Genomic DNA, 61,111 nt, shown 5'->3' on the forward strand with positions numbered 1-61,111 from the left:
ACTTAGCAAAAGACACTAAGTTGACAGTAAGATTCAGAACATAATGAACATCACATGTAGATATATCCCCTCTGTTAGATTCTAGAATGAGATTTTCAATCTCTTTGATATGACTGTATCTGTCATCTGCTGTATGAATCTTGAGGTTACTGTCATAGATTTTTCATTGAATAATAGACTGCTTTTTCCTCATTATATGAAAACTTACACACATGTTGAGAAATCAAAACTTGGAGATAATGTCAGTAATTGCTGACAAAGCAATTGCTGCATTGACAGCAGCAGATTGTATCACTAGAAGATCAGAAAATTCAATCTTTTTATCATTCTTATTCTTCTTTTTGCTCTTTCATTTATTGTGACTGCTGATGTTGCTATTTTTCATGAACTTGGTAATCTTATTCTTATTTGCCTCCCTTCACTTTTCAGTGACAAGTTCAAGGTGTAATCACCAACAAGAGTTCTTAATATACTGATTTGAGTAGCAGATCTCACATTTGAAACTATTCAAATTTGTGGTGTCAGACAAGTTGGAGTTTGACATGGAGGAGGTAGCTGTGTTGACTCATGAAAGTTTGAAATATTCATTGGACTTGCTTGTACAATTCATTAACTGCTTTATGAGATTATCAATGTCAATATTTTTAATATGATCCTGGCTGATAGTGTAGAAATCATTTAAATGCATCTTGACAAAAGACTTTTAATATTCTTTCAAATCAATAAGGAAAAGATCATGATAGAAGTTCTTTGAGTCATTTGCCACTTTTTTATGATGTGTAATTAAGTAGTAGAATCTTCTTTGAAATGTCAAGTAATTATTGTTGATGTGTAGGGTAGTCAGCTTCTTCATAACATTGAGACATTCTTTCATCAAAGACATCACATATTTGACACCAATCTTTTTCCATAACATGGCAGTGTTGTCAGGTTTCAAGACTTCAATGATTGTATGTACAGACCTCAATAAGAATTGCAACATACATTGATAGAGTGCTTTGATTCAAATATTTCATTTTTTAGTGTCTAACATGTTTTGGCTAATATCATCTGGGCAGACATGTTAATTCTTGATTAGAATGTCAGTTCCACTAATGACTTCAGTATCCACAAGAATTTCCATACATCAGATTTGATAATTAGTGTCATTGAATGTAGTTACTGCCTTAGTATCTATAGCTCTTTGAACATTCTTTTGATATTCACAGATCTGAGATTTGAAATCATCTGCAGATATATTATTGTTGATATTTGAAGTGTTCTGATGTGTCATTTGTTGACAAAAGATCAACAAATCTGCTACACTCATTGTAATCATGCCACTCACATTAGAAGTAGACATTTGAGACTGGAGGCTTGAGGTTCCTTCACTAGCTATTATGAATTTGCATGTAGACTCAGAAGCAGATGTTTTGTCAGACTCATGACTTGATGAATTCATAATGTGATTTGAACTTGATTTCTGCTCCAGGTCTTCTAATTCTTCATTCTCATCTAGTGATGAGAATGCTCCAACAGCTCTAGAATATGATTATAAAAATTACTTTCTCTCTGTTAAAGGGGTAGATAGTCAAGTCATTAAATCAGAGAATGAACTCATTCAGATATGTACACAGCTGTTCTTAACATGATTTTTATTAAAAATCAGTTATTCAGGCTATAATCTGTGAGATGATTGAATCTTCTATTCAGAGAAGCTAGCTAAATTATTGCTATATTACATACAAGTGATCACATGTGGGCGGGGTGGTCATTAGGGCAATGCCACTCAGGTGAATGCCACTACATGATTCACTAGATCACATGTGGGGTGTGATCACATGATGAAGATAAATCTGTAGCAGCACTCACCTGAGTGACGTTGCCCTAATGACCACCCCGCCCACATGTGATCATTTGTATGTAATATAGCAATAATCTAGCTAGCTTCTCTGAATAGAAGATTCAATCATCTCACAGATTATAGCCTGAATAACTGATTTTTAATAAAAATCATGTTAAGAACAGCTGTGTACATATCTGAATGAGTTCATTCTCTGATTTAATGACTTGACTATCTACCCCTTTAACAGAGAGAAAGTAATTTTTATAATCATATTCTAGAGCTGTTGGAGCATTCTCATCACTAGATGAGAATGAAGAATTAGAAGACCTGGAGCAGAAATCAAGTTCAAATCACATTATGAATTCATCAAGTCATGAGTCTGACAAAACATCTGCTTCTGAGTCTACATGCAAATTCATAATAGCTAGTGAAGGAACCTCAAGCCTCCAGTCTCAAATGTCTACTTCTAATGTGAGTGGCATGATTACAATGAGTGTAGCAGATTTGTTGATCTTTTGTCAACAAATGACACATCAGAACACTTCAAATATCAACAATAATATATCTGCAGATGATTTCAAATCTCAGATCTGTGAATATCAAAAGAATGTTCAAAGAGCTATAGATACTAAGGCAGTAACTACATTCAATGACACTAATTATCAAATCTGATGTATGGAAATTCTTGTGGATACTGAAGTCATTAGTGGAACTGACATTCTAATCAAGAATTAACATGTCTGCCCAGATGATATTAGCCAAAACATGTTAGACACTAAAAAATGAAATATTTGAATCAAAGCACTCTATCAATGTATGTTGCAATTCTTATTGAGGTCTGTACATACAATCATTGAAGTCTTGAAACCTGACAACACTGCCATGTTATGGAAAAAGATTGGTGTCAAATATGTGATGTCTTTGATGAAAGAATGTCTCAATGTTATGAAGAAGCTGACTACCCTACACATCAACAATAATTACTTGACATTTCAAAGAAGATTCTACTACTTAATTACACATCATAAAAAAGTGGCAAATGACTCAAAGAACTTCTATCATGATCTTTTCCTTATTGATTTGAAAGAATATTAAAAGTCTTTTGTCAAGATGCATTTAAATGATTTCTACACTATCAGCCAGGATCATATTAAAAATATTGACATTGATAATCTCATAAAGCAGTTAATGAATTGTACAAGCAAGTCCAATGAATATTTCAAACTTTCATGAGTCAACACAGCTACCTCCTCCATGTCAAACTCCAACTTGTCTGACACCACAAATTTGAATAGTTTCAAATGTGAGATCTGCTACTCAAATCAGTATATTAAGAACTCTTGTTGGTGATTACACCTTGAACTTGTCACTGAAAAGTGAAGGGAGGCAAATAAGAATAAGATTACCAAGTTCATGAAAAATAGCAACATCAGCAGTCACAATAAATGAAAGAGCAAAAAGAAGAATAAGAATGATAAAAAGATTGAATTTTCTGATCTTCTAGTGATACAATCTGCTGCTGTCAATGCAGCAATTGCTTTGTCAGCAATTACTGACATTATCTCCAAGTTTTGATTTCTCAACATGTGTGTAAGTTTTCATATAATGAGGAAAAAGCAGTCTATTATTCAATGAAAAATCTATGACAGTAACCTCAAGATTCATACAGCAGATGACAGATACAGTCATATCAAAGAGATTGAAAATCTCATTCTAGAATCTAACAGAGGGGATATATCTACATGTGATGTTCATTATGTTCTGAATCTTACTGTCAACTTAGTGTCTTTTGCTAAGTTGAAGGATCAGAGTTTTCAATATGAACTTTTAAATTCAAACACCTTGTTCTATTTCATCATCAAGGCTCTTAATGATGTTATTTTCACTGTGATTCACACAGCTCAGAGTTCAATTTATAAAATAGTTGAAAAGATATCAGAAGTTGATACTCATCATGAGTCAAAAGTAATCTATTTCACATCAAAATCACATATATACAATAATGATTATACTAAGGTCTTGGCTATCACTGGTGACAATGATCTTATCAATACTCAACCTCAATCTCAAGAATCACCTACAGCTATGAAAATGTTTACTGAGTAGCATATTGACCTGAGGCATATATACACAGAAGTTATTATAACTTTGGCAAAGAATTCACTATTCAGTATTCACATCAAAAGCTCTAAGACTAGTTTCTTTTGTGACATCTATGTCAAAGCAGGTATGATATGTAAATACTCAATCACCTCTATGCTACAGACTATAAGATCAATAGAATAGATTCATATTGATCTGACAGATGATAGCTGCACATTGAATAATACAGACAATCATTCTATAGAATCTCATTAAGACACAAAATATTTCATATTAATTACAGATGATGTAACATAATTCAGATGAATCTATTTCTTATATAGTAAAGATCAAGCATTTGATTATTATTCTCATTGAGTTAAGTTCATTAAGAACCTCAGTTTTTCAGTCCCTGCCTACATCAGGACAGATATAGACAGGGTTTTTCAATCACAATAGATAACAATGTTAATGATTGCTGACAGCATAGTGTGAGAATCAACTATCTCTCAATCACCTCATCAAGATAATGTATCTGAACATGACATCTGCATTATTATGACATTAGCCAGAGCAATCATTATAGAAAAGGAAATTTCAAAGAAGTTCTAAGCAGATATTTTAAAAATAGTTATTTCAATCACAAATAATACATTCACATCTACAATCTTATATAATGGAAAGTATTAACCTGCAATCATAAATGATGACAGCAAGAAGCTCATCTGTAGTTCTCATACAATTTCTTTTTCAGCATTAATAAACATATCACTGTAGATCACTCACTTCTGTGAGATTGAATCTGATGTTTTTGTCTATCATCATGAATCACAGAAGCCAGTGGATAAACTATTCACTCAGGCTGAATTATGCAAACTTATTGAATTTCACAGCCAGTCAATCTATCACATGTGGAGTCCTACTTCTGATAATATTATTGATATATCTGACATAGTTTTCCCTATAAAAGTGCAGAAAATATAAAAGAATTCCACCACTACTGTGATAATTGAAGTTGAAAACATCTCAATCCCTATCATGTATTTGGTAGAGAATGATTTCAACATTCCTGATTTTTTGAAACTACACATTCTATGGATGAGGTCTGTGAAAGTCTTCATAATATACACACACACCTTCCTCAATTAGAAGTAGCTTGCTGAAAAGCTTCAAGGATGCAATTAATTATCTGTAGATGAGATCATATTGAAGGAAATCTATGCAACATGAAATTGATAATCTTGGACATCAGAAGACTTGAACATTAATTTCACATTTTGACATCTCTCACAGCAAGCTAGTGGCACCCAGCTGCTGAGTCTTTGTTAATATAAGAGACTGAGCCCCTAGATTCACTCTGGCTGGCTGACTCAGCCTAGCCATTGTTTGCACATGCGCACGTGATCATGCTACGCGAGCTTACTTAAGCTTGTGTTCTCATCTCATTCTTTTCTTTCCTTTCCTAAGCAATTCATTCTTGTTATATAGGAGGACTAGCCTCTAGTTCTTAGAGCTTAATCCTCTACATTATGAATTGCTTCACTTCTTTCATTGATAGGTCACTGGAAGTCTTAATTCTATATCATGAAGCTCAGCAAATATGCCGATATATAACAGGCTATTGAGAGTCTTAAATTCTATATCACAAAGTTCAATGATAGCACTGGTATATGAATAGACTGAGTTAGCAATCATGCTATCAAATGAATGAGCAACATTGAAAATATCTAGCTGAATGAGATAAAGCAGCAGACTTGTACAACAAATACACAAATGAATCAATATGAAGCAATAAGCAGAGACACCCTCAGCAGTTTTGAACAATAATGAATGACCTTTCTCCAATAGCAGGAACAGATTCAGCATAAGAACAGAAATTTAATAGTAGCTCAGCAAGCTGAAACAGCTAATCAATGACATGCTTTGAATATCTCAACATCAATTCTCTCTTAATTGAACTTATAATCACTCATTGCAGTCAGAAGATCAAAGACCAAGCTATCAGACTGTGAGAAGTATGATGATTCTAATCTGAAGCACTACCCTCAGTGAGAGCTAAAGCTTCAATCAAAACTTAAGATCAATGAGAAAGCTTTAGGTAATAATGAAGAATGTACTTGATATGTATACTCAAGACTGAAAGAAATGGTAGCAGCTCAAGTTTACCCCTAAGTTGAGAATAATAAAGACAAGATCAACTTCACAGTAGATAGCTTATTGAAGCAGACACACATGCTCTTTAGTAATTCTGCATGACAGAAAAAGACTATGCAAAAGCTCAACAATCTATGACAGAGTAAAAGAGCTCTCTTTGACTTTCTGCTTGAATTTAATCAGCTACTGCTGAGAGCTGGTAGTCATAAATGAGATAATCATGTTAAAAAGAGGTATTTGAAATCCACTCTAAGCATGAAGCTGAGGGAATGTATGATGAGTGTAAGAGAACTATCTCTCTATAAGAATTACTGCAAGGAGCTTAGATTAGTTGATCATCAACTCTCTGAGCTTAAGACTTTAATGCAGTGGTCTAAATGTTGTGAGAGCAGATCATCTTCAGATCATACAACATCTAATTCTCACTTTTCACTTTGTCATGCTGTTCTTGATCAATGAAACCAGTCTCAAGCTTCTGCTGATGATCTGATGGATCTCTCTCCTGGTGCTATGATCTCAAGCACTCACTATATCAAATTGATAAATCAGACAGAGATTAATCAATGAAATAAGAAAGGCCTGTGTCTAAGATGTGAAGTCAGAGATTATATGATTAAGAGCTGCTTATTCAAATCTCCCAGACACTCTGCCACTCTCATAATAGCTAAGGTGATCTCCAAGCCAGTACTGAATGATGACAATATGGATATGAGTGAGGATTCAGGAAAAGAGTAGCTCCAATCAAAAGACACTGAAAGGAGTAAAATAAGAAGCTTATGAAGAAGCAATAGAGAAGATTTAAATCTAAGATGATATTCAAATCCTTCACTGTCAATGCTTTAGTAGATAATGTCTTTTCAACTAGAGCAATGATAGATAGTGAATGTAATGTCTATGATTTTATTTCTCAATTCTATGTTAACAAGCATAAGCTTCTGTGCATTGAAATTCCTTCTGTTAAAATAACCAGCTTTGAAGACTTCATGAGACTCTCCATGAGCATAATAACTGGCATTCAAATTGATATAGATGGTCATATAACTGAACAGGCCTTTCTTTATGTGGTGAATGAGTTATATGATCATGATATATATCTAGGTGACCCCTGGCTGGCCCAGCAAAAGGCGACCGTGATCCCTCATCAAAGAATTGTGAGATTTGAAGAGAGTGGCATAGAGGTAGAGCCTAGTTCAAACACAAAAGCTGATGTGATTCCCATCTCTGCTGTAAGCTTCTCTAGGCTTATGAGCACTCAAGAGAAGTGAAACATCAAGATCTTTACTGTCAGTTTGACTGACATTCAAAAGGCTCTAGAAGTGAAATCAAAGATTGACCCTAGAGAAAAGCTGCCTGAACATTATCATGAGTTTTTGAACATATTTGATAAGGAAGCTGCTGACACTCTACCCTCACTTTGTGACCCAGGTAGAGATCATGAAATTGAACTGATTAAAAAGGCTAATGGTAGCATGGAACAACCTCCTTGGGGCCTGTTATATAATATGTCTTGAGAGGAACTACTGACTTTGTGAAAGACTCTTACAGATTATATAGATAAGAGTTTTATTAGAGTGAGCAACTCCCTTACAGCTGCCCCTGTACTATTTGCAAAGAAGTCTGATAGTGAGCTAAGATTCTGTGTGAACTATTGAGCTCTTAATAAAATTACCTGAAAGGATCAATATCCTCTATCATTAATCAATGAGACTCTACAGTGAATTGGACAGACTAAATGATTCACTAAGCTGGACATTATTGTAGCTTTTCACAAGATTCAAATCACAGAAGATGATGAGTGGATGACAGTCTTTAGAACCAGATACAGACTATTTGAGTAACTGATTACACTCTTTGATTTGGCTAATGCTCTGAGCACATTTCAAAAATATATCAACTGAGCATTACATGGATATCTGGATGACTTCTGCTCAGTCTATTTAGATGACATTTTGATATTTTCCTCAAGAAGCTTACAGGAGCATTGTGAGTATGTACAAAAGATGCTTATGTGTCTATGAGAAGTAGGCATGCAGGCAGATATCAGAAAGAGTGAGTTTGAGATGAACAGTACAAAATATCTTGAATTCATCATTGAAGCAGGCAAGGGTATATAAATGAATTCAGAGAAGATTAAAGCTGTTTTAGAATGAGTGACACCTACTACTCTTAAAGGTGTATGAGGATTTTTAGACTTTGTCAATTTCTATAGATGATTTATCAGAGATTTCTCAAAGATTGCAATCTCACTGATGATTCTTACATGTAAGAATGTTCTTTTTTTGTGGATGAGTAAGGCTGAGGAAGCTTTTAAGTGTCTAAAATCAATGTTTATCTCCACTTCAATCTTGCTTCAATTTGACTCTGACTGTGAGACTATATTGAAAATGAACTTCTCAGATTATGCCTCAGGAGGAGTGCTGCTACAATATGATGAGCAGAGTATTCTACACCCATGTGCCTTCTTCTTTCACAAGCATTCACCTGCGGAATGCAACTATGAGATTCATGATAAGAAGTTATTAGTGATAATTGAGTGTTTAAAGAAATAGGACACTGAGCTATGAAGTGTAAAGGAATTCAAAATTCTCACAGATTATAAAAATCTAGAATACTTTATGACTACACACAGACTAAATGAAAGATAGCTATGTTGGATGAATATTCTCTATTGATTCAACCTTAGAATTGATTACTGACCAAAGAAGTTGAATACTGAATCAGATGCTCTATTGTGAAGAGAGCAGAACATGTCACAGAGCACTGATGATAAAAGAATCAAGCAGAGGCAAGCTCAACTACTTAAGTTTAATGTACTGGCACCTGGAATGAAATCAATAGTGACTGCTGCCAGTGTGAAATCTGAGATGTCTCTTCAAGCTCAGTGAAATGAGGCCTGCAAAAATGATAAGATTCTACAGCATCTGAAGCAAATTCTTTATAAGGGAAGATTCAGATTTCCTTCTGAACTCAGTATTAAGGTCTTCATCTCTGAGTGCTCTTTAAATGAGAACAGAGAGCTTCTCTTTCAACATTGTAAGTGAGTGCCAGACTTCAAACCTCTTCAAACCAGGTTAGTATATGAGGCTCATAACTCACCTCTTACTGGCCATCCCAGGTGAGAGCAAATGGCAGAAGTTCTAAGATATGAGTTCTACTGGTCAGGCTATGCCATTGATGTGAGAAGAATGATCAGGAACTGCCATCTTTGCAGATCAAACACTGCATAGAGAGATTGACATCAGAGACTACTTAAGCCTTTTCTCATTCCTGAATACATATGGTAGGAGCTTTCTATGAACTTTATCATGAACTTATCAAGCTCTAAAGAATATATGAATATCATGATTATAACAGACAGACTGATCAAGAGAATTATATTAAAAGCAGTTAAGGAAACTGATGCAGAGACAGTAGCTAGAGTGTTTCTTCACAACATCATCTCTCAACATGGCATCTCTAAGGCAGTAGTGTCAGATTGAGGATCAGCTTTCACAAGCATGTTTTGAACTTAAGTGTGTGAGAAATTAGATATTAAGAGATGACTCTCCACAGTCTATCACTCAGAGACTGATGGAGCTACAGAGTGAATGAATCAGACTCTGAAAATCTATCTATGCAAGTACATTAGCTTTCAACAGGATAACTGATGTGAATGACTCTCTCTAGCAGAGCTGATCATCAATAATAAAGATGCTGTCTCAATAAGCATGAGCTTATTCTTTTTAATGTATCTTTTTCACATCTCCTCCATTGATATAGCTGATGCACTCTCCATTGAAATGCCACATAATCTCATTGAGTTTGTGGATGATTATATGAGGAAGACTTATGAAGTGTTGAAGTGAGCTTAAGTAAAAATGACAGATACTCAGCAATCTCAAGAGAAATATACAAATAGATGAAAAGACCTAGCTTCAAGCTTTCAATCTGAAGATAAGATCTGATTGAGCTTAAAGAACATGAGAACTAATCATCTGTGCAAGAAGCTGGATGTGAAATACAATCAATATACTGTGCTAAAAAAGATAGAATTCTATACTTACTGACTGAATGTCTCATCTGACATTCACAATGTCTTTAATGTAAAGCTTCTACATACTGTGATGACAGATCCTCTGCCTAGTCAGAGGTAAACTGACTGGCAGTCACTCACTATAGAGACCTCAGAAGGATCTAAGTTTGAGATTGAGAAAATTCAGAGTGAACAAACCTATCAGAGGAAAAAGCAATACCTCATTAAATGAGTAGATTGAGCTGAGTCTATGTAGAATGATGTGAGTCTCCTACAAGAAGTGAAGGCCTTGAACACTTAGGAGGCCTCTTAGCAGATAAAATTAGATGTAAAGAGAGCTTTAAATAGTTGTAAAGGCCTGCAACAAAGAGGGAGAAGAAGGGTATTATAAGAGATTGAACTTCTAGATTTGCTCTGGCTGGCTGACTCAGCCTAGTCATCATTTGCTCTGGCTGGCTGACTCAGCCTAGCCATCATTTGTATGTACGCATGTGATCATGCTATGTGAGCTTGCTTAAGCTCAAGTTCTCATCTCATTCTTTTCTTCCCTTTCTCAAGCAATTTGTCCTTATTATATAGGAGAACTAGTCTCTAGTTCTTAGAGCTTAACCCTTTACAAAGAGAAGCAATTCATAATGTAGAAGGTTAAGCTCTAAGAACTAGAGACTAGTTCTTCTTTATAACAAGAATGAATTGCTTGAGAAAGGGAAGAAAAGAATGAGATGAGAACACAAGCTTAAGCAAGCTCACATAGCATGATCACATGTGCACATGCAAATGATGACTAGGCTGAGTCAGCTAGTCAGAGTGAATCTAAAGATTCAGCCTCTTATAGAAAGACTCTATTATATATTATTCAATATTTGAAAGACACATGTGAAATCAGCATATTTTACATGAAAAATGATGATGATGAAGGACCTGAGAATGAGTTTCTGAATGTGACATATATGTCAGTTGAATACACAGATTTTAACTGAGCTAATCTGTTGAATGATAATTGAAAGTCTATATTCAGCTACATTTTTATGCTTGCTGATACACTGATTTCATTACAATCAAGCAATCAGCTGTGCATCTCTTTGAGTTTTAATGAGACTGAATACATGACATTGAACAAGACTGTACATGAAGCAACATGATTAAGAAGTATAATGATGAATCTGAGCTTTATAGTGAATAATCTCCTGCCAATCAAGGCAAATAATAAAGATGTGATTAATCTAATCACTGTAGCTGTGATCACTGCTAGAAGCAAGCATATTGACATCTGTAGTCAATTGAACAATGACATTATCTTGATTAAATACATCTCAGCTGAAGAAATGACAGCAGATGAATTGATTAAATCTCTAAGCATAGTGACATTTCAACAATTCTTTGACTTATTTGATTTTACAGGCAGAAAAGGCAGGAATGTCAAAACTTAATGTATGTAGCATGATTTGAATGGATTTGAGAATGACATAGCTAGTTTTTCCTTTTTTGCATATGACATTCAAGATCTCATATGGCGATATGAGGGGGGGTGTAGCAGCGCCTGCCTGGGTGGCGTTGCCTTAGCGACCACCCTGCCTACACGTGATCACTTGTATGTAATATAGCAATAATCTAGCTAGCTCCTCCGAATAGAAGGTTCAACAACTCAACACATTGCAATTGCAATCAACACAGATTGACACATTTGAGATCAAAAAACATCTTAATCAATTCTGATCATATCTCTATAAGCTCTCTCTCATCCTCTCAGGCAGCAAGTCTGATAGCATGCTGATGCAGTGTCATCAATGTGCTTAGCTCTTCAACAACACTAAACACATTCTGAGTCTTGATGTGCATCTGCTCCCTCATACACTATTCACTCAAGAGATCTCATCTTTTCATCTCAATCATCTACTGCACATGTAAACTGAATGACATGAAGTCCTCAAGCTTCTCTACATCAGCAGATAGCTCAAAGAGCAGAAATGTCACATCAATACATCTCAATCTACATGATCTGATGGCTAGTAATCTTCTAGCTGCTCATGAGACTGAGGCACAGAAATTTCATACAGAAGCACTAGCTACTGCAAATATACTTGATCAGATTGAAGAAGACTTAGATGTCATGAAGACAAAAGATTTATCAAGAGCACTGATTCTTGAAGTCACTGTGAAGGCACTAGTCAAGAACTGATATAATGAAAGTCTAGAAACAGTTAAGCAGTTCATCACAATCAAGTCTGCTGACTTCACTGATGCAAATGATGCAAGAGCTTCTATCTATGCAAAGATAGCTGCAGACAGCATCAATGTAACAAAAACATCAGCAATTATACTGCAGAAACCCCTGCTTAGAAATAATCTCAGAGAAGAAAAAACATCACAAATTCTTACACACCTGTCTTCAGATCATTTAGCTCACAAAGCAAGCTCAATTACTACTCTTAGAAAGCTGAAGACTGAACTCTCAGGGTCTTTGACAGCAGTCATCACAGCAGTTCAAGTCATTCTCATAGACATTACCATCATTTCTAGAAGCTTGCAAGACATGAAGGCTCTGCTAGTCAAAAAGAATGTTTTAGCAGCCATTCTCATCAATGCTCAGATAGAGAAGGAAGAACATTGAATCATCTGTCTAATTTCTGAGCTGTTCATAAAGATTAGTGACTATGATGATGAAACTCTGCATCTCTCAGCAGAATTCATGACAGAAGAATTCATACTTCAAATCAGAATCAAGTCTGTCCAGAGTCACTGAGCAAAAATATACTCTGAAAACTCAATAGTCACTCTTATATTACATTTTTCACAAAAGACAGCAGTAAATCTATCATCAAAAGTGAAACTATATGAATATCAAAGACCAGTGATCAGAAAGACATCTAAGGTCAAAATACAACAATGCAGCAAATGCTGAGAATTTCATCAAAAGAAATACTGCCTTCACATCCCTTACTGCAAAAAATGCAGTTCTAAGAATTATATGAAAGAAAATTCATCTTGTTATAAGAAGAATGAAGCATGTGAATGCCTCAATCACTACACTAACTGTCTTGGATCACATGCTGCAGATAATTCATCCTGCTCTATCAGATTAGAAATAAAGAATGAAACTGTTCAAAGACACTCAAGAAACTAGCTGAGAAATATCTGCAATGCACAGAGTAAGACATACTTGACCAAGGCAAGTAACAGCAAATGTGATGATTGAGGTCCATCAGCAGATCTGAGATTGAATGATTCTACTGAGTGCAGATCTAATCTCACACTGACATCAAACACAGCATCAAGCATAGCATTGAGCACAGCATCAGGCACAGCATTAGACATGGCACTCAACTCAACATCTAATGCAACACTGAATATGTCATCTCATACAATAATACTCTTCTTTCAGCTACTCAATGAAGAAGAACTCTAGGTCTCTACAATTCCTGCAGATTATGCAAGTCAATGTAGAAAAAGAGAGTTCAGCATATGAGACAACTCTCAATCTAGCATTTGAAAGAAAGACTGATATTCTTCTCATACAGAAATTCTGAATTCACAGAAACTTAAGTTAACACATTTTTAAAAAGCATTCAGCATTCAACTGCTTTGTCTCAATTGAAAAGTGAGACAGAAAGCCACAGATTCTCATCTATGTATGTAAACACTCACAAATTCATGCTCATGCAGTTTCAGGTCTCTGAGCAGAAAACTGAGACATTCACATACTGCACATACAGATCTGGAGTCTACAGCTTCAGACAGTCAATATATACAATGCACCTTCAGATGCAAAGAATTCTGAACAAGGTGTGAGCTGTCTTCTCTTCTGATCTGTCTCAGCACTCTCATTGCTTCTTGCTGATGATCTCAATATCAAGCACTCTGTGTGACAATCAGAAGTGTCTTCAAGCATGTGAGCAGAATCATTCCTGCAATGAATTATGAATTTCAACTTTACTCTCATCATGGACTCAGACACTCTCACATGTGGGCATAACATGATAGACCTGGTCTGAGTCACTCTGGAATTAGTTATCAAAGAAGTGAACACATAGGTGAACAGATTTCTTACACCTTCTCTGATCATCAGACTTTTCTCATCAAAATTAGTCTTTCACAGAATACAAGGCCTGATAGATCACTTCATTTTTTCTGTCTTGACATCATAGATGAGAAGGTCTTTAATCAGACACTGAAGGTCTATAAGTCAAAACTAGACAAACTATGTGATATCTCAGAGTACTCCAATACAGATCAGCTAGATGCCCTGACTAAAGATATCACAGATGCACTAATAGCTTCTCTGAAAAGTTTCATCAAGAAGAGTACTGGGCAAGGTACAGGTCAGTCATGATGAAATGAGAACTGTCAGAAAGCAGTGACAATACTACATTAAGCACAGTGCCTAGACTCTAGTTTTTTATAAGAGCAAAAAGCAACATAGTCAGAATCATCAGGAAAGCCAAGAGAGAATACTGATGAGGCAAGATAGCAGAGGCCTCAGTGAGGAAAAATATCTTTAAGATGATCAAATGAGCTCATTCAACTGACTCTTTTCATTCTCCTCCTCTTGTAGATGAAGAGACTGGGCTAACATGAACAATCTCTAAAGAGAAAAGAGATCTTCTGCAACAGGTGCTCTTACAGAAGGCTGCAAGCAGAGAGAATATCTCAGTTAGCTGATTCAACTCATCATCTGTTAAATTATCATTTTCTGTTGTCTCAGCACATGAGATACAAAGTTCTCTGCTGAACACAGATAATATCACTTCAAGAACTGATGAAGTGCCAACAGAGGTGCTATGAAAGGCATGGCCACATATTAAGGTATCAGTAGAAAGACTGTTCAGAGTCTGTCTTAGAGTTGACTAGCACTCAATCTTCTTTTGAGATGTTACACTGATTGTGCTGTCTAAGATCAACAGAGATTCAACACTCTTGCAATTCTATAGACTTATAGCTCTTCTCTCAATGTTGAGAAAGGAATTGAAATATCTGATAGTCTGTAGACTGGCCTGAACAGCTATACAAGAGAAGATTGTTCATCTTCAGCATTTTGAAGTTCTCTCTGAGTGAGCTGCCTCAGACCTAGTGGCAGTGATGATTCATGATATAGAGAAAGTCTGAGTCTATGAAAAAGTAGTCTCTCTTCTTACTCTGAACATCAAGAGTGCTTTTGATGCTGTACTCAGAGAAAGAATGCTGCAGAGATTGCAAGAACAAGACTGATCATCAAATTTAATTAGATGAGTGAAAAGCTTCATGACAGAACACACAGGCAGAATCAGATTGAATGAACTTCTGAAAGAGCTCTTTGATATCTCAGCAGGACTTTCATAAGGCTCACTAGTCTCACTTATTCTATTCATGCTGTATATTCAGTCTCTGTTCTTTCTAGAAACTATACAAAGAAGACATGCACACTCAGACTATGCAGATGATCTAGAACTGCTTAGTGCTGAAATCACTCTTGAAGAAAATGTTGTTACTCTTCAGAAGAATTTCAAGATGCTAAATAATTGAATCAGCAAAGAAGAGCTAACATTTGATTTTGTCAAAACTGAGTTAGCACACTTCACACAGTGCAGAATTCTTTCAAACCTCTCAATTGATCTTGAAACAACATCTGACACTCACTCTATTACAGCAAATGCAGTGAAAAGCTTCATAAGATATCTAGAAATCTGACTAGATAGAAAACTGAGCTTCAAGAAACACATGAAGACTATGACAGCTAAGACATAACAGGTGTCTAATGATATACAGGCACTAAGCAACACAGCAAGAGGCACCTCAGTACAACTGCTTAGACAATTCATTCAGGCCTGTGTGCTTTCTGTACTCTGCTATGGAGCAGAAGCCTGATGACCTGAAGCCATACAAATAGAGAAGAAAAAGAAAATCTTCAATTGAATAAATTGTCTAGTCAGAAAGCTAGATCTAGTTCTTAGAGATGCTTTGTGAGAGGCACTGTCAGTCTACAAGATCACACTCATTTCAGCTCTACACTGTGAGCTAGAAATCATGTCAATAAAAGAGACACTAGACAATTGATGTGCTGTATTTGCAGTAAGAATCAAAAAGCTTGACAAGAGACACTCACTAGTGAGGCACTCTAATAAGTAGCTATCATCAAGCTCTATATCACATGTCTGTCTAGAGTGTCCAGTCATGCTGATGGAATAGAAGCATATGATTCTCTACTCACATCTTCTTGAATGAGATTTCTCAGAAAAGAAGATCTGCAGATTGAGTATGAGACAGACTGTACAAAGAAACAGATAGCACAAGACTTTAAGAGCTGACTACAACAATGTAATTCTCTGAATCTGATGATCTTTACTGATGATTCACAGATAGAGCACTCTCAGTGTATGATTAATACAGAATGAGTTATATGCTGAGATAGTGAACATCATCTAATCTTCACAGAAAATCTGTCAATGAATAAAGCAGAGATCTTTGATACAGAGACAGTGACAGCTCTGCAGAGTCTAAAGAAAGTCATCATCTCTTTTCAGATAAAGTTTGTTAGCAATGTCTACATTTGTCTAGATAATTTGAAGATAGCATGAGTTCTTGAATCTGTGTCAAACATCTCTAGTCAGCAGATTTTCACACAGTTTCTGAAAGTCATAAAGATCTGACAGAGTAGAAATAGACTCTCATTGATCACTCAGAGCAGAATGATTATTAGATGAGTCTCAGATCACACAAATATGACTGATAATAAAAAGACAGATCTTGAAGTCAAAGTAGCTGCAGTGCAGACAGCAAGTGCAAGCATGATATCTCAATTTAACAGTATAGACACTCTAGCTTATATAAAGTGACATACTATGAAACAAATCACACAGGTATTTGAGAACTACTGAGTCAAAAATCAGCTCAAACACTATATGAAGCTGAAGATCTCACTAAAGAGAGTCTCAACAGAGATAAAACTTTCATGCTTCACATTAAAAAAGCTCTATGCTGTCTGATCAGATCATGAAGACTTTACAGTCTATTATAGTCATCTTAAGCATAAAGATGCAGAGTGCTACTGCTGATGCAGTCATAGCAAAATCTCTGAACATTTCTACTATTGCACTCTTGCAAGAAAAGCAGTAAAGTGATGTCAGTCTATCTACAATCTTCATGAGACACTGACAACCTTGTATGAAGTTCTAGAATTCAATAACTGACTAAGAGAAACAGTCTTCTATCAGAATATCTGTTCAATGTATTGTCATACATCTTCAGATCAGATCTTACAGATCATCTTCTTCTCTGTTTTACTCTCATTCTTCTCATCATTTTCTTCTTCTTTCTCTCTTTTCTTTTCTTTTTTTTCTTTCTTGTCTTTCTTTCTATTCATCTTTTCTACCTCTCTCTCACAAATCTAAAATCTCTCAAAATCTCTGCTCTATGACAACTGACTCATGGGCTCTACCAGTGCAGCAATATACAACCCTTTTGCCTCATTTGTAAGATAGCTACTAGATAGATAATCATCTATGAGCACAGCTCTACTCATCCTATAGTTTGACGCAGACTCTACTAGATCACATACACATACACACACACACCCCTTTTTCCTCATCAATCTTAGTATTTTCATTACATAGCAGTTAGCAACGCAGAGAGTTTCCTTCTTATGCAGCTCGCATTCACTCCCTAACAGAGTATCTTAAAGCTGACTGTTGAACAAAATATTCAGAAAAACACCCTGCAGACCATAAAGGAAAGAATATTCATAAGAACAAGGATAAGAATATTGACAACACTGCTTCAGTCCATAGTGTTGTGGAGCAAGTATTCTGTACCAAAGAGACAGCATACTCCAGTGATAAAGTGATGGAGGATACCTGGGTCCTAGACTCTAGATCAGAAGCCCACATCACACCTCTGAAGGATATTGTCAAGGTTACACCTCAGAGGATGAATGTCATGCTGGAGATGGCAGATGGATCTACAGCCCCAATAGCAGCTGCAGGAAGGATAAGCATCTCAACTGAGGACATAGATACCCAACTGGATGATGTCCATTACATCCTGAAGCTAGAGGTCAACCTAATGAGCCTCGACAAACTTGTATGCAAAGGTTATACTTTCAAACAGTTGACGTACGGCAATAATCATTCAATTTTGGTGATGTCTCCTGACAGGATGACAAATTTCACAGTGAATTTGAATGATGAAAATATCTATGTGGTGGAGAAGCCGCCAGCATTGAGAGATATGATTGGTTGTGTGATGCCAAATGGATGATTGATTTTTACACTGTTTTGAGGCCTCTAAGGAGGTGTAAAGAGAATACAGATTAGGGGATTAATTGCGTGTTTTCTTTGCAAAGTTACTGTACAGATGCGTAATAGAGCTTTTCCTAATAGGGAAACTAGCATCTGATTCCAGTATTTAATTTTTTTATTGCGGATTTGAGGGGATTCAGCAGCTAGGGGATAGGTGGCAGAGCTCGGGCTCAACGTGGCATGGAGGGGGTGGAGGATTCCCCAGCTACCCGAGGTCACGTGCACCTATATATATTTATTGTCAAGGATAGATTGCTTGATTGATTATGAAGCGATCACTAGCTACGCGAAGGTTATATACAGTGTGGATTATGTAAGAAGGCGGATAGGCCTGACACCCCCACTCACTGATGTAACTGTATGTGAGATTACATACAAAAAAATAGCCTGTAGCTAGGTATCAGTGCATAATTTGACTGGAAAACCCATATTGTTGAAAAATCAGTCATTTTCTCCATATAATCATTTCTGCCTGCTTACTGCATCTTCTAATATCTGTCATCATAGGACATATCTAGTCACCTCAAGTGGCTTAATCAGCTCATCTGCTGTATTCTTAGTGGACAGAACATAATCAATCAAGATCTCATTCTTGCAGACAAGATTCTGAAGAGTATGGAAGTGAATCTCTATATGCTTAGATTGGTGTAGAATAGTCTCACTTTTGATCAGTTCAATCACTGATTTATTATCTGCTCAAATCATATACACCAGCTTATTGGCTGATGATTTGATCAGGTTATCATTATTATCAAGATTATTGAGTCAGGATGACATGAAGCTGGCATCCTCCAGCAATTTCTGAAGGCAGACAAGTTCATAGACAGTCTCTGAGAATGCAATATATTCAGTCTCAGTAGATGATTTCAAAACACCTGTCTGCTTGCTGTTTCACCAAGCAACAGGACTCTTTGCCATATAAATAACATATCTGATGGTGAAGCAGAAACCTAGATCACAGTTTGCTCAATCAGCATCAGTGAACATCACAGATTCTATATCTGTGTCTTTTTGATAGAACACATCTATGTCAGATGTGCCTTGTAGATATCTAAGAATTTGCTTGAATGCCACTCAATTCTTTGAGATATAGCAGTAGCTGAATCTCTCTAGGAAGTTAGCAGCAAAGCTTATATTAGAATGTGTGTTGACAGTGAGATATTGCAGAGAGTCAATCCTTGATTGATAGAAATGTAATGTAAATTCCACTGTATAAGCAATTGATTCTTCATTATCACTCATGAAATCAACATTCTTCTTCATAGAGAAAGATGTTGAGTGACAGTCATTTATTGAGAATTTCTCAAGCAGGTTCTTTATGAACAGTGGCTGGGACAGTGATAATGATTCAGCATCTCAATCAATCTTCATACTCAAATACCAGTTTGAATTGCCCACATCCTTGATCTCATAATTAGTGGTGATCTGGGCTTTTGTCCACTCAATATTCAATATATTCAGGCTGTATAGATGAACATTGTCCATGTAGATAATTATATAAACCTTGCAGATGTCATTTATGAAAAAACTGACATCATGAGAACTGACATGGAAGTCTGTTTTCAATAGCAAATTTTTACAGCTTCTCATATCATAATAGTGCTACTTGCTTCAGATCATATAGTCTCTGCATCAATTCACATATCAAATCACCACATCCCTCACAGAACCCAGTAGGTTGGTGCATATATATACATTCATTGATGAGAAGCTGAGCATTTAAAAATGCTGTAACCATGTCAATCTGCAGAATGTGCTATCCTCAGAATACCAAGATTGCCATAAGTGCTCAGCAGGTGGAGGCTGATACAACTAATGCAAATGTCTTTGAGTAGTTGACACTCTTTTCTTAATAATTGCTGCAGACTACTCAGCAGGCCTTATATCAATCAATTCTACCTGCATTATACTAGTCATCATGTATCAATCTGCTTAAGGCAGTTAATCTCCTTAATGCAGACATGAAAGTAATATTTTCAATCTGCAGACACCTGAGCCTGGGTGAGGTTCTTCAGAACTGGCAAGCCAGCAATCTTGAAGTCTGCAGAGATGTCAGTCAAATTGTCAGTGAAATCTTTCACTGAGGCCTCCCTCACTGAAGTAATATTCTCAGTGAGCATTGGAGGATCCTTCATCTCTAAAGTGAACCTTGGGAGAGCAGTAGTGTTCCACATCAAAAATGTTGAAATTCACACAGTAATCTCATAGTCTATCTATCAATTATTTGTAGAGTGTAGAAATACTGAGAGGACAGGTAAAGACTTCTCATCCACCATGAAATCATCTGTTGATAAATTGTGTTGAGTGGAGAGGATCACAACTACAGTCATGCAGACAGTGAAAGACAGGTTCTTGACACCTTGCTCAGACAGGGCCAGAGAATCTGTCAAATGAAGATCTTCTTGAAATATCATGTCTTTTGATGTGTAAAGATGACTGTTAGAAGGATCAACCAATCTATAATTAGTAAAACCATCATAGCCTATAAATATAAGCTCCTGTGATCATGAGGTCATCTTCATATTTGACTTGAGCACTATTTTTAAATAAGTCTTACACCCTCATCAGTGAATTCTATGTGTGGAGAGCAGGGCCCTGAGCCAAGCTTCATATGAGATAATTGACTTCAGATTCAGATCCTCTACACCATTATAGAGCTTGACTGACATTAGCATAAGATTAAGCATTTCAGTCACTGCAATTACCACTTCACCCCACATCTGAGGGGGAGTGGAGAAATCTATTAATAATGTTCAGGCTTTTTCAATAATCAAGCCAATAGAATGTTCAGACACACCATCTTGCTGCAGAGTATGAGTTGGGATTGATTCCCATTTAATACCCTCACTCATCATATAGGTGGCTGCTGTGTTTGAATTCAACTCACCACAGTCAGAGTAGATAATTGCAACACCATGATTGAGCAGATTCTTCATAAATTGGTTGAAGGTCCATATATATTTTAGAGCCTCATTATGATACTTTAATAGGAAGGTTCATCATATTCACATGGCATTGTCAGTGATCATCATCACAAGCTTCCTACTCACATAGGATGGTGTATCTTCTTCATTACCAAGTGTTTCTCCATCCCTGAATAGGTCCACCCAAATCTTAAGACCTTTGTGAGTGGCATGGTGTAGAGGAGCATTTTTATAACTTGCACATTTATACTTGACTTTAATGCATGTGATGCAGAATGAGAGCTTCTTTGAGCTGATGATGACAATTCTGAAACAGGACTCCCATGACATTTTAATTAGATTCTTCTCATCAATATGGCTCAACTGTCAGTGTCACTCATCAATCAGTAGCTGCTTCAGCATAATAGCGGGTAAGCAAGTTGGTGAGGACAAAATGAAGGTATCAGTATTTGAATCCTTCAGGTTAATTAGCTGCTCTATGTCATTGCAGTTGAAAAGACCCAGTGATGCAGCATTCAGATCATAATCTATTGAAATTGCCCTGGGCTTCAGAATCATCAAGTATGCCAGTGGTCCAAGCTTCAGATTATTCATAATACCTCTGAACATAGAGAAAATATCAGATAGAACATATATATTATTGAAATTCAAATTCATGTAGAAGATGTCATTTTCTGTAGATGCTATTATCTCAAAGTAATTTTCAGCATTCACCTGCAGATCATGATGAATATAGTCCTGGCATTCCAATAGGCCAGTGGATATAAAGTTGGCAGATAAGCCTGGCACCAAATAGATGTGCTCAAATTCAATTAATCTTTCCCTGACTGGGATGAAGACAACTCTGATTCCTTGAACCTTCAAGGTAGCTTTGTTGGCCACTTGAATCATAGAGCTGCTAATCTTTGTTATTTAAGAAAATCACAATCAATCACATACAATATGACATCTGACCTCACTATTTCATATAATGAATGGGTTGATGATTGGTTCAGCAGAGTATGCAGGCACCTCAATGACCTGCACTAGATTTGTCATTTAAAATATCTCAGAGCTGTTATTTGCAGTTGATGAAGTCTTCTTGCTCTCACTACTCTTCTTATTATTATATTTCTCTATTCTTGCTGTGTTGGTGATTCTTTATTCTTCAGAAGCACTATTCAGATTGGCTGCCCAGCAGAGCCCACCATGATGATGCTCACATTTCAGGCAGATTGAGAGGTCAGACTTTGAACATTCACTCATTCAATAGCCTTCATGTCCCCTGGGTCAATCTCCACAGGCTGAATTATTTTGAATATTGCTGCTATTATTGGAACCTGCAGCTGTGTTTTCAGCCTGAGCCACATTGACTGAAGAATTAGCCACCTGAGCAGGCTTCTTAATCTCTTTGAGAGAATTCAATTGAGAGTGTATTTCCTCCATGGTTGAATGAACATCCAACACAACAGACTTTGATTTAGACTCTTGTACCTCCTCAATTTTCTTTTGCACATAGTTTCATCATATATTGAGAAGTACAGAATAGAACACATGGAATATCATATCATTTGGCAGTAAGATATCAAGTATTTCTAATTTCATAATAACATCATTGAACTTATCAAAAAATGTGTGTACATCAGTGACTTGAACACCACTTATTGATGTAAATGCCAGGACTGCTTTCCTGCAGAGCTGTATTCTTAGAATGAAGAACTCCTCCTCAATCACACATCAAAGAGAATAAATGATTCTGCCCTCATCATACTTATTAAAATGAGGCCTAATGCTGGCTGCCAACGCGTTCAAAATGAATGTATAAAGTCAGCAATTTTTGGCCTCTCAAAAAAAAGCTCATTCAGAGTCTCCATCAGGGCTTTTGACTTGTTTGTCCTCCAATATAACCCAGCATTGAGCATCAATTAGCTTGGCCTTCATATTCACATGCCAGGAGAGGTAATTTGAAGATCTGACCAGAGCATTCAGCTTGATGGCATATTTAGTATTCTGTTTGAACTGGCTGATCACCTTGCTGACATGGCTATCCAGGTCATAGAGATTATATTGCATTCAGGATCTCAAGTTCAGATTCCATGCTGACATTTGACTCATCAGTGGATTTGCAGGCATTGCAGCCCTGTCATTCTGAGCATGGAGCCTCTTCAATTGAAGTTGAAGCTGCAATTCTTTGCATCTCTCTTTTTGAAGTTCTAAATCAATCTTTTGATGTTCAAGATTCAATCTTCTCAGTTGCAATTCTTCAGAGTTGGTTGTTGATGATGGATTAGAGATCACTGCAGACATCTCCACCCCATCTTCTGAAGAAGTCAGGTTGGTATATTTGACACAACATAGATGAACTGGCCTCACTGTGATAGAGACTGTAATCAGCCTGACTTGCTGATTGAGCATTCTGAGAAGTCCAATATTGGAACTTCTGAATGCCCCTGGGGGGGTCAGTGAGCTCAGAGCCCTCTGATCATTTTCAGATTGATCAGATTGACTGGATTGACTTGATTACAACTATGAGTGAGTCATTATACATTCTGCCATGTCATATTAATCTTCTTTATAATGGAGTAATCTTATTCAGTGAGATTCTTATCTATAAGCTTGATTGAGCAGATTGACACATTCTTGTGTGATCAGTCACTGAAAAATTAGTGAGTTGCAGATTTTTTCACCTGCTAAGCAAATGAATTGAACACAAAAAAAATAATAATAATATAAGAGTGCATCAAATTGATCAATTGACATAAAATAAGACAATATTATATTGACTGAAGCAAGCAGCAATTAATATACACTATATTTAGCAAGAATTCCCTGAATTGGCAGTTATTTGCGCAAAAATGGGTCTCATAACCTGTCAAGGATAGATTGCTTGATTGATTATGAAGTGATCACTAGCTACGCGGAAGTTATATACAGTGTGAATTACATAAGAAGGCGGATAGGCCTGACATTTATTAGTTGTAGCTAGCTCGCTTAGAGTCCCACAATGCAACAAGGTTGATAACAGTCCTCTTAGAGTTAACTAGTTACGAATAGTTAAGGCAAAATATTATCAATCACAGCGAGTCACACTAGATGAGTCATCCCTTATATCTTAGATCATGTGGCAAACCCGTGTCCTAATTAACCCCCTTCCACTAGCTAAATGTATTTTCATGACCTCATTTTGATTGCTTTAAGGATTTGACTACATTAATCCATTTTTGAAAGTTTCTACAGATTATCCGTGGATAATGATGGGGCTTCTTTTTCTTCCTGGCATCACATACTCTTACAACGGTCTACATTCAACGCTATGAATTCCATTGTGTAGACAACAAAGCGGATATGAATGAACCAGCAGCCGGGCCCAATGAGCCTTCTGCGTGTGTGTGTGTGTGTGTGTTTTTATTTAACACCCAGTTAGTACACATGTCTTATGGGCATGTGATCTAGTAGAGTCTGTGTCAAACTATAGGGTGGGTAGAGCTGTGTCTGTAGGCAACTATCTATCTAGTAGCTATCTTACAAATGAGGCATAAGGGTTGTGTATTGCTGCACTGACAGAGCTCATGAGTCAGTTGCCATAGAGTAGAGGTTTTGAGAGATTTTAGATTTGTGAGAGGGAGGTAGAGAAGGCAGATAGAAAGAAAGACAAGGAAGAAAAGAAAGAAGAGAAAAGAGAGAAAGAAGGAGAAGATGAGAAAAATGAGAACAAGACAGAGAAGAGAATAATCTGTGAAATCTGATCTGAAGATGTGTGACAGTGCATTGAACAGATATTCTGATAGAAGATTGTTTCTCTTAGTCAGTTATTGAATTCTAGAGTCTCATGTGAGATTGTCAGTGTTTTATAAAGATTGTAGATAGATTAGCACTGCTTTGCTACTTTTCTTACAAGAGTGCAATAGTAGAAATGTTCTGAGGTTTTGCTATGTTCACACTGACAGTAGCACTCTGCATCTTCATGCTTAAGATGACTGTGATAGACTGCAAAGTCTTCATAATCTGATCAAACAGCATAGAGCTTTTCTAATGTGAAGTGTGAAAGTTTTACCTCTGTTGAGACTCTCTTTAGTGAAATCTTCAGCTTCATATAGTGTTTGAGCTGATTTTTGACTCAGTAGTTCTCAAAGGCCTGTGTGATTTGTTTCATAGTGTGCCACTTTATATAAGCTAGAGTGTCTATGCTGTCAGATTGAGATATCATGCTTGCACTTGCTGTCTGTGCTGTAACTGCTTTGACTTCAAGATCTGTCTTTTCATTATCAGTTATGTCTATGTGGTCTGAGACTCATCTAATGATCATTCTGCTCTGAGTGATCAATGAGAGTCTATCCCTGCTCTGCCAGACCTTTATAGCTTTCAGAAACTGCATGAAGACCTGCTGACTAGAGGTGTTTGACACAGATTCAAGAGCTCATGCTATCTTCAAATTGTCTAGACAAATGTAGACATTGCTGACAAACTTCATCTGAGATAAGATGATGACTTTCTTTAGACTCTGCAGAGCTGTCATTGTCTCTATGTCAAAGATCTCTGCTTTATTCATTGACAGATTTTCTGTGAAGATTAGACAGTGTTCACTATCTCAGCATATAGCTCATTCTGCATCAGTCACATGCTAAGAGTGCTCTATCTGTGATTCATCAGTAAAGATCATCAGATTCAGAGAATTGCATTATTGTAGTCAGCTCTTAAAGTCTTGTGCTGTCTGTTTCTTTATGCAGTCTGTCTCATACTCAATCTGCAGATCTTTTTTCCTGAGAAATCTCATTCAAGAAGATGTGAGTAGAGAATCATATGCTTCTATTCCATCAGCATGACTGGACACTCTAGACAGACATGTGATATAGAGCTTGATGATAGCTACTTTATTAGAGTGTCTCACTAGTGAGTGTCTCTTGTCAAGCTTTTTGATTCTTACTGCAAATACAGCACATCAGTTGTCTAGTGTCTCTTTCATTGACATGATTTCTAGCTCACAGTGTAGAGCTGAAATGAGTGTGATTTTGTAGACTGACAGTGCCTCTCACAAAGCATCTCTAAGAACTAGATCTAGCTTTCTGACTAGACAATTCATTCAATTAAAGATTTTCTTTTCCTTCTCTATTTGTGTGACTTCAGGTCATCAGGCCTCTGCTTCATAGCAGAGCACAGAAAGCACACAGATCTGAATGAATTGTCTAAGCAGTTGTACTGAGGCATCTCTTGCTGTGTTGCTTAGTGCCTGTATGTCATTAGACACCTGTTATGTCTTAGCTGTCATGGTCTTCATGTGTTTCTTGAAGCTCAGTTTTCTATCTAGTCAGATTCCTAGATATCTTATGAAGCTTTTCACTGCATTTGCTGTAATAGAGTGAGTGTCAGATGTTGTTTTAAGATCAATTGAGAGGTTTGAAAGAGTTCTGTGCTGTGTGAAATGTGCTATCTCAGTTTTAACAAAATCAAATGTCAGCTCTTCTTTGCTGACTCAATCATTTAGCAACTTGAAATTCTTCTGAAGAGTAACAACATTCTTTTCAAGAGTGATTTCAGCACTAAGCAGTTCTAGATCATCTGTGTAGCCTGAGCATGCACATCTTCTTTGTATAGTTTCTAGAAAGAACAGAGACTGAATAAACAGCATGAATAGAATAGATGAGACTGGCAAGTCTTGTAAAAGTCCTGCTGAGATATCAAAGAGCTCTTTCAGGAGTTCATTCAATCTGATTCTGTCTGTGTGTTCTGTCATGAAGCTTTTCACTCATCTAATTAAATTTGATGATCAGTCTTGTTCTTGTAATTTCTGCAGCATTCTTTCTCTGAGTACAGCATCAAAAGCACTCTTGATGTTCAGAGTAAGAAGAGAGACTACTTTTTCATGAGCTCAGACTTCCTCTATATCATGAATCATCAATGCCACTAGATCTGAGGCAGCTCACTCAGGGAGGGCTTCAAAATGCTGAGAGTGAACAATCTTCTATTGTATAGCTGTTCAGATCAGTCTATTAGCTATCAGGCATTTCAGTCCCTTTCTCAACATTGAGAGAAGGACTATAAGTCTGTAGAATTGTGAGAGTGTTGAATCTCTGTTGACCTTAGACAGCACAATCAGTATGACATCTTGAAAGAAGGTTGAATGTTAGTCAACTCTAAAACAGACTCTGAACAGTCTTTCCACTGATATCTTAATATGTGATCATGCCTTTTGTAGTATCTCTATTGGCACTTCATCAGTTTCTGAAGTGATATTATCTATGTTCAGCAGAGAACTTTGTATCTCATGTTCTGAGACAACAGGAAATGATAATTTGACTGATGATGAGTTGAATCAGCTAACTGAGATATTCTCTCTGCTTGCAGTCTTCTGTAAGAGCACTCATTGCAGAAGATCTCTTTTCTCTCTAGAGATTGTTCACATTCACCTAGTCTCTTCATCTACAAGAGAAGGGGAATGAAAGGAGCCAGTTGAATGAGCTCATTTAATCATCTTAAAGATATCTTTCTCCACTGAGACCTCTGCTATCTTGTCTCATCAGTATTCTCTCTTGACTTTTCTGATGATTCTGACTATGTTGCTTTTTGCTTCTCATAAAAAACTAGAGTCTAGGTGCTGTGCACAATGTAGTGTTGTCACTGCTTTCTGACAGTTCTCATTTCATCATGACTGACCTGTGCCTTGCTCAGTGCTCTTCTTAATGAAACTTTTCAGAGAAGCTATTAGTGCATCTGTGATATCTTTAGTCAGGGCATTCAGCTGATCTGTATTGAGATACTCTGAAATATCACATAGTTTGTCTAGTTTTGACTTATAGACCTTCAGTGTCTGATTAAAGACCTTCTCATTCATGATGTTGAGACAGAAAAAATGAGTTGATCTGTCAGACCTTGTGTCCTGTGGAAGGCTGATTTTGATGAGAAGAGTCTGATGATCAGAGAAAGTATAAAGAAATCTGTCCACCTGTATGTCCACTTTTTTGATAACTAATTCCAAGGTGGCCCAGGCCAGGTCTATCATGTTATGCTCATATGTGAAGATGTCTGAGTCCATGATGAGAGTAAAGTTGAAATTCATGATCCATTGCAGGAATGATTCTATCTACATACTTGGAGACACTCCTGGTTGCCACACAGAGTGCTTGATATTGAGGTCACTAGCAAGGAGCAACAGAAGTGCTGAGACAGATCAGAAGAGAAAACAGCTCACATCTTGTTCAGAATCCTCTGTGCCTGAGAGTGCATTGTATATGTTGACTGTCTGAAGCTGTAGATCTCAGATCTGTATGTGCAGCATGTGAATGTCTCAGTTTTCTGCTCAGAGGCCTGAGACTGCATGAGCATGAATTTGTGAGTGTTTACACACATAAGTGAGGACCTGTGACTTTCTGTCTCACTTTTCAATTGAGGCAAAGCAGTTGAATGCTAAATGCTTTTTGAAGATGTGTTGACTTAAGTTCCTGTGAATTCAGAGTTTCTGTATGAGAAGAATGTCAGTCTTTCTTTCAAATGCTAGATTGAGAGCTGTCTCATGTGCTGAGTCTTCTTTTTCTACATTGACTTGCATAATCTGCAGAAATTGCAGAGATCTAGAGTTCTTCTTCATTGAGTAGCTGAAAGGAGAGTGTTGTTGTGTGAGATGATGTGTTGAGTGTTGCATTAGATGTTGAATTGAGTATCATGCCTAATGCTGTGTCTGATGCTGTGCTTAATGCTGTGCTTGATGCTGTGTTTGATGTCAGTGTGAGATTAGATCTACACTCAGTAGAATCATTCAACCTCAGGTCTGCTGATGACTCTCAATCATCACATTTGCTGTTACTTGCCTTGATCAAGTATGTCTTACTCTGTGCATTGCAGATATTTCTCAGCTGATTTCTTAAGTGTCTTTGAATAGTCTCATTCTTTATTTCTGATCTGATGAGGCAGTATGAATCATCTGCAGCATGTGATTCAAGATAGTTAGTGCAGTGATTGAGACATTCACATGCTTCATTCTTCTTATGACAGAATGAATTTTCTTTTACATGATTCTTAGAACTGCATTTTTTGCAGTGAGGGACATGAAGACAGTATCTCTTTTGATGAAATTCTCAGCATTTGCTGCATTGTTGTATTTTAATCTTAGATGTCTTTCTGATCACTGATCTTTAATATTCATATAGTTTCACTTTTGATGACAGATTTACTGCTGTCTCTTGTGAAAAGTGTAATATAAGAGTGACTGTTGAGTTTTCAGAGTGTATTTTTGCTCAGTGACTCTGGACAGACTTGATTTTGATTTGAAGTGTAAATTCTTCTGTCATAAATTCTGCTGAGAGATGCAGAGTTTCATCATCATAGTCACTAATCTTCATGAGCAGCTTAGAAATCAGACAGATGATTCAATGTTCTTTCTTCTCTATTTAAGCATTGATGAGAGTGGCTGCTAAAACATTCTTTTGAGCTAGCAGGGTCTTCATGTCTTGCAAGCTTATAGAAATGATGATAATGCCTGTGAGGATGACTTGAACTGCTGTGATGACTGCTGTCAAAGACTCTAGAAGTTCAGTCTTCAACTTTCTAAGAGTAGCAATTGAGCTTGCTTTGCAAGCTAGATGATCTAAAGGTAGACATGTAAGAATTTATGATGTTTTTTCTTCTCTGGAGTTATTTCTAAGCAGAGGTTTCTGCAGTATAATTGCTGATGTTTTTGTTATATTGATGCTGTCTGCAGCTGTCTTTGTATAGATAAGAGCTCTTGCATCATTTGCATCAGTGAAGCCAGCAGGCTTGATTGTGATGAACTGCTTAGCTGTTTCTAGACTTTCATTGTATCAGTTCTTGACTAACATCTTCACAGCAGCTCCAAGGGCCAGTGCTCTTGATAGGTCTTTTGCCTTCATGACATCTAAGTCTTCTTCAATCTGATCAAGCATATTTGCAGCAGCTAGTGCTTCTGCATGGGATTTCTGTGCCTCAGCTTCATGAGCAGCTAGGAGATCACTAGCCATCAGGCCATGTAGATTGAGGTGAATTGATGCAACATTTCTGCTCTTTGAGCTGCCTGCTGGTGTAGGGGAGCTTGAAGACTCCATGTCATTCAGTTCACATGTGCAGCAGGTGATTGAGGTGAGGAGATGGAGTCTCTTGGATGGACAGTGTATGAGGGAGCAGATGCACATCAAGGCTCAGGACGCGTTCAGTGGTGTTGGGGGGCTGGGTGCACTGGCGGTGCTGCGTCAGCACACCATCAGGCTTGCTGCCTGAGGGGATGGGAGAGAGCTTATAGGGATGTGATCAGGATTGATTAAGATGTTTTTGTATAACAGTTCTGCCTGACCTTGTTGTTGTGGGTTGTTGGTGGGCCTTCTGCATCTGGCTCTGGAACCCGTTGATGCAATGCAATGCACCCGAACTCACGGGATTTCCTTCAACCACTTTCAACTACTTCTTGCGGTGTCACGTTAGGGACCTGATTGCTGTACCCGTTGTCCCACTGTCGGAAGTTCAATCTTTCCGCAGCAGAAACCTGGGATCCTTGAAGTTGCGGTGACGGCATACGTTGCAGTGCACGCCAGTTTAATTCCGATCCTAACCACTTCAGATACGGTTCTCTGCTGTGGGTTCATATATGCTCCTGAAAGCTGTTGAGGAGAAACTGTTCATCTTTCTATTTCAGCGTCCTGGAAGGTCCAGCTTGCTCTGAACCTCTAAATGGGATGTTGATATCACCGCATTATGTCAAATCAATCAAATGACCACTCGGGAGAACTACAACTTATTCACTCTGTGGTTACTCTTGTGATCGACCAACATTTAAAGACGCCATCGGGACCCACTCACCTAGGCTTGGCTGGGGTTCTCCACAAGAGCTCGTTGCAGAAGAACGACTGTTGGAACTTCTGGAAACATGAGACTGGAAGAAGGAAAATTGTTCTGTAAGCTGTTTAGGATTAATTACTGAGATATATCCTGAATCCATTCATTTTAGACACTACAAGGCTTCTAACAAATTCATTCTCTACTCAATCAAACTCTGACCTGATAGCTGCAGGTGATCAGATCAACAAAAGGCATTTGATACCAGAGTTGATGCAATATCCCAAATGACTACACTTGGTCAAATATGCTTTAGTGCAGGCCAAATTCCAATAAACAATTACCTCAAGCAGAAGGGATTTCGGGAGGGTGTTTACCGACATCCCAGTGGCATTTCCAGCGGTTTGCTTACCACACCCGTTTCCATCGTGATTACAACTAGACTTGAAACCAGGCAACGTGGTCGCGAATATACTAAGAAGGAACCATTTGTCATACATTCAACGTAAACGGAAAAATCGGTATATCGTTATTCACTTCCATTATTGTAAAGAATTACGTGGCAGCGCGGTAATTATTAAATATAGAAACCACAATGTGATCTGATTAAGCGAGAGTTACAAGCAATTATTAGTTAGTTAGCTAGAGAGCATAAGCCAAATTACACGCACAGAAATACACTACGCCCAAACCTATATAGACGGCCAACTTCTCTAGGTGTGCGTGATGCCGGAAATTTTCTGGTAAAGAATATATCCGAGGAATTTCCATTTTTTTGCTTTGAAGGGTATATGTAATTTTTATTTATACTATATAATATGAAGTTAACACTAAAGGGTGTGTTGGAGGATTCCCCGGCTACCCGAGGTCACGTGCACCTATATATTTATTAGTTGTAGCTAGCTCGCTTAGAGTCCCATAATAAAGAAGGGAGTAATCGGTCCTCTAAGAGGGTGAACGCCTGGAATCGTTGTTCTGATAATTAAACTTTAGTTAAACCTTAACTGAACCTCAGCTGACATAGACAATCTACGTAACTTGGAAGTCATTTCATCATCATCCAGCCAGCAACATACGGAATAAATCAGCAACAAACATCTTATCTCCATCATCCTGTCCAATACTTCAACATATCTCATCCCCATCTATATTTCCTAGCCTTATTTTTTTATTCTCGTTCTTTAACGACTTGTATACCTGCCACAACATCCAATATCATTCCCTGCAAGATTACATCAGGGTCTCCGAAAACAATGAAGCTCCCTGCCTTGCTCACCCTGGGTGTCGCAGCTTCGACAAAGGTTTTGGCAGCGATTGTTTCAGATCAAACTCCCCTAAATGATGCGAAGAAGGACGAACTCCCTGAGAAGTTCCTGATTGAGGTCGCTCCCGGCGATACACGATGGGTTACGGAGGATGAGAAATGGGAGCTGAAACGGGTACGTTTTTTTCAACATCTGGTCTCGATATGGCCTCTACTACATGCATGCACTTTGACATGAAGTTGTTGCTGATCTTCTGTACCTTTCCCCGCTACAATAGGAGGGCCTCAAATTCTTCGATATCACCACAGAGGCCGAGAAGGGTTTCCTCCCGAAGGCATTCCCTACACCAGCCGTTGTTAATTTCCCAAGCGAACTTAATCGAAGAGCCGAAGTCAAACAATTAGCAATGAAGCTATCAAAAGAAAACATGTTCAACCATTTAACCAACTTCACCGCTTTCCACACGAGATACTACAAATCCATGATCGGCATACAATCAGCGACCTGGTTGTTGGAGCAGGTGCAGAAGACTATCAATGATTCTTTAGCAGTCAACTACGGAGCGAAGGTTGAGACGTTCAACCATTCGTGGGGCCAGTTCAGCATCATCGCCAGCATCCCTGGCCGGACTAATAAGACTGTGGTAGTCGGTTCGCATCAGGACAGCATCAACATGTACCTGCCGACGATCTTGGCAGCTCCCGGTGCAGATGACGACGGCAGCGGAACAGTAACTATCCTTGAAGCTCTTCGTGTCCTTCTTAAGTCAGACGCGGTTGCGCAGGGAAATGCGACAAACACGATTGAGTTCCATTGGTATTCTGCTGAGGAAGGCGGCTTGCTGGGGTCCCTGGCTGTGTTCTCCAGGTACCAGCAGGAAAATAGGGATATCAAGTCCATGCTTCAGCAGGACATGACTGGGTATTCTCAGGGGACTCTTGATGCCGGTGAACTAGAGTCTGTGGGTGTGATTACGGACTACGTTCATTCTGGGTTGACCGAGTTTATCAAGAAGATCGTAACAGCGGTAAGTTCATTGCTCACATTTCAGATAAGAAAACATAATTCTATTTAAGTAAATCACTAATGATTTCCTCTCTTTTCTCTAAACAAAACAGTACTGCGACATCCCCTTCGTCCTTACAAAGTGCGGCTATGCGTGTTCCGACCACGCCTCGGCCAGGCGATTTGGCTACCCATCCGCCTTCGTGATGGAGTCGAAATTCGAGCATTCGAGCCAACTAATCCACACCGTCTGGGATACGGTCGAGTATCTCGACTTCGACCACATGCTGGAGCATGCTAAGATGACCCTGGGTCTAGTTTATGAGCTTGCATTCGCTGAGCTATAAACCAAAACACAAACCCTACCTAGAGTATAGATATTTACATGGTTCCCTTCTCTTCAAATTACCTTTATCCATACCCTATGATGACTGGAAGGAAGACCCAACATTCTCATAGGCACTCTCGAAGTGGATTATGGCACATGAATCTACAGGTATGCATACAAACACATAATGTCATGCGCACACCGTTGACAACTACAGAAACAAAAAGCAATCATACTTCTTATCCTGACCCCAACCTGAGACCTGACTCAGGGTTATCCATTCCACAACAAAGTCCAATGGCACTAAAACATTAGAAGTGACATGGCGCGTGTACTCTTGCAACCCTGGGAGTTCTCAAACATGTTCATTGCCTTTAAAAAAAATTTCTTCCTCACATACCTTTAAACCCTTTTATTAATAGACAAGAACAAGAGCTTCTGCGTTTCCTCCTGGAAAGACGATGTGATGCGGAGGTGACGCTGAGCATGAATGAAATACCTGACAGGAACTCACTGTCGTTTCTTTTCTTTTCTTTTCTTTTCTTTTTTTTTTTTTTTTTTTTTTTTTTTTTTTTTTTTTTTGTGACAAACGATACAATCAATCAATAGGAGTCGAATAAATAGAATGCATGGAGTTTAATAAACTTTATCTAAATAATTCAAGCTAAGTTATCAAAATTGAAAGTATTGGCATTATTATCATGACATCTTCCTGCCATCCCTCAAATTCCCTTTCCCTACCGTTTCTGCGACACTTAGAGAAAAAGTAACATGGCAGCCTAACGCCAGATCATCAAAAACAAAATACTGCTATTAAGAGTAGACACCAACTATGCCTATACTAACCTAGGTTGGGATAAATTATGCAACGGATCCATGCAATGATGCATTGTCCCGCCAATATGCACTCTTGTACTCCATACTTCCCAACAATTAGAGAAAACGTCATTATAGTCGTTATTTATGAGAGAGAAAGATGAGGGAGACTGGGAGATGAGAATCCTTTAAGGATCAACAATGACGCGAAGATGAAGATTGAGGATATAGGGATAGAGATATATTAGATGATATGTATGAAACTACAGTATGTATACTTGAATGTTTATGAAGTGGAGTAAAAATATCTCGTCATGTCAATCCATAAAGTGCTTGTAACTGACCATACAGATACAAAAGAGTCGCTCCCCTGGCCATAGTCACATCGGCACTGTCACCTCGACGCAAAGGGGAGACAAATAAAAGACAAACCCTATAACTCTATACCAGCCTATGGAATATCCACGACCACCCCTCTCAACTCGGTTTAGCTCTTCTTAGCTTGTATGTACCACTACATCCCGCTGCATCCGTATGTTGTGAAAAATGCATCCCCATCCACATAGGCACATACATCTATACATTCGTACGTCGCCTCCAAGGCTCCCTGCTTCTCAAGAACCTCTTGTTTCCCGCTATGCGACGCTGTCAGTAGTATCTAGGAACGAGGAACAGTGACCTAAGGTCTTAAAGAGCTAGAAACTAAATAAAATTCCGCCCGTCAATCACTATAAAATCCTGTTACCAGCTGTATCCACTCCTCAAGAGTTCGTTCAAGTTTCAAGGCGCAGATGGAAAAAGGGTCCGAATGTACTTCGGTAGTGGTGTCCACAGAAAACAATAAGATGCAATAAAATGCGGGGGTGTTGCTTGAACCCACCACCCATGCTCCATGAACCATGGATGGACCCCATGGGGCATGTTAAGCAGGCTGTTATTGGCTTAAGCGGCTTTTGTTTTTGGGTTAAGGGTTTTTCGTAGGCTTCCTTCACATGTAGCCCATCATCCCCACGAGTTATGATAAAGATGATATATATAATAATCACTAGAGGATTTGACAGAGGATGTACAGGTACGAGAAGGGAATATAATGATCAACAAAACCCCGTACATACAAATATAAAGGAACTGCAGCTTCCCCGCAGTCAATCCTTGAGTTACAGAGTTAACTCAATCAAGCATTCCCCTTCTCTCTCCTCCTGCTCCTTTTCCTCATCTCATTTCCAATTCAACTTCAACCTCATCTCATCTCATCTCCTCAACTTCATCCAATTCTCTTCTCTTCTCTCGATCCTGTTCATCTCTCCCCATCGTTCATCCCCGCACTGGATGTTGTCTTCCTTGATTGCATGATCAAGCTTCCGACTCTCTCCCAAGGTTGACTTTACTACCCGTAGTTAACTTCCACATTGCGTCATCGGAAGGTACCTTGCCTTGTGTCACAAAACCAGCATCAAGGACTTAAGAATCGGTCCAGTTTGCGAATTCCAGTTCTTCGGTTTTTACTGTTGATTTTAAGACTTCCTTTTATTAGGCCAATCCTTGACCTCCTCTGATCGAGTGCCCGCCATTTTTATTTACATTTTACATTCTTCACTCAACTCCCGACTGACTGTACGCATTGTTGAAATAAAGCCACAACCCCTTTATCAGCCAATTAAGCAATGGCGGACAGAGTACATCACTGTATGTTAATATATCTTATACCCTTTCCCACTTCTCATTTTACGATAATTGATATATCTCCCTATGATTTAACTAGACAACCCCTTTGCGAAACGGGAGACCCATACCAGGAATGCCTTAAACGCTTATCGCATCCTGGCTCCCCTCTCCTGGCTATTAGTGGTTGTCGTCGGCATCTTCTATTCCATCCACAAGCCAGACGATGTCGCCCACGGACATACAGTCTGGGAGCAGACACAGAAGCACCCCACCCCGTTCTCGCAGAGCTCAGTTGTGACTGGAATCTTCTGGTAAATCACCTTTCATAATTGTATTCCACATTAGTATTTCCCAAGACAGACAAAGGGGGAAATAAACCATCAGCATCTAACCTGTCTTCTAGGATCACCCTCCTAATCTCCCAACTTGGATACATCGCCAACTTGTTCTCTTCGGAACCTCTAAAAGTAACAGCTGCAGCAAATGTCGCTAGCTTCTTTGTCCTAAACAACCTTTTCGTCTTGACTTTCATTCTTCTCTGGGTCAGATCCCGCTTCTGGGGCGCAGAAATTATCGACATTGCCAACCTGATTAGCCAGAGCATTGTATATTGGAAGCATCAGGGTCTACCTTTGGACATTCACCTCCCAGCAGTCGCTGGCCCATATGCCTGGACTCTATCCACTCTCTTTTGGAATGGCGCCGTCGCTATAGGCGGAGACAGCACGGCCAAGAGAATCATGGCTAATATTTTCATTTGGACCCTTTTCGTCTTTGGCCAGGGACACATTGCCCACAGGGGTGATTTTGCATACGGATATGCCTTGAGCTTGTTGACTCTATGTAAGTTCCCAGGATTTGAATGATGTGTTTACCAGATTCGTATCACTAACAGAAGATAACCCCCACAGCCCTTGCTCTCAAGCAGTTCTCGCTCAAGATCATCTCGCTCCAATGGATTTTCGCATTTGTGATCTTTGCCGTTTTCTTCGTCACGTCCCTCTCTACCTCAGTCGCCAGATACAAGAACAGAGACTTCTTCTTCCGAAACCTCGCGGAGCCAGCGGACGCAACTGATCGTGAACGCCAGCCACTGCTTAGCGAAGAGTAGGGTAGTTGATGGGAGTACAGAAGGTTATGTTGGGGAACTTGAACTGAAGTTGGAATGGGGAAGTGTGTTCTTGTTTCTTATGCAGAATGGATTTAAGGGAAGCAGCTCCCTCTTTTGCTCTCTATATTCTTACCAGAGAACAAGCATGATGAAGAAGCGAATATTGCCAGTCCTCATCATATCTCCACGGGGAGTTTGCCGAAATTGAAACAACCTCCAGAATATGACTTGGGATTTCAAAATGGCAAAACTTTTAATGGAACAAAATGAACGCAGATCATAAAAGAGACGATCGGACAATCTGATTCCGATGGATCAAGATGGAAACAGGAGAATGGTGGCAGTTTGTTTCAGGAAAAAAAGACAAAAGAAACCCAAACGAAAATGATGGCAAAAAAAAAAAAAAAAACCTTCTTCATCTCTTTCACGAATATGAAGTAAAACCCATTTTTTGTTGTTGTCGTCTAACTACCCGTAGCAGTTGTTATGAATTATACCTCTTACGAGATCTATGTCTTTTTTATCTCATATGTCCTCTGGCGTTTTCTCATTGCTTTTGCTTGCTTTGCTTCATGAAGTTATTTGTGTTATACCTATGATAGTAATTAAGCATTAACCAACTCCGCTACATGTTTTATCATTGAGTTGCATTTTTGATTTTGATTTTGATTTTTTTTTTTTTTTTTTTTTTTTTTTTGGCTTTGCTAGTATGACTTTTATGTATGGTATTCTATGCTATGGTATGATTGTTATATATATGGATTTTATGTGTTTGTGCCTATCTGTCTTCGCTATTATTCTCTGTCATCACACAATTGCTTGGTGAATTTCTTGCGTTTGAGGAGCTTACTATTGCAGTGTTCACCTAGCAGATAGGTTATTGCACTTGCTGGGAATGATAAGGAACAGAAATTAAAGACTGTTAAGTTTATATTTTGAAAGAATTGTATGTATGTACTTTCTTTGAGCAATATAACTGCCAGAGCTGGCAGCGAAGAAGGAAATGTAGTTTTAACTGTTAGATTATCGGGGATCGCTTTGGGATTATTTTCTCCACACAGTGATCTCTTCACCTGGGCTCTTAGCTACAGATCCAGAAGTTATATGTATTTGACCTGCCTCTGCATTATATTAACCAATCAGTTGACATAATTTATCTTACATCTTAAACCATTATCTATCTAATTATATCTACTATAAAATAAACCCTAACCTCCACCCAAAAACGCCACCCACACCCGCATCCACATCCACACTCTTATCTACCCTGGCACCCCTCCTCGCCGCCGCAAACGAAATCTTCACCCGCCTCCCACCTCCTACAAGACGACCGCACCATCGTCAGCGCCGGCCTCTCCAGCGACGGCCGCATCTTCACAGGAGTAAATACACACCGCTTTATGAGGGGGCAATGGTAGTTATGCTCGGCAACGCTGCGGCTGATGGGGTGATTCCTACCGTTGCAGCGAAGATTAAAGATGCAGATGGAGGTGCACCAGCAGAAACACCGCGGCTAACGCATGAATTGCAGTGGGGGTTAAAGGAAGGGCAGTGCTGGGCCCGAATGGGAAAAGTAGGCAGGTTTTGATTGATTATTGGCCTGGCATTATGGTTGTGTTGCAGAGGGCGCGGGTTGGATTAGGGACTTCATACATGTGTAACTATTTGTTTGAGAAAATGAGAGGCGAGGGTGTTTGTGAACGGGGGGGGGTTATTCAGGGTTCTGGAAAGGCTTTGTTTCATCTATATATGTTTTATGGGAAACAGGCCTACAACTGAATCCCTCGACATCCATAGATACTCCATCCATATATCTAGCTACTCCGTGGATAACTCCATCGATGGGGATGTTTTATAAGCTCGCGGGCGACGAGGAGCCCCTGGTTCCCGTCTGACTAAGCGGGCAGTTGCTGGTTGTCGTAGCAACGGAGCCGTTTACCAACAACAAACGGTGCGATCTGATATTTGATCTGATAACTACGTAGACCGTTTCTTCAATACTAACACGGAGTACAACAACAGTCTTTCTCTTACAGGCTTCAGGCTGCAGACTGCAGGGCTCTATTGCTATAATTCGTCGGGTTCATTCCTTTGGAAAATCACCATCCATATGTGATTCCTTCGTTGATTGTGTAGCTTCTACAACCATCGACCAACCCTCCGACGCGGTGTTTGGCGTTCCTTTGTTTGCACTCCTCTGCCACTGAAGCAATTGACTTGACGTACTTTAGACGTGTAACCGCAGCTTTTGGTAATCTACCTCTTTTGAATAAATCTTCTCATTCCCTGAGTCGCAATTCACCTACTGATAGATTATGCAGTTTCTGAAGCTCGTCGTGATCATCTTAAAGACTTCCGCCGCTCGTTTGGTTTTTGACAGTCACCCAGCTCTCGAGTCAACGAAAATAGCAGAGTTATTCACCATTCATTCCCTTTCCACCAATGTTTGCTGCTTCACAACACGCGATCCGCCATACTATAAAAATCTACGAGCGCTTCAACGCTTCTATGCTCTTAGAGCAAAACTATCATCCTCCGATACCAATTATTTGATATTATACTTATATAGAGTGATACCCCAAAGCTCCAATTGATGTTAAATGCAAAGAATAAACACGGAATAGGAATAAACAAGCGGCAATGGAGCCGTTTCCATCCCCGCAAGGGCGGTCAGCAGCCCAAACATATGATGAAGAACCCCCGTTATACGCATATCCAGGTGAACCTTCTGTTCTGAATGATACCGACCGTGAGACTGCCTCAGCTCCTGGAAGTGCACGAAATGACCCCTCAGTCATGAGACTTCTACCAGGTGGTGGAATTAATTTAGGCAGCGCTGGTGACGACCCATCCGATTTGGGGAGTGCAGGAAGATTCAGACGGCATCCAAATATGCCTCAACGTCAACAGTATGTAGCTCTGAGAAATGGCCCTCACTCCTATACTATCCCCTCTTTAATCTTTTTGCCCGGGAATGCTTCTCTACGCTCTGTGATGGCAGACAAAGCCGGAGAGCCTTCCAAGAAGACTCAAGATGAGGCCCCCATTCCGATAGGAAATAAGGCTTCAGCTGGGAACGAGTCGAGTATCCCTCTAATTGCATCACCATCATCACGACCAGCCCCTAGCACAAAACAATTACATGTCACCTGGGAGGATGAATCTACAAAGCAAGAAAGCAAGCCTACCCGGAGCAAGCTAGCCAGGACAAAAACCATTTGTTGCAGAAAACCACAGGACTCTGGGATGATTCCTGACCCACTGCGACTTGCTTCACCCAAAACCCTGGCCCATATGTTACCCAAACTCCCAAATACTCTCTCTAAGTCAATTACACTATCATGTTTAGATAAACATATAATGGCCCAAGAATCTTCTAATATGGATCAATCCAAATCGGATAATGTTACTGACAATAAGCCTAATAGAAGCCTCATATCTATGGCACGACCGTCACCCCAGCGATGTCATCCTCTGCACCAACAATCCGCATCCACCTCATCTCTCCCAACCTCACGACCCTCGTCCAGTCTTGGGCAGTCACCAAACATAACCCCATCAAACCTCACTTCTGACACTCTACACCTTCCCACTCGATCGGTGTCGCCAACCCGGCCTTGGACCCCCTCGCGGGGTTCGGAATGGTCACGCCCACATGCCCCTTCTGTATCAAGTGTAAATTATGAGCCTCCGGAAATCAATTGTAGCCCAAGACCTGGAACTCCAAGCTCGAAGTATGGCGGAAGCCCCCGACGGCCACTGCCGCCTGCCCCGTTGTTTGCTGGGCTACCAGCATCATCAGCAGGAGAAACGAGCATTGACATTGCTGATGGAGGTGACGATAGTGAGGACCCCTTTGTGGTAGGTGGGAGAACAATACATCAAAGAAGTAACACCCGCTCAAGTTTCAAATCATACAATTCATATGCAACTGAGTCCACAGTTGTTACAGATGAAAAGGACGCCATTAGTAAAGTTAACCTCGATGATGACGAGGATGAGGGATCCGACTTTAATGTTCACTATGGGCCTGCGCCAACTGGACGTCAAGAGCGCAGAGGTGTGCGTAAGGCACAGATGACGACGAAGGAAGTCCGCCTTATCAATGGAGAGCTTATCTTAGAATGCAAAATCCCAACAATTTTGCATAGCTTCCTTCCCCGTCGAGATGACCGTGAATTCACTCATATGAGGTATACAGCTGTCACCTGTGACCCTGATGATTTTACGGTAAAGGGGTTTAAACTGCGACAAAACATTGGCAGCACAATGCGCGAAACCGAGTTGTTTGTCTGCGTGACCATGTACAACGAGAATGAAATCAACTTCACACGTACGATGCACGGCATCATGCGAAATATCTCACACTTTTGTTCCAGAACCAAATCACGAACATGGGGCAAGGATGGTTGGCAGAAAATTGTTGTGTGTATTATTGCGGATGGGAGACAAAAGGTGCATCCGCGGACATTGAACGCCCTTGCAGCCATGGGTGTTTATCAAGATGGAATTGCAAAGAACGTCGTCAATCAGAAACCGGTAAATGCGCATGTGTATGAATACACTTCTCAAGTGTCCTTGGATCCCGATCTTAAATTCAAGGGCGCAGAGAAGGGAATCATGCCTTGCCAGATCATCTTTTGTATGAAGGAACGAAATGAGAAGAAACTCAATTCTCACAGGTGGTTCTTCAATGCGTTCGGACGCGCTCTGAATCCCAACATCTGTATTCTGCTCGATGTCGGCACGAAACCCGAACCTACTGCCCTTTATCATCTCTGGAAAGCCTTTGATCAAGACTCGAACGTCGCAGGAGCCGCTGGGGAGATTAAAGCCGGTAAGGGCAAGGGCTGCCTCGGCTTGTTCAACCCTCTCGTTGCATCCCAAAACTTTGAATACAAGATGTCGAATATCCTCGATAAGCCTCTCGAGTCTGTGTTTGGATACATTACTGTGCTACCTGGTGCGTTGAGTGCATACCGATACCATGCACTGCAGAATGATAGTACTGGCCATGGGCCCCTGAGTATGTACTTCAAGGGTGAGATGCTTCACGGAAAAAACGCGGATGTGTTCACTGCCAACATGTACCTGGCGGAAGATCGGATTCTGTGCTGGGAGTTGGTGGCCAAGCGAGAGGAGCAGTGGGTTTTGAAGTTTGTGAAAAGTGCTGTTGGGGAGACTGACGTTCCAGGTATGATTTGATTTTCCTTGATTGTGAGATATAGAGTCCTTTTTGGCTTGATGCTAACTTGAATTTTCGGTGTAGATACTGTACCTGAGTTTATCTCGCAGCGAAGACGATGGCTTAACGGTGCCTTCTTTGCGGCTGTGTATTCCCTTATTCATTTCCGGCAAATTTGGCGGACAGACCACACGATTACAAGGAAGATTCTCCTTCACATCGAGTTTCTGTATCAATTTGTCTCCTTGGCTTTTACGTTCTTTTCTTTGGTGAGTAGCTAACACCTCCAGCAAAATACTTCAAGATCCTAGCGTTGATATTTCAGTAAATTAACAATAATTCTCTCTCATCTAGGCGAATTTCTATCTTACTTTTTATTTCATTGCTGGTGCCCTGTCAGACCCCACGGTGGACCCCTTTGGACATAATATTGGAAAATACATATTCACAATACTAAGATATACCTGTGTGCTTCTCATTTGCCTTCAATTCGTCTTGTCAATGGGAAATCGTCCCCAGGGGTATGTAATCTAGATCCTTTCAAAACCCTTTACCACCACTCCTGTTGACTAACACTTCACTCTAGTGCCAAAAAAATGTTCCTCTCTGGCATGATCATCTACTGCATAATAATGATGTACACTGTCTTCTCTGCCTTATACATGGTTGTCATGCAGCTGAAAACGAGCAAAGAAATGATTAAAGATAGTCTGTCTCTGGGCAACAACACTTTCACCTACATCATCGTCTCCACACTTTCAACAGTCGGTCTCTACTTCTTTATGTCCTTCCTCTATCTAGACCCATGGCACATGTTCACCTCATCTATTCAATACTTTGCACTGCTGCCCAGTTACATTTGTACGCTACAAATCTATGCTTTCTGCAACACTCACGACGTTACCTGGGGCACCAAGGGTGATAACGTTATCCATACTGACCTTGGAACGGCGCGTACTACCGGTTCTTCCACCGTCGAGTTGGAAATGCCATCGGAACAACTCGATATTGACAGCGGATACGACGAGTCGCTCCGCAATCTCCGCGACAGACTCGAAGTGACCCCGCCAGAGCCATCCGAGGCGCAGATGCAGGAAGACTACTACCGCGCCGTGCGCACGTATATGGTGTCTGTCTGGTTTATAGCTAATGCGATCCTTGCCATGGCCGTGTCAGAGGCGTTCACTGAAAAGTCAGTGGGCAATAATGCCTATTTGGCCTTCGTTCTGTGGAGCGTGGCAGCGTTGGCGGTTTTCAGAGCGGTAGGTTCAACAGCGTTTGCGATTCTCAATGTTGTTCATCGGGTTATGGAGGGGAAGATGAAGTTTGCCGCTGCGGGGGGCACAGGGTATGGGTACGGAAGTTACGTTGGTTCTTCGAGTGGTGGGAGTTCGGGTACTCGGTCCAGCGGGGCTGGGAGCTCTCTGGGTCTTTCCTCAGGTGGGAGGAATATCGGGGAGAAGGTTAGTGATTGGGCGAGTGAGACGAGGTGGGCTGTTAAAAGAACGGCGGGGAAGTTGAGGTTTTGGAGGTAGAGAACTTTTGTACTTTTTGATGGTACTTTTGAACTTCTGTTTTAATGTATATTTGTTTTTTTGGGTTTGGTGGTGATCTTTTAGTTTTGATTTGGTGGTCATGCTTGATGTTGATGAATAATTGTATGTACTGCTGCTCCTTATATCTTCCTGTTTTTGTTGGTTTTTATGATCTGTTATATTGTCTTGGAGTGTAAGACTTTTTATCTCTTGTATCTTATTGCTGTGAATTGATAAGGTTCTCTTGTCTGCATCTAATATTAAAGACTTAAAGGGAGACTTTCTGTGGTATTTTTTGGTCTCGTCCTCATCAATTGACGTGCATACATTACGGGATCAAGTTTCTGGGGTTAGAGCATAGGACTAGCATGGATGACTAGTATTAATTTGAATGGGAAAAAGACTTTGCTTGTTGATTGTGTGAGTATATAGTCATATGCGATAGTAAAATTCAGACAAGAGGAATTAAAATGGGGTAACTAATTGCTAACAACCCACAGTTTGCAAGATAATTGTCCCAACACAAATCTCCCTAAAAATCCAAATAGATATAGTCTCACAAATAACGGCATATAAAACAATAACCCTTTCCATCAGTTGATCTCAGCAACATGCAACATGCCTTAGACATTTTCTGTTCTCAGTGTCCACCATCGAACCCCTCTCTCCCCCTCCCATAATACCAGCCCCTTCAGCACTCCACAGTACAGCTCATCCACAAGTGTGCTCGCCCTCTTATGTTACTCTGCGCAATCCCGGCAAAGATCCGCGACAACTTTCATCTTTTTGATAGTGTTCGGACACTCCACGGTGTTTGCAAACTGGCCACAAGGCTCAACCTTCACAAACATTTGATGGCCGCAGAAACCTATGATAGTTGTGACCTGACACATGAGAGGTAGATTTCAGTAAAGAAATGTATATGGATTACCTTGAGTGGTGGGGATGACTCGAAGGTGTGTGTGGCTCGATATAAAGGCGATGGGAAGAGAGGTTTTTGTAGTTCCGTGAAATATGTTATGCAGGGTAGCTGGGAGAGATAGATATGAAGAAGCAAAAAAAGGGCAACAACAAGGTATTCGCTTGGCCTGGAGATGGATAAGGTCCAGTTTTGTGTTTTCTTGAAGTTTTAATGAGATGCGCTGAGTTGGAAAATCGAAATAGGCTGGAGCTGGATGGAGAATGAGGGAAATGATGCTTGTCGTAAACAAGAAAACTGAGAGCGAAGAGGAATTATCGTAACTTTTTTTTGGTTCTTCTTTGGGTTTGAATTCATTGGAGGGAGGGAGTGATAAGGAAGGCATAAATTCAGTTTCATTTCGAGGCATTGCAAACGGAGGGATTTGAATGTTAACTTATGATACATCGAAGGCTCCGCTCTGGCAGTTGCCCGAGTTGCTGAAAAATATCAATCGTGTGTAGAAGTGAGAAAAGAGTTGCAGTGTCTGGAGAAATAATGTACATTATTTAAAGAGAGTCAGAAACTAAGGGTATCCTCCAAATTTGTCACAACGAACCTTATTATTAGACAATATCCCTTTCACAAACCCAAAACTATATACATTCTGCTCTTCCACCATCCCAAACCTATTAACTATCCTCCCTCCATCGACTCCGCGCCTTATTCCACGCAGCTTTGTCCTCATCTCCAGCCTTCGCATCCATTCCAATACCCAATCCCCGCTCAACCCACTCCTTCCCTTCCATTTCAGCCAGCCGCGACAATGCCCGCGCAAACGCAAAGCGCTCCTCGTCGCCGTTGAATATGGAACTGGACTTTAGCGCAGACATGGACAGGCCTAGGTCGTCCATAAGATGGCGCATAGCGTCAGGAAGGTACTCAGGAGCTTCGTTGTTGTCTTTTGATGATGACTTATTTTCAGACATGGATTCTTGAACTTCCTCATTGGAGAGGAAGAGATTAGCAGGGGGAACGGCGGTGGTGAGGACGAGTTTTGCCTGTGGTGAATTGGTTAGACAATGATATATGGCAGAGGTGGCAAGACAAGGGACAAAAGAAAAAGTAGAGAAAGTACCCACCCGACTCTCATAAACTGCATCAATAAATGTAATAAACCTCCTCGCCAAATCGCGCTCCCGGATCGTCATCCCAGGTACATCCGTCACAATAAAGGCATCATAACTCCTCATCAGCTCAAGATAATCCGCCGCTCCAGTCGCCCTCCCAATCAACTGCTGGAACGTAAACCGTGCCGCCTTGCCACTTGCCAGAGGAACTTCCACATCCCGTCCCCACACTTGGTGCACTGCGGAGTGAGGAGGGTCATTGGAGAAGTCGCCTAGGTACTCGAACCATTTGTCCGCGTGGTGGTCAGCGGGCATGCCGAGTGGGTGGTGGTAGACACCGGACGGCGGACGGGGGATTTTGCGGTAGTCAGTGGCAGAGTCAAGGTTCAGGACCGTTAGGGAGGTTTTTAGCAGGGTGATGCATGGGATGAAGGATTCACGTTGGATGCCGTTCTTGTACAGGTCATCTGGATGGCGGTTGGAGGTTGTGACGAGGATAACACCGTGGGACATGAGCGATTCGAGGAGTCTGGTTGACATTTTACGTTAGTGTTGGCAGATACAGATACGACATGGACGCGAGAGGGAAAGAAACAGTAACATACCTTCTCAGAATCATCGCATCTGCCACGTCTGTGCACTGAAACTCATCGAAGCAAAGCACGCTAGCCCCCTGCACGATATCGGCTGCGACAAAGGGCACAGCATCAAAATCATTCCCATGTTCCATTTTCATCACATGAAGCCGTTTATGCACGTCCTGCATGAAGTTGTGGAAATGGATGCGCTGCCGTGACGTGATATTTTCCGGCAGGGTGTCAAAGAAAAGGTCCATCAGCATGGTCTTACCGCAGCCAACATCTCCAAACATGTATAGACCCTTTGGCAGATTGGGTGGGATCTGCGTGGTGGCTGCCCGCGGTGGGGTGCGGCTAAAAAGCGAACCAAGGAAGGAGGGTCTTGGTTCCGGATTCTGGAGGGAGGAGATCGTTGGATGGACTACGACTGGTGGTGTGTAGGAGCGGAGAATTTCGTGGAGGTCCTGAAGATGTTGGATGATGTCTATGTAAGAGACAATGTGAGCATATTCGTTTACATGGATTTGATGTTGCGCATTCAATGCATTTGAGAGAATATATACAGAATACACTAAAGGGGGACTCAAATAAGACTAAGAATACAATACCTCTCTGATGAGCATCATCCTTCAATCTTCCTGACTGTACTCGGGCCTCATACTCCTGCATCGGACCGAAAACTGGTTGTTGATCAACACCATCCGCCACGGATGTGACACGCACCTGCTCTATAACCTCAGCAACTCGAGGTGTACTACCTGAAATTGTCGCTACCCGCTGTTGCTGTTGTTGCTGTTGTTGATGTCCGGGGCCCCGTATTCCAATTCCGCTACTAAAGAGCCGCAATGTCGCTGTATAAGGATAAACCCTTTCCTGCCCGCGTCCCAGACGACTCCTACAATCCACACAGGTAAGGCTACCATAATTCCAGCCCCCAACAAGCCTAGAAACAGTGGGAAGCCGAGAACACGGGGCTAGGATCGCATCAGCGATTCGGGTGGGGTGGTGGGAACGTAGCGGGGTTCGCATTCTCGTTGTATTTCACCACAGGGTTCTCTCCCCTCCTCAAAAAAATATTTGGATAATAAATGTACCCCAGGGTATATCCCGTTGCGATATTCGACAAACCGTAGATCGAATTCTAATAATAATACGCCTAACCCATGAGAAATTCCTGACCCGTGCGCCTGAAAATGCGATTGGGTATATCGGGTATTTATGAATCTGCCACAGCAATCGAAGACCTATACTCGTCGCAGCTCCCCGGTTCTCCAGTTCCCCAGCGCCCGTGAAAATGTGCACAAAGAGACGACAGTTAACCGCCAACAAGTGACAATCAAATGAGAGCAATTAGTCGGTCAAAGGCGGAGGACGATAGGAAATTAGTGGACGAGTCCGGCACTTGATGTGTGAGTTACCGAGCCGAGAGAGGAGAAAATGCAGAAAATGTTTAACTACCACGCTATGCAACGGGAGAAAACAAGAAGCAAATGGATAGAACCGGACGACAGGAGCGAACGACAGACACCGGAGTCTGCCAGAGAGATGCGCAAGTGACTGTGTGAAGTTCGGAAGTTGAAGTTGAAGTTCAAGTTGGGATATCGGGGATTGTCACGGGATCTCGGAGTCTGTTTGTGGTTAGCGCGGAGGGGATGCGCAGGAGGTTCAAGGGTTTTGCTTGCGCCGAGGTTTGTGTTTTGTGCCTGAGGATAGGTAAGAAGAGATCATATTCTGTAGATGCAAGGACATATAGGTAACAGGGTGGCAAAAATAGGAGATTAAATTGCCTGTTAATTTACTAGTATTGAGTAGATAGTCAACTAAAATAACTAACTAATTGGCGAAAAAGTCCTTGCAACGCTTATAAAACAAAAGTGGGAGTAACTTCAGAAACATGGTTGGGGAGGACAAGTATGCGGACGAAGTAGATACTAGGAAGATGATATTGGAGAAGAAGCGACAGCCGAAGTTGAAGGCGATGTTTTATTTAGAAAAAAAAGAAAAAAAAAGCTAGAGTTGAAAACGAAAGGATATCCAGCAAAAGTAAAGGAGCAAAATGAGAAAAGATAAGACTCACAAAACACTAGTTGAAATGCAGATTACGATTGAAACTGAGACCGTGATTGGGACTGTGGGAGAGGGTAAATGTTTCAATTGAACAGAAGAAGTGAGGATTAGAGTGTCTTTTTCTTTTGCGGCTAATAGAAAAGGGGGGGGGGGATATAAAAATAAGGTAGCATATGGAAAACAAAGTGGAAGAAGAGTTGAGAAGGAAATGAAAAGAAGAACAAAACAGAATGGGTGCTTATATAACAGAAATAGAAAATGTATGAAAATGATTAAACCAGGAACAATGGATTTGTGTAGCAACAATGTAGGAAGAAAAAGCGGGAGGAAAAATTGGAAGGCTGAGTTAGGGGATTTAGTCCGCGAGGAGCGTTGCGTACTACAGGAAGCTTGGAAAAACAGTAAAGAGGAAAAAAAGGTAGGTGAAATAATATAACTGAGAAAAACGTAAACATAGACAGAAGGAAGCATAGGACAAACACATTGAGGCCGGTTGGTTTCGTAGAAAAAAGACAAAAATATAAATAAAAGGGGAGTCCGAGGCAGGAGAACAACACCCAAAAGGGCTGTGGTAAGTGGGTGATAATAGATGGATAGATAATAGACGCATCCAAAATAGCAAAAAAAAAAAAAAAAAAAAAAAAAAAAAAAAAAAAAACCCTCAAATATCGTCACATTCCCTTCCTTTCAGTGCCATACGTCGATCCATATCCTAGTAATATAGTAGGCCACATAACAAAAGAGATGGAAAATGAATAAAACAGATAACAGATAAAAAGAGATAAAAAGAAGAAAAAAAAAAAAGAAAAAAAATGCCGGAGTGGGAATAACAAGGACGAAGGAAAATGAGACAAACTCTTTACCTTATGTAAGTCCAACATATAGCGTCAGCTTCGCATTCCGCTGCAACGCCGTATCCAAATCATTATCATTCGACAGCCCTACAAATCCATTGCTTGGTTCATCCTTATACTGCAGTTCAATCTCATCGCCAACCTTAAGCCGATCCTTCAGCTTCTCCTTGAGTTGCTGGAAGCTGATATCGTTCGGCACGCGGATGGCTATCAGGTCGTCCTGGAAGAACACCTTGATTTTGATCGCGCCGCCGCTCGAGGTTGTGGAGCCCTGTGTCAACGAGCTGGCTTGTCGGTTCATCATTTGGTTTTGCATATCGGCTCGAATCATGGTGGAGCCGCTGTTGCCTAGTGTGCTGCCGGTACCTCCATTCAATAGGGCTGGTTGCCATGTTGACTGTGCCTGGCGCTGTGAATGTGGCGGAGCCATGCCGCCAGGTGGGTATCCGCCAGTGTGCAGCTGGCCTCTTGACGAATGCCCGGATTCCGGACGTGAAGGGTCCTGGATAGACGATTGCTGAGAGCCATGGGAAAGCCTGTAGTCATCCACTGTAATGTTGGGATCAATTTCGAAGTCGCCTGGTCGGGGAGCAAAGAGTTGACGGACGAGCTGGCAGCGTGAGATATGCGGTGGCATTAACAGTAGCTTTTTAATATATTCATCTAGGTTCTGCCGTCGACCGTTGGTGATTGCATCTGTGACATGTGTTACGGGGCCTGGCATGAAGGGCAACGTTCGGGGCTTCCCCTTGTTGCCTGCCTCCTCTTCGAATTCTCTCAGGAGTGCGATTTGGAAGTCGTAAAAATCGTGATAGTATCTTGACAATTCCCAATACCGCCCATCTTCCATTTTTGCCTCGATGATGAACCAGTATTTATCCTGATCGAAGCAATATCGGGGGATGGACGCGGAAACGGGCACAAGGGCAGGAGGATAATAACCTTGTTGCTGTTGCTGTTGCTGTTGCCGTTGCGGGATTTGCTGGGCGGACTGTCGGAACTGTTGATTTTGGTATTGGTGGTTTTGTGAGTGTGCTCCTGAATTACGGCTCTGTTGTTGATACTATTTATTATCATAGAATAACTAATTAGTTTCGCAGAAATAAAGTTCCTACTCCCGTTCCAATCGCAAACTTACCGGATCACTGCCATTCAACGTCATCCTGCCCATCTCTGCTGCAGCACCCTGTGCGCCGCTCTCGAGTTTGCCTAAACTTATAGAGCTATTCTTATATTCGGCCGTCATTTTCTTCCACTCTTCAACGCGTGGGACACCAGCGCGCCTGACAGCCTCGTGCGGGTCCGGCACGGCCATACCCGTTGTCATATCTCGTATCTCGATAAAGGAAACAGGAATCAGGCCTGGTCCACCAAGGCGACCGATAGGTTTCGCAACAAACCACTCGGGATTGGACTGGGCAATGACGATAATGGCCTCACCGGCCTTTGCATCCAGCTCATCCGGGCGTTCCGCGTTGAAGTCATATTGAACAATGCCATACACCATGGCCCCAGACCCTTTCCCAAGGGAAGACATCCTGGCACGAGCAGCTTGTTTGGTGGTATTGGTCGAGTCCGACCGTCCGTGACCGTAGGCGGCGGCTTGTTGTGAGCTGCGATCGGAAAACCCAGAGTCGTGTGGTTCATGCATGTAATCTTCGAGATTCCCCGCCGAGCCACCACTGTTACGCTCGTTTTTGCCGATAACCTCGAAAAATGAGACAGGGACGAGACCACGCGCGCTTGGGATCAGAGGGTTGCACGCCTCGTACCAGTCTGTGTCGTCTTCTCTGCTTATGACATGGAAAAAGTCACCTTTGGTAAAGGCCAGCTCCTGAGTATTTCCAGGTTCGGGGGTGTGGTCAAATAGGGCTTTGATCACCTAGATGTGGGGACATGGTTTGGTGTTAGTGGCGTTGGTATATCGATCCCCGCTCTCTGTAGAATGATTTCCTTTCTTTTCTTTCTTTCTTGCTTCCTTTCCTTCTTGCTTGCTTTCTTTCTTTCTTGCTTTCATTCATTTCTGTGAGTTGGTTGCAACATCACAGGCAAACAAATGTGATAGATAAGAGGCGACAAACATAAAAATAAAACAAATAAATAAAAAAAATAAAATAAAATTAATTAAGGGCAACTTATGATGAGTAATCAACAACAAACTGAAATCAAAAAAAAAAAATAAAAATAAAAATAAAAATTAAAAAAAATAAAAAATAAAAAATAAAAAATAAAAAATAAAAAAAAATCTCACCTTCTTTGGCGGAAGAATAGCAATTGCGGACTTTGGTGTGATAGAGATATGTTGTGGTTTTGGCTCTTTCTCGCCTTTGAGAGAGCGCCGGATGGCCTGTTCAAGTTGATGAGGAGCAATTTTTAACGTTAGTGATGGCAAAAGAACCGTTAGTCCGACCACAAGCGACACACGAGGTCGCCTGCTGGTCAGTCAGATGAGAAGAAGAGGATCCAGAAAGAAAACAACCTCATGATAACTGTATTAAAGCATGGCGGAAGAACCGAGATGACAGGATTCGAGTTTCATACCTTCATGTTTGTTTGCGGTCACGCCAGGATGGAGAAACAATCTCACTTCTCTGGCTTTCTGGATTGGGAAGCTGATCTTTTTTGACTACTATTATTACTATGGATAAGGTTCTTGTTTTCTGTTCCTAAAGAAATGGAGAACAGGAAGGGGAGAGAAGGGGAGAGAAGGGGAGAGGGGGGGGGGAAGAGAGGGGGAGCGGGGGTGGAGGTGGGGAAGAGGGAGGGAGAGGGTGAGAGAGGGGATGAGGGAGGGAGAGGGTGAGAGAGGGGATGAGGGAGGGAGAGGGTGAGAGAGGGGATGAGAGAGGGAGAGGGTGAGAGAGGGGATGAGAGGGTGAGGGTGAGAGAGAGGGAGGGGGAGAGAGGGAGAGAGAAGGGGAGAGAGAGAGGGTGGGGTGGATGGGTGGCCTTGTGAAGAGTGTGGAGGGAAAAGCCGCGAAGTCAAGAATATTTGTCCTCTTGCTGGTAGTAATTTCAAGAGCAAGTAAACTAATGCTGGTGGTTGGTGATGAATGAAAACTATGTAATGTGCTTTTTCACCCCTCTGAATGCACAGGGCTTTCTGAGATTCCAACAACAGAGGAAGAGTAGAGTAGTACGCTTGCTCTGACCAAGCTAAATCCAGAGAAGATTCCAGTGATGGCGATGGCGATGGCGATGGCAAAGGTATTGCCATTCCAGAAATTTAAAAACCATGGATTCACCATTTCATAAACCATGAAATTCACTTCAATCTTCTACCTTGAACCGCTTATAAAAACCGATTTCCCTCGAGACCAATTTCCCACACCACATGACTTCACATGGACACCTTCACAGCAATCTTAGTCATCATCGCAGCAACCGGCGTGTCCAAAGAGAAGCTGAAGCTGCAGCCGGAGGCGGGGGGTTGGGCGGGGGTGGCCTGGCCTGGTGGAGCGAAAGCAGAAGAATCAGAGCGAGTGACTTCTTAGGGCCCGCATTCGGTGTGTTGGCCTGATGTGCGCTTTTCACCCGTCATACAGTTGAGTTCTTCTCAGTGTCCATAGTTTAGAAAACGCTTTTTTTGTCTTTTCCTATTTTATAAAATAAATATAAAATATAAAATATGAAATATGAAATGTAAAATAGTTTGAACTATGTTCTAATTTCAGGTGTTTAACTAGTCAGTTAGTAATAATAATATTAACTAAGTTAGTTATTAATAATTTAACTACCTTTTCAACTTTGATTTGAAAAATATATAATACCCTTTCTGCATATTTCATCTTCCATCTCATAGCCCTCTTATTTTATTTTATTTTATGTTCATTTTTTTGTATTTTTTATATAATTTTTTTTATAAAAAAAATAGTGAAAAAACCAAGATAATAATAATTTTTGATGAATTCTACCAATTGAAAGATTCTATGATTTTCTAAGGTGGCTGGGAAAATTCATCTTTTGGTAGTTAATCCATTCTCCACAATAGTCTACTCCGCAAGACTCAGTCCAGGCGGGTGGGTCCAACGGCGGTCCCACAATAATGCAAGGGGACGCGCACACTTCAGCCCTGCTATAACCTGGGATGTCTCTTTCTCTGCACATTGATGAATAGATCACTAGTAACAATAGAGCTGCTTTTATTGAACCATCTATCGATTCGTCTCGATAATCTAATACAAACCCAGTGCCAAACCACAAACCTGGTGGGTTGTAAGAATAAAGTTTACAATTGATACAAGACTTAGAAAATACTATTACATATAAGGTCTCTATTTTTAGTTTTTACATCAAGCTCATAAGCTTTATTATAATATAGTAACTCTAATTCTCACTGATATGAAAAAACAAGATGCTCTAATTCTAGTGCAAATAATTTAGATTGAAATTTGTTTAATTATTTTATCATGATTTTAATAAGTCACTCCGTGAGAATGGGTTCCTTAATAATAAATTACATTATCACATAACTAACCAGTCAATACACTAGTTAAAACCAGTAAATTAATTAAATTAAATAATCATGTATTTAATTTTAGTAACCAACTAAAATGGCCCAACTCGCTTGAGAATTACATTCAAGTTATGATAGTGATGGTTCAGCAAAAGCTGTATGAGCATTATGACAAGATACTTCCTCCTTGAAATTGCATACTACGTACATGAATGTAAGTAAGGCATATTTCTCCGAAAAATAAAACTAACAAAAAAGTTCAGAATTTGCCCCCCTGAACTCTTTTCTGGTCCCTCTTCAAGTCCGGGCTCATGGAAGAGGACAGACCTTCATCAGTTGAACCACTGGATGCCAAAAAGTATATCTAATTTATACCCATATATTAAGCTCTAAAAGCAAAACCACTCTGGGGAAATTGTTGAATGGAATAAATCGAGGCATTTTTTTATTCGGAAGAACCAAAGAATCAGCGAAAAGTGGGCACAAACTGGAATAAAACGCGCAACAATAAAATAATAAAATAAAATTGGGAGACTGGGACGCTCTAAAGACCAGGTTAAATATATTAGTTGGTTCAGAGAGGCGCGAAAGTATTAAATCACTGCCTGAAGAATAAAGCTTTTAAGCATCTTTTCTTTTCCTGATATCCTCGCGCGAGTCTGAATGTGAAACGGATTCATGAAGACAACGCGTCTACCTTTCTCCTGGAGTGCAACGGACTGAGCAGAGGAGATTCCACGAACCTGTTTTTCCTTCTGGCTATTGCTGCTATCCCTTGCCCGCTGGGTCGTTGGACTGGTTACTCCAATCCACACATCATCTCAAATCACATTATATGATATGAGCCGTCTGCCATTGGATGTTCACTATCACACATGCACAGCCTGCATATATCGACGTCGTGATGTGTACCATACTGTATGTACACACATACAACCATACTCTTTCCAAGATTCCTTACCCCTCCGAAGTACCTGATAAACCCCAAAGTGTGCGTCTGTCTACCTGCTGCTCGAATTACGTTACTCAGGATATTGAGCAGAGTAACTACTCCACCTGGATGACATATATCACAGAATTCGCTTTCTGTACCTCTCCGCTCTTCGTTTCCGTTCGCGTGGAAGCTGGAGAGCGGTGATGGTGGCTATCTCTCGCCCCTCCTTTAAGTGTGTACCTCTCTTCGCTCCAAAGATTTCTGACACCATCGGGCGCTGAAACAGCCACCCCAGGATAAATAAATAAACAAATTCATTCGTCCATTACGTAGTGTATCTTCGACTACTTCCTCTCGCGAAATGAAATGGTGTTTGCGACGTGCGCCTTTGTTCTGTGCATCCCTGTAAACTCTTTAAGTGGAGTACAGTAACTTAAGCATATCTCGGAAGGCCCTCCTTTTTCTTTTCTTTTTTTGAAAATTGTTATTTCTGCGTAAAAATGCTATCACCGTGGCGAAAATTCACCGGAGCAGGGTAGGAAACTATACAGTAAAACTTTATAACCGACTAATAGTGAGTTGGCAATTAGGGGGGAACAACAGGTGCCCAACCCGAGTCAGGTCACAGTATTGCGTGTGCTGATACAAATATTTCATACAATAGATAGCTCCTGAAGTAATCGAGAGCCAGCTAGTTCTAATGGACATAGTGGAATGTCAATCTTTAATTCCTACTAGACAAGCTTTATTGAACACACGCTAAATTAATTATAATTATTCGGAAGAAAAGGAAAGCCAAAATATAATAAACGTAAACTGCACTCTTCTCATACAGATTACATTTCACATTGTTATGAGTTTTGAAGGTGTTTAATATGAGTAAAGGTGATAAAAAGAAGATAACTAGGTAGTTACCTGTCACTATAGGATCGAGCCCTAATATAGTTATGCTGATCTCATAACCAACTCCAAAACAGAGATATTCTTAAAAGAGCCAAAGGAGGAGAAATGATTAATGAACAGTTCTTGTGTTTCTGCAGTATGATAGGTGGTAATGAGATATATATGATGCTCTTTAAGTATGTAGGGTATGTATTTACTGATTTATTTCCCTACCCAAATCCTCTTTGCACACTGACTATGTGATTGCAACTCTAGCACTAAAGTCTTGCTTCTTCATTCATTCTCATCCTCACCCATTGTCCTCACTCCCCCAATCCACTGCTGCAACTCTGCCTGATTCACATCTGCTTGATCTGTCCATCTTACATTATCTCCCTCCTCTTCAAATCCTCATAACAATGATCATCTTCATGATGAATGCAAGGTGTTGCTTTAAGGGACATCAGTGCAAGTCATCAACAAGAGTTGCTCTGTCTGCTGGTAGATTTGATAGATGTAACCAGTAAGTTGTTCACCCAGATGATGTAGATGAGCAGATTACAGAGATAAAAATATATACTAAATAATACATGGAACCCACTCCTACAAGCATCTATAATGAATTTACTGGGACAGAAATCAGTCAGCACCATTTGTCATATATTGTGTTAAAATTTAATTCTCTGATATACCAGACTCAAGGTGAACCCTTATCAGATCAAAAAATACAAGAAAAGTGTCTTCTCTTACTGATTTATTTCCCTACCCAAATCCTCTTTGCACACTGACTATGTGATTGCAACTCTAGCACTAAAGTCTTGCTTCTTCATTCATTCCCATCCTCACTCATTGTCCTCACTCCCCTGATCCACTGCTGCAACTCTGCTCAATTCACATCTGCTTGATCTGTCCATCTTACATTATCTCTCTCCTCCTCAAATCCTCATAACAATGATCATCTTCATGATGAGTGCAAGGTGTTGCTTTAAGGGACATCAGCACAAGTCATCAACAAGAGTTGCTCTGTCCACTGGTAGATTCAGTAGATGTAACCAGTAAGTTGTTCACCCAGATGATGTAGATGAGCAGATTACAGAGATAAAAATATATACTAAATAATACATGGAACCCACTCCTACAAGCATCTATAATGAATTTACTGGGACAGAAATCAGTCAGCACCATTTGTCATATATCATGTTAAAATTTAATTCTCTGATATACCAGACTCAAGGCGAACCCTTATCAGATCAAAAAATACAAGAAAAGTGTCTTCTCTTAAGGTTTTAGTATTCCTGACAACTACAGGCTCAAAATGAAAAACGGTAATGTCAGTAACCGCACCATGCAACCCCCGCCGATCGTGTATGAGCAAAATGAAACATGCATGCAGAAACGCCTATATGAGTGGTATAGTGAGACCCAATGCACTATCTCCGTAAAGGTAAAGAGAAAAGGGTTTCGAAGCCCGCGTTCCAAGCGCATACTGGTTGCTCGTTTCGAGGGTGGGAAAAGGTAAATTGGGTTAAAGATATGCGATGAAGAGGGGTTGTGATGAGAGACACAAACTTCAAAGAGAAATAAGAACGGGTCCACGGCAATTTCAAGCCGAAGACAAGAAGAAAAAAGAAAATAAAAGAGGTTTCGAGGGTGTATCGTTCAGGATACGGCCACTTGAAGACGGAATATGTGACAGAAGAATAAAAAGTTGGTGTCGTGGGAGGAAGGGGGGGGGGGTGCACGAAACACAGGATAAAGGAGAAATCTTTGCCTTGATGGATCGAACGGTTTGGTTAGATCTGCCCTTTTATATCGACCACCTTATGAGCTTCCGTTTTCGCCAATTGGAAAACCTGTCCAGCTTTTCCGGTAAGGAGCTTAACCCCATCAGGTTTCTCCTGGAGCAAATCCTCTTGGGCATGGTCTAATATAAATCGGGCGGCCTGTTCATCGGACTCAAAGCCAAGTTCCTCAGTGATGAATCTTATCTTTACGTCAGGTTTATACCTAATGTAAGCAGTTAGAATAGCTTGAACCAGCATTATAAGAAGAGGGAAAGAGACCCCTACGCTCTACAAATGCATGCGAGTGCAGCAAGGCGCTCCCGGTCAACGAACATATCCATGAGATATGCACCCATATTTGGGGTGTCCAAATAAAGTTGAAAGAATCGATGGTAATTCCCCAATGCCAAAGCCGATCGAACATCGAGGGCGTGTTTCACAGCGGGATCCAGTTTGTCTGCGGTAGTTAGATCTGCCAGGGCATCGTTGATGGCTGTCCGGTTGCGAGTGTGGATAAAATATAGGATACGATATGCCTTGAACTCCATGGGATGTCCTCCAATGTTCTGCGAATACAATGCCCGCAGTTGCGTTTGGCATTGATTATACTCACCAAGGTCCCCTTTTTCCAGCGCAATCCGGGCGTGTATTTCATAAACGTTCACTGTAAACTCATTTTTGATGTGCTGCACGGTCAAATCCTGGCGCATAGACTTGAACTGATCGCAAACATAGGTATAGTTATTCTCGAGACGCCACTTTTTCTTCAACAAATCCAGCATTTTCTGCAGCACGGGCAAAGGACGAACAGCATCAGGATTGGGGGCAGAAGTTAAACGAAAATAGTTCTTCTCCAATGTCTGACAACGTCCGATGATGGGCCCTCCGCCCACATCTGGTGATTCATCTCGAGAAGAACTGCCGGTCTGAGATGACTGGTATCCCGAATGCGGATGCTCAAAGCGTCGTTTTCGCAGCTCCAGATTATATTTGAACTTACTTGAATTTTTGCTGTTGATGTTATTGTTGTTATCTATCCGTCGCCGTTTATCAACTGTAGAAGGGTAACTAATGCGGTCTTCAAAACCATTTCGTGTGTTAGTTTTTCTCCAAGGAGGGGTGTTATCCATCTCATCATTTCCTGCACTAAATTCTGCCGATTTCCTTTTCTTTGGGGGTTCTTCCTTTGTTTTCTTTTGTTTCTGTGAACCATTTTCTTGTGACTTCGTACCCCAAATGGACTGTGAAGAAGGTACAGAAGTGAGAGTATTATTCCGTTCATTCAAGATCATCTGTTGCGGCAACGGCAAGTTGTCCCAGTCGACGGTATGCAGATTACCACTTTCTGCAGCCTCTGTGATAACTTGCTTGAGCTTCCGTTCCATTTCCAACCGGCTAACATTTGCGATCTGGAACTCAGGAACAAAGCTGCGCTGTACATACTGGCGGACGGCTGGTGGCCAGTCAATTTTGGACTTCCCGGACTGGGAATCTGCCGATTTTGGTGCTGACGATTCTCCTTGGTCCGGTATAGCCGTAGCCGTAGCCGTAGCCGTGGATTCAGAAGAATGATGGGTGAGAGTGCGTTGTGCCTGGACCTGGGTATACGCAGGAGACACTACAGCAGATTTTCAGTTAGCAATTACCAACGTTATTTAATTAAAAAGGACATTAAATAGGACATTATATTGACCAAAACTCACTACTTGATGAATACACGGGCGTAGCCGTGGCTCGCCATGGCGGTGGAGCTGTACTCATGACGGAAAAAGAGGCAGAAGATCAAGATCCGGCAGCAAAGGATGGTGATTACGAAGACAAGTATAGGATGATGGCGATGGTCAATAGGTGCTAGGTGGAAACAAAGTCAAGGAAAAGGAAGACCAGCACACAATGTTGTGGGTGCGTTTCCTTTTCTTCTAAGTGAAAGGAATATATGAAATGGGAGAAAGAGAGCAGATATACGCAGGACGTAGATGAAGAAGGGTATATTACAGCGGTTAAAGGTGATAAAAAGAAAAGAAAAGATGATGTCGCGAAAGGTGATGTCCTGATGACTTTGACACGCGATACGGAGAAGCTGGGCGGAAGGTGAGGCGTGTTCGCTTAGATTCCCGTTTTGGGTGCCTGACACGTTTGTCCCCGTGGACAAAGGCGGTGACAGAGTGTGGCTCCTGTCGGTGTCACATGATATCCGATTATATAATCTATGTCTGTAAACTTGGCGACCAATTCCTGAATCATACAGATATGGTGACAACAACGATGATGATAGCTAAATAGAATGACTGTGAGAAGCTTCTGAGGTTTGGTTATAACTTACTCATCGCATTTCGCTTTTCTCCTTGAATGGAGTAGTTCTGTCAGTGGTTGGCTCCAAAATGATGCGCATGTCCTCACCTTTCTCTCACTGGGCGTGGCTAGATGTTCTTCAACGCGTTGGATCTTACGACTGCCCTCCGCCCGTCTCTATTGCCAGATGAGACTCTTCTCTTTGTGCAGGATCAGGTGGGACTGTATGAAGGGTAAGATTTGAATGCCCTTGTCGAAATCCCCAAGACCCTTGGCTGGGTCATACTTACCTACTCTACTCCTCCGCGCCAGGGCTAATTTCATAACCCGCTAACCGCTATATAGGAAATACAAAATTCCAAATTACCAATCTGGCCATGCCTATCTCACGTCGCATCGCATATGCTATGTCGACAGCGATCAGCCTCGAAAATACTCTGTTGCCCTTGAGTTGAAATATGTCGATCGCGTTGAATATCAAGTATGCGTCCCCCTAAGTCCCAGTTAACATGGGCGTATGTTGTCAGACTCTGACTTGAATCACTTAACAGGCAGGCTTCTTAAAGTCGTCGCCCAAGATAACGATATATCCAAAGCCGTCGAAAAGAGTACTCGGTCAAAATAGCAACGGCCCTGGCAGTTCGATTACCCCACAAGCAGCGAGGTCTGGTTCTCCAGGCAGTCCATCGTCACCCTTTCGCCGGAGTGGCAGTCCATTCAACTCTTCAGCCACTCTTTCTGTGAGAACACCGAACGCAACTTGGGTTTGTCCAATATGTTCATTCTCAAATCCAGTTCCATCGAATTTTAACCCTGCAACGGCGAACGCTTCAATGACACTGCCTTCATGTCTGGCTTGCGGTATAAAACCTCCCTTCACTACGATTTTGAAAGCAGCAATAACATCAGCATCAGCATCTAGTCGTGGAGGAACGAGCACTGTTTCTGTGCATCCTTCGCCGCTAGGCAGCCAGTATGATCCTGTTAGAATCGGAAGTAATGGAGATTATCTACCCAGCTTCAACCGATTCCAGAATCCTCCTTCGTCAACGGATTCGGGTATATCTTGCCCAAGATGTACCTTTTCGAACCACCCTTCCCTCTTATATTGTGAAATATGCGGTGGACCTCTCCAAAGAGGTGATCACACGACCAGCAGTCAAACCCCGGATCGCTCGGACTCACCAGCGCCATTATTTGCAACCTCAAACTTAGATAATACCGAAGTATATGAAAATGTCAAGCTATCCTTCCGTGGAGGTGGTGAGAAGATATTTCATGAAAGGCTCAGAAGCGCTTTGGT

General features: G+C 40.6%; 10 protein-coding genes across 10 annotated transcripts in view; 6 read left to right on the top strand and 4 right to left on the bottom strand.

Moving 5' to 3' along the window:
• Positions 1-1,173: 1,173 nt before the first annotated feature.
• On the bottom strand, positions 1,174-1,754 carry PAAG_12550 (hypothetical protein; the record flags this gene model as incomplete). The annotated part of the gene is made up of 3 exons (XM_015848028.1): positions 1,174-1,227; positions 1,328-1,520; positions 1,726-1,754. 3 exons carry the CDS (start codon positions 1,752-1,754, stop codon positions 1,174-1,176), a joined length of 276 nt encoding a protein of 91 aa, XP_015702355.1.
• Positions 1,755-17,888: 16,134 nt separating this feature from the next.
• PAAG_08377 (hypothetical protein) lies at positions 17,889-18,302 on the top strand (the record flags this gene model as incomplete). Its single annotated transcript, XM_002789629.1, has 1 exon — positions 17,889-18,302. One exon carries the CDS (start codon positions 17,889-17,891, stop codon positions 18,300-18,302), a length of 414 nt encoding a protein of 137 aa, XP_002789675.1.
• Positions 18,303-30,942: 12,640 nt separating this feature from the next.
• On the top strand, positions 30,943-31,532 carry PAAG_08381 (hypothetical protein; the record flags this gene model as incomplete). The annotated part of the gene is made up of 2 exons (XM_015846495.1): positions 30,943-31,142; positions 31,292-31,532. 2 exons carry the CDS (start codon positions 30,943-30,945, stop codon positions 31,530-31,532), a joined length of 441 nt encoding a protein of 146 aa, XP_015701159.1.
• Positions 31,533-32,276: 744 nt separating this feature from the next.
• Positions 32,277-33,640, top strand: PAAG_08382 (Lamina-associated polypeptide 2; the record flags this gene model as incomplete). The annotated part of the gene is made up of 3 exons (XM_002789634.2): positions 32,277-32,462; positions 32,566-33,315; positions 33,407-33,640. The coding sequence occupies 3 exons, from the start codon at positions 32,277-32,279 to the stop codon at positions 33,638-33,640; spliced, it is 1,170 nt and encodes a 389-aa protein (XP_002789680.1).
• Positions 33,641-36,101: 2,461 nt separating this feature from the next.
• On the top strand, positions 36,102-37,213 carry PAAG_08383 (hypothetical protein; the record flags this gene model as incomplete). The annotated part of the gene is made up of 4 exons (XM_002789635.2): positions 36,102-36,123; positions 36,200-36,413; positions 36,506-36,945; positions 37,014-37,213. The coding sequence occupies 4 exons, from the start codon at positions 36,102-36,104 to the stop codon at positions 37,211-37,213; spliced, it is 876 nt and encodes a 291-aa protein (XP_002789681.1).
• A 2,640-nt stretch (positions 37,214-39,853) lies between these two features.
• On the top strand, positions 39,854-43,933 carry PAAG_08385 (chitin synthase A; the record flags this gene model as incomplete). The annotated part of the gene is made up of 4 exons (XM_002789637.2): positions 39,854-42,407; positions 42,483-42,667; positions 42,753-42,919; positions 42,985-43,933. The coding sequence occupies 4 exons, from the start codon at positions 39,854-39,856 to the stop codon at positions 43,931-43,933; spliced, it is 3,855 nt and encodes a 1,284-aa protein (XP_002789683.2).
• A 1,590-nt stretch (positions 43,934-45,523) lies between these two features.
• Positions 45,524-47,568, bottom strand: PAAG_08386 (lactation elevated protein; the record flags this gene model as incomplete). Its single annotated transcript, XM_002789638.2, has 4 exons — positions 45,524-45,892; positions 45,974-46,490; positions 46,567-47,023; positions 47,148-47,568. The coding sequence occupies 4 exons, from the start codon at positions 47,566-47,568 to the stop codon at positions 45,524-45,526; spliced, it is 1,764 nt and encodes a 587-aa protein (XP_002789684.1).
• A 1,902-nt stretch (positions 47,569-49,470) lies between these two features.
• On the bottom strand, positions 49,471-52,007 carry PAAG_08387 (protein kinase activator Bem1; the record flags this gene model as incomplete). The annotated part of the gene is made up of 4 exons (XM_015846496.1): positions 49,471-50,523; positions 50,599-51,342; positions 51,712-51,807; positions 52,002-52,007. The coding sequence occupies 4 exons, from the start codon at positions 52,005-52,007 to the stop codon at positions 49,471-49,473; spliced, it is 1,899 nt and encodes a 632-aa protein (XP_015701160.1).
• Positions 52,008-57,525: 5,518 nt separating this feature from the next.
• Positions 57,526-59,277, bottom strand: PAAG_08388 (SAC3/GANP domain-containing protein; the record flags this gene model as incomplete). Its single annotated transcript, XM_002789640.1, has 3 exons — positions 57,526-57,739; positions 57,802-59,134; positions 59,220-59,277. The coding sequence occupies 3 exons, from the start codon at positions 59,275-59,277 to the stop codon at positions 57,526-57,528; spliced, it is 1,605 nt and encodes a 534-aa protein (XP_002789686.1).
• A 663-nt stretch (positions 59,278-59,940) lies between these two features.
• Positions 59,941-61,111, top strand: part of PAAG_12551 (hypothetical protein) — a gene marked incomplete at both ends in the record, with an annotated part of 2,119 nt that continues 948 nt past the window's right edge. Inside the window, 3 exons of the mRNA XM_015848029.1 lie at positions 59,941-60,041; positions 60,154-60,289; positions 60,360-61,071. Coding sequence (XP_015702356.1) covers positions 59,941-60,041; positions 60,154-60,289; positions 60,360-61,071 — 949 coding nt within the window. The remainder of the gene's footprint in view (positions 60,042-60,153; positions 60,290-60,359; positions 61,072-61,111) is intronic.

This window comes from Paracoccidioides lutzii (assembly GCF_000150705.2).
Source record: "Paracoccidioides lutzii Pb01 unplaced genomic scaffold supercont2.33, whole genome shotgun sequence".
Lineage (NCBI taxonomy): Eukaryota > Fungi > Ascomycota > Eurotiomycetes > Onygenales > Ajellomycetaceae > Paracoccidioides > Paracoccidioides lutzii.